Source organism: Lissotriton vulgaris, chromosome 7 (assembly GCF_964263255.1).
Source record: "Lissotriton vulgaris chromosome 7, aLisVul1.2, whole genome shotgun sequence".
Classification (NCBI taxonomy): Eukaryota; Metazoa; Chordata; class Amphibia; order Caudata; family Salamandridae; genus Lissotriton; species Lissotriton vulgaris.
In genome coordinates, this window is record NC_141695.1 from 1046370529 (window position 1) to 1046442617 (window position 72089).

General features: G+C 47.3%; 1 protein-coding gene across 1 annotated transcript; it reads right to left on the bottom strand.

Moving 5' to 3' along the window:
• Nucleotides 1–14951: 14951 nt before the first annotated feature.
• Nucleotides 14952–55546, bottom strand: XTBD1 (XRN2 binding domain containing 1). Its single transcript, XM_086931488.1, has 3 exons — nucleotides 55166–55546; nucleotides 32809–32908; nucleotides 14952–15350 (listed from the first exon to the last, which is right to left on the bottom strand). The coding sequence occupies exons 1-3, from the start codon at nucleotides 55366–55368 to the stop codon at nucleotides 15342–15344; spliced, it is 312 nt and encodes a 103-aa protein (XP_086787614.1). The 5' UTR covers nucleotides 55369–55546; the 3' UTR covers nucleotides 14952–15341.
• Nucleotides 55547–72089: the final 16543 nt, after the last annotated feature.

The window sequence follows — 72089 nt, forward strand, 5'->3', positions numbered from 1 at the left end:
TTTGATTTTTATTTTGATCCTTGCCCAGCAGGGCTCTGAAACCGGGCACCTTCCGGCCCGGTTTGCCTCCCTGAGGCTGCCAGACAAACCCTCATTTTTCAAATCTTCCACTGTAAATAGATTCCTCAAGGGACGTGTACATATGTTCCCACCTTCTCCTTTCATTAAGCCTTAGCAAAAGGGTCTTCAAGGGGGGCCTCAAGGGAAACCAGGAGGGGGCAACAGGCTTTGGCCAAAGAGGCATTATACTGATAGCAGTGCTTTGTGCTCAGCAGAAAAAATGAGTGACAGTAAGCTGCTCTGTAATGGGTTCTCTCCAACATCTTTTGTCACGTCTATCCTGGCTGGAAGGTGTCAAAAGGGCAGTGACTCCAAATATTCTTTAAAACTCCAACCCCTGATTTCTAATAATCACCCTGTGTACACTTTTACACGTTAGTAAGGCCAGTCTGAGCAGAATAGTATTTTTGGCACACCTATGTTTGATAGCATTTTTACAACAGTAATAGAACTTAACAGCAATGTTTAAATAAGCCTAGACATATTTAAACATTGCTAGTTTAATAGAATATTGGGAAAAAGTTTGGAGGGGGAGGGGCTCAATGATTCTTTTTTCACTGGGGGACACGGCACTGAAAAGTCTGAAGATCACTGCCTTAGTGAGACCTTAATTTGGTTCTCGCCTTTCTTATGTGCGCTCCATTTGAACTTCTGCACTATTGCCGCCTCTGACTGCTTACTATCAAAACAGCCTTTTTAGTGGCAATTACTTCTGCCAAGAGTGTGAGCAAATTGAAGGCTGTCATCCAAGCCTCCAAACCTGACCATCTTCTCTGATAAGCTGGAGCTTGCAGTAGGGCCTCTTTCTTGGTGAAAGTGGTAACACCATTCCATGTCGGGCAATCGTTCCCTTTGCCCACATTCTTCGCTCCTCAGCACCCCTCTAAGGAAGAGGAACGACTACACCGCCTGGACCCAAAAAGAGTGTTGTTGTTCTACCTTGACCGCACTGAAGAGTTGCAGGTGGAAAACAAACTCTTCGTGGAGTACATTGGAATGAAGAAATGTTGTGCGGTGTAGAAGAGAACTATCTTGTGATGGGCCATCCTCTTCATCAAAATTTGCTATTCTCGGGCCAAAAAGCAGCTTCTTGAAAGCTTAACGGCTCATTCCACCATAGCTAAGGTTGTTACCATGGCATTGCAATGTGGAGTTCCAGTCATCGACCTTTGTCAGGCAGCAACATGGGCATCCCTGCACAAGTTTACCAAACACTATTGCCTGGACAGTCAAGTCCGCAGTGACGGCCTCCTTGGCCACTCTGTCGTGCAGGACTTCCTGATCTAAACTGGTCAGCAGTCTCTCTGCCATGGATGGTATTGCTTGGGTATCTAATCAGAGAAGGGAATCTGCGGCTACATGACTTTTTCAGATGGACTAGTTAATTGCCTTCTATAACCCCTTACCTGCTACAGACATGATCTCGCTGCAGATTCCTTAACGACCCACCAACCCCCACTGTAGACAGGTTTTTAGTGGTCAGGGCTGATCCCTCACAATGCCCTAGTTGTAAAAAAACACACCAATGCACTTCATGGCTCCGCGCTTCTGGTGGGGAAAGTCATGAAAAGTAATGCCGAGGTGGTGCCTATATAGGTGATGTGGACGCCACAACGGTGCAGTCAAACAGAGCCGACCGACGCCACATACCGTTGTGCAGAGGTATTGTTTGTAGAAAAATATTTTGGATCCAGTCTTTTGTCTGAAAAATTCAAAGGTAAGGAATCTGGGGCTAGATCATGTCTCTTTCAGATAAGGCGTTACAAAAAGGTAAGTAACTTGTCAATTTCTTCCCAACCATCGTTCCGCGCCCCCCCTCCTTCCCATGTTAATAAAATAGAGTGAGTTGACTGACTAACGTGACCGTTCTTCTCGTTAGCAGTTCAAACGATTTTGCACAGCCTCATAAATTGTTAAGCTCAGTCCTTTGTCAGCGTTTGTTGCAGTATCAAACATCGTGTCTGGGCCCCTCGTGCGTTACCCTGTGAGCCAACTGGTGTGTTAAATGCTGTGAAAACCCATGCAGGATGGGGTCCTGCCTGCTTCTGCTATTAGTGTTAAATAAGATACCTGTTCCTGCTCACCAGGAAGTGGGTATGTACCTGTAAACGCTTCTGTGAAAAATGCACACTTAATCTATTCTACCTTGTTCCGGGCACAGCCTGGGTCATAGCACTTTTTTACAGGACTTTCAGCCATGCTGTTATTCAGCATGGCTAAAAGACAATGCCAACAGCTCGCGATCGCCGAGACCAATTGGTTTTGCCAATGCCTGTTTACACACATGTTGTGCATTGTAAAGGTACCCAGGGTTTGTGAATCACCCAAGAGGTAACCAATATAATGATTCAAATGTAGCAACGTTTTTGTTCTTATAAAAATTGGGCATTCTGCAGTGCAGGAAAGCATGTTTTCTAAAAGAAAATTGCACCAACAAATGGTTTGCTGTGCTAAGATCACTCTCCTACTAGCTTTCTGGATCAAGTTGTAAAATGCAAACATATTTAACCAGAGTTATTTCAATTTTCTAAGTGGTAGTACATTTCTTTATCCTATTTTCTAACTACTTACATTCTGTGCTGGAAATAGATGTGAAACATGTAAAGCACAATTATGAACGCAGAAAGCAATACCTTTCTGAACAAGCATTTGAAATGAAATAGGACTCACATTTACGCAAGACCTATTGCATTGGAATTTGAGGCTGCGGGTGAGAAGGCACGAACGGGAGTGGGAGGAACAAGAGGGGGGCCGAGAAGCCACAGACTGCGGGGATGGAGGGGGAGACAGGGAATAAATAGTCTTTGGAGTAAAGGGGCAGTAGCCATGGAAGGATACAAATGACATGCTTGCCATGAGGAGGGACTAACAAGCCTAAATCCAATTGGAATGCAGCATTTAGGACCTAAGTCAATGAAAAAGATTGGCGGAGAGTGGGCTGAGCTTCCACGAAGCTTCCTCACTGTACTGAATACAGCATGCCTCACAAAGCGAGCATTGCATGCGCTGCAATGCTAGGCTCGACTCCAAAATAGGCAAATTCTGAGCTTAGCAGTCATTTGTGTAGGTTTTTTGGGGGCAGGCTTTCAATTTACAAACGTAGTATACTATTACTTCCATCAGACTCTTGTGGTCGCCACAATGGTTAGCCAAAAACACATGCTAACCAGAGTCATCAATTGAGCTGCTGCTTTTAAAGATTTCTCAATGTATAGCAGCCGTATATCAAATCATATAGTAACATCTAATGAATGAAACATGCGTATGAGGAGACCTATGCATAATGAAATTGTGAGTTTAGGAATTGGAATTATTCGCACAACTTGGAATTTTTGTTTTTTTCATATGTAATTGAAACAGCATCTTGCTAAATGTGGTCTTTAAGGCACACATGCTTACATTTGGAAGCCAAAGACTGAGAGAAATCCAATTGATAAAAACAAATATTCTACCGTTCCATATTCCAGCATTATTTCCCAGTAAACACCTCATGAGTAAAATCCCCAAAACACAATAAAACATCAAGATTTTGCCTCTCAAATAATTCATGCTGTCAATGTGGCCATTAGTTCGGCCAAGAGCGTCAGCAAATTGCAGGCACGCCCTCCTTACACCACCTTCTATCCAGACAAGCTGGTACTCCGGGCACATGCCTCCTTCCTTCCAAAGATTGACATTCCTTTCCATGTAGGCCAAAACGTCACCCTGCCTACCTTTTTTGCTCTGCTTCTCCCTTCCAAGGAGGAAAGACTCCACGGTCTGGACCCAAAAGGAGCGATGATCTTCTATCTTGATCCCACAAGAGAGCTAGGTGGACAATCGACTCTTCGTAGGTTATGCGGGGGTCCAGAAGGGGACGGTTGTGCAGATACTGACCATCTCAAGATGGATAGTACTCTGCATAGAGATCTGCTATAGCGTTGGCCGATAAGCAATCCCTGAGAGCATGCATGCTCATTCTACCAGAGTTAAGGCTGCGACCACTGCTTTAGCCTGTGGAATCCCTGTCCTGGACTTCTGTCAGACATCAATATAGGCATCTCTGCACACGTTTACCAAGCACTATGACTGGACAGTCAGGTCTGTTGTAACGGACATTTTGCATGTTTGGTCCTGCAAGACTTTCTGATTTAAATCAGATTTCAAGACACACCTCCGAGGAGTCATTGCTTGGGGGCATCTATACTAAGGTAAGTACTCTGCAGCTAGAAGTCTCGATCAGATGAACAAGTAACTTATCTTCGGTAACGCCTGATCTGGTAGAAAGGTTATCTAGCAGCAGATCCTTACCAACTCTCCCATCCTACCCAGTCTGAACTGATGACAGTGTAAGGTCACCCTTTTAAGGGTCCAAGAATTTCACAACAGTTGTCAATCTTTTTCAGGTTTCTGCGCTCCTGCTGTAGAAAGTCGTAAAAAGTAACTGACATCAGTATGACAGTGTAGCGCTATATAGGCACAACGCACATAATGCTGCCGACCAGAACAATGCCACCTACCAGCGCACAGGGGTACTGCTTGAAATTTTCCAGATCCAATTGAAGGTCTGGGGATTATTCTATGGTAAGGAATCTGCGGCTAGATCGAGTCTCTACCAGATACAGCTTTACTAAGCGCAAGTAACTTGTTCTTCAGTTCCCATTCGCGTGAGGCATTCTACTTCCTGTTCAATCTGTCTGCTTCTATGTTCTGCTCGGTGGGGAGGTAAAAGGCTATCAGTGTTCTACTCTGGATGGCCCACCTTCAAATGTACTATTCCAGGCAAGACAAGGGGTGTAATTTTGTTCTTAGTTTGTTGAGGTAGAATATTGTGCTTGTGTTGCCCATTTCAATCTGGACTACCTGTCCCCTTGACGTGCCTTTGGAAAACCTTCAGCATCAGGAAAACAGTCTTCAGCTCCAAGATATTTGTGCGTTTTACTGCCTTCTGTGGGGATCACAGGCCTCTAATGTTTAGCTGCCTCATGCGCATCCCCCACCCTGTGTAGGATGCATCCTTTGTGTTTCACCTCTCCATCTTCTGTGCCATTGTAGTCACAACCACTAGATCACCCTACTCCAAGTGGACTGTGACCCTTGCACTTTTAGCGACTCCTGAAGGGGTCTTGTGCAGCCATGTGCATGGTGTAGGGGGAGGGGGGTTGCAGGATCTTATGCCCAATTGTTCTCCCTACAGTTCTCACTGTCAGAGTCAATCACCTCTGGTATAGGCATGGTTGTCTGTAGGGAAAGCCTGTGCTTTTGTTGAGTTCAGTGTTGCTCCCAGGAAAATGTTTGCATCCATGTTGTTGCAGGTTTTACCTGGTTTATAGAGAAACTGAATAGTGTTTTCATGACAGTCTTTATATTCCTTTGACATGGTGCGAAGGATCCTACTTCCAACAGTCAGTAGTCCATGTAGGACTATGCTTGGATGTCCTATCTCCTTGAGTATACTGCAAGGAACTTCTTGAACACCCATGGTGCTCATTTTATCCTGAAGGTGATCACTGTAAATTGGTAATGCTTTAACCATGAACCGCAGAAATTTGCATTTTGTGTTCATTGGGGTGTGTAGGTAGGTCTATTGTTGCCATGTAGTCTCTTTACTGTAGACATGATATTACTTCCTGTGTTACTATTTTTTATTTTTGCGACTTTATTAATTTGTTTAGGGTGTGTAGAGCCACGATCAGCCTGAGGGTGTGGACCTGATTTGGTACCAGGAAATATGTGGACTACACCAGCTGGTGGGCCTTTTTCCTGCTTGTTCCAAGGTGTCACTATTGTATTGTTAGGGGGTATCTGATCAGTTCTATGCAGTATCCATGTTGTATTATGTTTAGGATCCACTTATCGGGGTGATCTTTTGCCATTCTTTGAAGAAATCTCAGATTCTGTATTTTACTGGTGTTGTGCAAAGGCGGGGGGTGGGGGGGGGTGGGGCTAGGCACCTGTTGGGAAGTCAGTCTCCTTCTGATGGAATGCTCTCCCTCTGGTCCTTCCCCGAAAAGACTGGCTATGTGCTAGAGTGCTGCCACTGTAATATTGGCAATTAGGTGGTGGTGGGGGGTGAGGCCAGTCGGAATGTTAGTTGGTTGTGTGATCACCCTTCCGAAGAGATTTTCGCTTGTGAGTGGCATATTCAGTATCACTATCCTGAACCTCCTGTTTGAAACCGGAGATCCTCAGCCAAGCATGCCTTTGCAGTGTTGTGCCTTCGCATGGTTGTCTACTGGCTGTGTTGGCCATATCAAGAGCGGATTTCAGTCAACAGTTTGCTATTCCATTGCTCTCCTGAGCTAAGGGCTTGCCCTTTGCCTGCTATTGCTGTGGCTGGTGCTGCATAAGCTCCTTCAACTCCTTCCACTCCTGGTGTTAAACGGTTGATACGATCATTAGAATCAGCGATGCGCCACTGTGTTGATGCCGATCTTTGCTTTTTGGCACACCATCTCCATCCTCTTCCCATCTGGTGGTGGGGGGGGGGGGGGGTCCTGTGAGGGCTGGGGTGTAGGCTTTCCTGCTTGCTGTTGCAACAGTGATGGAATCTACACTTACTTTCCCCTTGATGTAAGGTGGGTCCTTTGACAAGTCTTTTTGCTTTTTTTCCACTCGTAGTGTGACCGCCTTTGCAAAGGCTGGTTCCTTGAAAGCCTCTCTGCCCTGGTCCAAAACAGTGGGTAACCATTAGGCATTGATTCTTTTCCTGGAGGCAGCAGTGTTTCCAGTAAAACCAGGACTCTGCTTGTTTTTTTTCTCCCAGGTAGACTCCAAATGTGTCAGGTGCCTTCACAACCAGTGTACTGCACATGGCAATGTCATCTGGTGGGGATGCTCTGGAGGGGTTAGGTGTCTACTCCCTTTTCAGTGGAGACGGTCTTTATGTCCTGCCACCCCTCCGCCTCAGGATCTTGAAGGAAACCTTGGTTGCACTACCTTGCTCCTCCACATAGAATTCTTACTTCTCTTCCGGTTCTGGTGTGGAGGTTTTCCAGGCCCACCACTTCGCCCCCTGGTTCCTTTTCTGGCTCTGGTTTTAGAGGATTTGAAAACCCTTGATGAATTTGTAGAAATTATTTTTTCTCTTCATGATGGCCTCAATCTCGGCTTCAAACTGGTCCCGCTTTCTTTCAACTTCTACTGTCAGAGGTTTAGTCTTTAGCGCAGGGGCCTTCTTCCCTCAAGGCTTTTTCCCTCCCGTGCTGCTCTTGATCGCTGTTTTGACATGGAGGATGGTTCCGAGGGCGTCTGCCTTCAATGCCTTCTTGCTTCTACCCGGGGGGCTCCTTTTGCCTCTGCTTTCCACTCAGGCGCCTTTGGTTTCGAGGTTGGGCAGCTTTTCATTTAGACTTTGAGTCTCTATTCGGGACCACTGGCTCAGAGTTATATGTTTTTCCGTCACTGATTTTTTCAGTCTCTCCTTCCCAGCTTTGATGATCTCTTCGAGCCTGGGAGTTTTTCCACTATGCCAGCTCCATGTCTTTGGGGTTCTGTGCTTTATAAGAGAGAGCCAGATCCCCCGGGGATGTTTTTGTCTGACATGGCGTACTGTGCCCACCTCTGGTTGGTGTATTTTTCGGTTGCTCTATTATTTTTTCACAAGCCCATTGATGAAAAACATCCTTTTCTTTGAAAAATCTTCTGCATCTTCGCTCTGTTTCCAGACCAAACAGAGGAAAAGGGAATCTGAAGAGGACAACCAAACAGGCTTCTGCAACAGGTGTCTAACGCTACAAGGAGGAAAACAAGGACACCAAATGGTGGACAACACCACCCCTCAAAAAATAAAAAATTTCAAGCCCCAACCATTAGATGGCAGAATGCACAGCGTGTGAAGAATCCAGAAAAGATTCACACTACGAAACTCAAGGAGTCACAACCCCTTAGTCATCCCAACACACGGAGCCACAGTCCGTTTCTAACCCACAAATCCCTGCGGGACTAAGAGATGCTAAGCAACATGAACTACCTCATGCCCATTTAGATAATAACTCTGACCCAACCACACACCCACATCAAGTCACAGCAGGGCGGAAACACACCATCCCCTGCCTACCACATAGAATAGGCACCCCAGACCTACCCAATAATAATGGAAGGACAGAGCCTCACACTGCACCCAACCCAAAAAACAAAAAAAGTTCACATTCTCACCCAACACCCACCTCACAATGTACCCAACTTATGCACCTGGTGATTCAATAAGCACACACAAAGCTTGTGCAGCAGTTGACCAGGCCCGCATAAGACCAGAGCAACCACTTGTACCAGAAGACCCAAAACTTACACAGAGCAGTCCTCAGCATAAGATCTATGTGATAAGGCAACACCTGAGAATATCTTTAACCTTACTTGCGACCTACATCACAGCCGCAAAACAGTTTGTCAGCTTGAAAGCAAAGTCCACTATCTTCGCGTGGAACTAAAAACCATCTTAACTTAATGCGGGCTAACTAGCCATATGCGATCTTAAAACGTGAACACAGCAGAGGGCTTCGCACCCACGACAGCAACATTCCACAAACCCATGCCATAAAACACAACCATCGCCATCCATACCCCTAGCTAATGATCCCCACTGGCCAAAGATCACTTAGCTAGCTATCCGAGGCGGACAGTGAAGTCATGTTAGCTACAGTCCTACAAAGATGCCTTGCAGACCATTTTTTTGTCGAACTTTCACATACTGATTGTGACAAAGAACAAGTGGAAAGGCTCAAAATGTTAACCTTGAGAACCTAATCTTGATACAGCTCATCTCCGACAATGTGAACAAGCCCTGGAAGTAAGAGAGGACACTGAAGTGTATGTTACACAACTGCAGATCAGTGTCTAAACATGCCACAAATATGACAGAAACTATCTGTTTCATGACATGGACATGATATTTCTAACCAAAACTTGGTTAAATCGGTCATCCGTGCCCTGATGGATATTATAGCGCCTCCTAATTTCCTCACATCTAGACCATCTACAGTGACAGGATTGCAGGCATTCACTGTAACTCCCTGCTCATCAGTCAATGCCTGGAGAAAGAAAAAACCTATTTACCTGTGAATATATGGGGGTTGAAATACACACAGCAGGCCGATCCACAGCGAAACTACATCTCCTTTACCACCGCTCATTCCTCAAAATAATGGAAACAATTATGGGTCACTCCCTACTACACCCGAAACCCATCTTACTTGAAGACTTTAACCTCTGCTGGAACTATAAGAAACAGAGGATTCCATTCTCAAAAAAACGTCTTTATCCATTATAACCTTGTACAAGCATGCACTGGTGCGACACACACCAAAGGTGATACATATGAACTTGAATCAAAGAGAGGAGGTGCCATTAGCATCAACTACATTATACCAACTGACTGGCCATACCATCACCAAATCATATTCCACATCACCAAATACAAATAGAAAGGCCATGAGATCAAACCCAAACATTGGATAAAACACTAGAAGCATCAACAGGTATGACATGTCCTCCCTATGCCAGAGGAACCTTACACAATTAGGTGAACTAAAGAGCATTATAGAACTTACTGAGCACCACAACCAAAACAAATGTCAGATATGAATGAGGTGGTAGCCTTACTCAGTCTCAAGACACAAAAACAAATTATCCCACGCAACGAACACGAAGAAAGGAGGCTCATACTCACAAAAAGACCATTTGGAATGCCAAAGCATCTTTCTTCAGACCTCAACTAGATAGAGCCAAAGATCGGTAGGGTAATCTATTCATGATCACTGTGGCAGCCTCAGTCTGTTTGACAATTTTGAACACTGCCCCAAAAAAACGTTGTCTTCTTCCAGGAGAAAATATCGAACTGAAAAAGTAGTTGCTTCTGAAACGAATACATGACCAGACCATCAACTCACTACACGTTCTGATGGAAACCATAATCTAGGACGAAACCCAAACCTACATCCAGTCCATGGAGACCAAAATAAACCCACAAGGAGCAAGTTCAAAACTTTCAATGGGGAGGAGATTAGCAAAATGATATCTATGAAACCAACGTTGCATTTCAATGATCTAATACCCTTAACAATTCTCAAGGACATCAATCAACTGATCTTGCTTATCTGGAAGAAAACAAACTCATTGTTAACCCAAGGAACCATCCCAGACTGAAGATTTGGCAGGGCTAGAAAAATCCACTTGACCGCTCGCATTTGCGAGCTAAATTTAATGAGGGCGAGCTGTTTTTAGGTCCTACTCGCCCTTTCTGGTGAGTAAGAAGACAAACTAACTTTTCTCCTCTGTCTTTGAAAACAGAGCAAATGTGACAAGATACCAGGATTTAAAGGCATTTTTATTGCTCACAAAGTGAATGAGCAGTAGGATGCCTTTAAATATAGTTATCTTTCACATTTGCTCCGCTTTCAGAGACTGAGGTCAAGTAGGTTGCAGTTAGGTCGAGGAGATTTTTCAAGGTACTAGACCTGCAGGACTTGTACCATTTGGGGGATTTTTTGAGCCCTGTTGGGCCAGTGACACCTCTCCTGGAAAAATCAATAAGACAGATCTAAATAATTTCCACCCGTTGTTGAGCATCCCTCTCTTCTTGAAACTGTAGGAAAAAATGCACACACAACCAACTATGACAACACGTTGAATAGTTCAACCTACTGGACAGGTCCCAATCTGGTTTTGGACCAGGACACAAGACCAAATCGGACATCCCACACATCATGAATGATGCTCTTAATATACTATACAAGAACTCCTCCTGCCTACTCATTCTACTCAACCAGTCTTCAGCGGTAAACACTGTGAATCCAGACTGTCTTTTTAGAGTTACTTGAACGCAAAATGAGGATTTCTGGAAACATACTCGAATAGTTCCAATCTTTGACGAGACTGCAAACAATTACTCAAACTAGGAGGATCACTATCTAAAGTGTACTAAGCCAGTAGAAAAATCCCTTAAGGATCCACCATCTTTTCAACCTATATACGAAGACACTGACGAAGATCCACAAATAATCAAACCTGCCATCCCATATGTATGCAGATGACACTTAGCTGTACTTGAAACTTTCCTCAACGGAACAGATCGCCCACCTAAATGACACTAATGAAAATTTAAAGCTAGCTGTCGCTAAACCACCTCAATTTCCCAATTCATCTTTCCCGTCAGATACAATAAACAACCAGAGACCATCAAATGCAACCTGTCAACATAGAATCAATAACATCCCATGCCATGATTTAACCCTGGATAAACAAAATCACTCATCAGGTCATCCACACACATGCTTTTCTCCAACTGAACATAGGATTGTGAAACCCTCCATTCCACCACCAGATTTCATGATTGCACTCCAATCCCTAGTCATATCCAGACTTGAATGTTAGAATGTGAACTTTACGTTTACCAAAATCAAGCACGGCTGAACTCAAGGTGATCCTGAAAGCAGAGGCTAGACTAATACCAGGGCCAAGATTGTTTTGACCACAACACACATTCTCCAAAAGGCGATCACCTGGCTCCCAGTCAAAGCTGGGATCCAGATGACGATAGCCTGCATGACGCACAAATCCCAGCACTATGACACATTGAGGTACGTCACAAATTACTCAAGGTCTCAGGGGTTGCAGCACCCTATGAACTGCCAACTCCCTCTTAGTGCAAACTCCCCGAGAATATAGAATACTCTCCCTTTGCAGATTCAGTTTAACCAATCGACAATCATTTTCAAGGAAGAGGTTAATAGGATTTTACTAAGCAGATTCTACACATAATGTTCTGATGCAGCACAACCCTTACACCAAAGACTTTCTCTTGCCTAGATGCAGATATATCTTAAAGCACACTGGCATGTCGTCAGAAGGACGATCTGTACTACAAACATTTTACTCTTGGTTTTTTGATTTAGGTTTATGGGATACAAAACATATACTAACAAGAGTCGTGGGTTACTCTGTAAAATGTTCCGATATCCTTGGGTCGAGTTTGCATTTTACACAACTCTTTAAAAACAAAGACAACAAATTAAGAATAACTAGCAAGTTCTTTTGTGTGGCACCTTATAAGATAATGGGTATTAGGCATGTTATGTGGTGGTTACACGGCCCAATTTCAGGGTGGTGTCCCCCAGCTCCTTTTTCTGGCCAGTCTCTATATAAGCATTGTTGCTGGTAGTTGCTGAAGTCTTTGAAGTGTTGTCGTCGCTAGGTTTTTTGCGCCCGAAGGTACTGATTCTTTCTGCAGCTAACTGGGGAGTTGTTGATCACTGTGGTATGTCCCAGGGGCAAATAGGACTTCCAAGTGAGTTGAGCTTAATAGCGATATACCACAACCTATATATGACAAAGGTGTCCCAGGTATTAACCCCTTGCGTTTCAACATCTGTGAGGTGGAGAAGGGCATCATGGGTTTAACCAGCAGAAAAGCACCGGGGTCCGATGGTGTGCCCCCGGACCTTTTAAAATCAAGGACATCACTTTGTGCCCCCGTTCTCTCTGTGACCATGGATGCCCAAAGTCCTGGGGGTTGTCCACAATAGTACCCGTTTTTAAAAAAGGGGATCGTAACAGCACATCCTGCTACAGGCCAATATCCTTAATTGATTCGGTTGTAAAAGTAGTAGGCGGTGTAATCCTGAATAGGCTAACAACTTGGGCTGACGAAAAGAACATAATTTCTCCAATTCAATATGGTTTTAGACCAGGCCACTCTACCATCTCCCAGTGTCTCAACCTACACATGGTGTTAGGAAAATACACGATGGCACGTCAGGGCACAGTCCATATGGCTTATATGGACCTTTCTTCAGCCTTCGACTGTGTCAATAGGGGGAAATTGTGGGAGGCTAAGAGAAATATGGGGGTGGAGCAGACCCTGGTCAATTTCCTGGCAGATCTACACCAGGACACCCGAGCTAACGTGCGATACACCCAGGACCTGAAGGTGACCAGAGCATTCGGAGTACACCGGGGTGTAAGACAGGGTTGCATCCTGGCCCAGTTTCTTTTTAATCTATACATCAATAACTTGGAAAATACCCTCTTAAAAACATCTGCTGATTATCCCTTTGTTGGACGTAAAGGGTTACCTGTGTTACTTTATGTGGACGACGCCGTTTTATTGGCAAGGACCGCAAAAGGGCTCCAATTGCTGCTTAACACCTTTTTTATATTTATGAAATCCCGGGATCTCTCCATTAATAACTCAAAATCCTTCGTTATGAATGTAGGTACAGCACATAAGAAGGAGTTTTCATTTCATGTAAACGGGGAGAAGATCTCCACGACTAAAACCTTCTCATACCTGGGGGTCCTGTTTGATAACCAACTGAAATGGGGCCCGCTGTACAGAAGAAAAAAGGGGAGATAACACAGGCAAATGCAGCAATTTTTAATTTTGCAAGGAAAATGGGGCAACGGCCAATTGCCGCTTTGTTAAAAGTATATCAGGCTAAGAGTGTGGCAATAGGCTGCTACGGAAGCGAGTTATGGGGTACACGAATGTTAAGGACTTGGTGGTAGCAGAAAATAACTTTCTGAAACAGCTTCTGGGGGTTCCAAGAGGAACTGCCAATTTTATAGTGCACAAGGAGTTAGGTTCCCCTTATATAGGTGATACCCTTGCACTTCGGCCTTTAACATTCTCGCTGAAATCTGTCTAAACAAGCACCTCCCATTAAAGCACCAGCTCCTGAGAGAAGCACTGACATGGGATAATATGTTAAAAATCCCGTGGCTAAAATACTTGAAAAAGTGTTTCACTGCATTGGGGCGTCCGGAACTCTTCTCAAATTCCGACTCAATAACTGTAACCGATGTAAAGTTTGTGAAAACTACTTTCTTTCTTTCACAGCTATTCCAGCGGGAGGAGGTGGACTTAAAGAAAGGCAGCAATAGAAACTATACTGTTATACAAACCACACTAAGTATGGAACCATATCTGACTTGGCCAATGTCGAGCTTTGACCGTTTTTTGTTAATCAGGTTTCGGCTGAACCTCTTTCACTTACTGCTAGCTGTTCCAAGAGGCAGCCACCAAGGGCAAGTGTTACCTACCTGCGGCTGCGACTGTGTGTCTCTGCAGGATATGGTGCACTTTTTATTCTTTTGCCCTTTTTATGATATTCCCGGAGGGTTTACCTTAAGCCTCTTCTTAAAAGACTGAATTTTATCCAAATTAAACCTGCACTTTGTCACCTAGAGCTGCTAAATAACGAATGCACTTTATTTGTAATCAGTTTTTTAAAATTAGCCCTAAAATTTAGAATCAGCATTTAGGGATAATGCTTGATATTGTTGTATATATTGTTGTATATATTCATCTACAGACCAATTGTGTTTTATTCCTGTGGACAATGTGTTTTTTTTATCAACTTGTTTTTATAATGTATATTAAATTGTGCTTTTATGGTTGTTTTCTGCAAATAACCGAATAAAGATCAAATTGAATTGAGTTGAGCGGAGTGACTTGGGCAGTGGCTGTAGTTAGATCCTTCTTGCCAAACCCAATGCTCAGATCTCTTACCATGTATAGGTTAGGGTGGTTTAGATGACATATAATGCATTTGTAAAAATGATTGATAGGAAATCTGCCACATTTGTCACAGAGTATCCCATCCACCAAACGACCTTAGTGCCCAACAACTTCAAGACAAATGAAATTATCCCAGTTGATGTCTTTTGTCAATACTTCCCCAGCCTGTGCTCCATAAAACCTTATTCAAACCGGTAAAGTGTATAATCTTTTGAGGGAGAAAGACTGAAACTCACAGCCCAAGTCGGTTAGCTTCCTTGCATAGGCCTTTAAACACAAATAGCCTTAGATAAGGAAAGCCTTTTACAAATCTATTCAAAAAAATAAAATGTATACCAATTCACAGGAAGCACAGTGTTAATCGCATTTCTAAAGCAACGATAAGGAACATAACATGTTACAGAACATAAATGATTTATTGTTTTACAGTTCTTGTGCAGATATTTTAAATTCATATTGTGCATTTAGTTACTCTTCATTCAGGTTGTTCTTGTAAAATATAAAAATTGCATTAAAACCCTGCAAAGAATTATATAAATAGTTCTCAGTCTGTATTACAAACTGTATACTATCGAAACAACAAATTATTTTTCAACATAAAAAAAACTTTCCTGAAGGAGAAACATCAAATTTAAAAATGTATTAAAAAAAATCCATCAACATTGCTATAAAATGTCCATCTGTAATGTCAGCAGTAGAGCCTTGGTCTCACTAAATGAGTAGATTTACAATCCAAAATATTAACTTCTCAGCAAAATTGAAAACGGAGATGTTTCCACCCGAAATCCTAGCTTTGCTGTAAAGAAAGATAAAAAGTGGTTAATTGAGAATAACCAAATTTTTTAAAAACAATTGTGAACATTTCAATACGATTTGTCGTGTTTCTATGCTGAGAAAGTCACCACAATCTAACAATTGCTCTATCTGCAATTCCAATGGCTCCTTATCTCTTTGGAACCAGCTGTATTCTGGAACATTCTGCACCAAGAATTCCTATGAATATAGTCATATTACTTAACTCAGGAAATTAATGCACAGGTGGACTTATGTGCATTCTTTCAATATGTAAAATAGTCCCTCATGCATCCAAATGGAGGATGGAAGCAAATTCACAAATTCAAAAAGCTTTATTCGACAGATTTTCATAAAAGCAACACACAGTACATCACTATACATTACACTATAAATAATACATAGACATCACATAGTTAAAAAAATGTAAATATCTTATATCTGTCGTTTTGAAATACGAATACCTTGCTTATGAATGAGTCTTTTAGCAATGATTTAAAAAAATTACTACATCATTAAAAGAGAATTTCATGTAAAATACAGATAATTACTAGCTAACAGCATGAGGTAGAAAAGTGAGGGTGCGTATAATCCAAGCCCATTTTAAAAATGTTGCAGTTGCTACAGCTATGCAGGGTGAACAGTCAGACTCCAGTATTCTTAGGGCATCTTTATACTTCTGTGTGCCCAAATTTAAACATATGGGTTTAAACCATTTACGACGCGGAGCACAATAAAGAGGGCATTCAAAAAATATATGTTCTATGGTCTCAACCTTATGTTTACAGTTCTGACATTTATCACTTCCTTGTGATGCCCATTTAGAGCTAAAAGCTTTTACTGCGAGTGTACCGATTCTAAATTGGAAATATAATTTACGGCCTTGAAGCCTTTCAATAATATCCCAGTATGCCTCACAGTGGGGACGTGATTTAAAATCAAGGAAGCGGCCAATTAGGTTGGTGCTTATACTACCTATGTGGACTCTCTCACGGACCATTGCCCAATATTTTTCTTTCAAAAGCTTTTTTGATGGGAATGTTATTGTGTCAGAAATTTCCCATAGCTGGATAAGGTCCAGATCTTTTAGAAGTATCCTTAATTCATTAAGCCACTGAATTACATGGAATCTGTCTGCCTTTATTATATCTCTCAAAGCTGTTGCATAGTCAGCCAATTCAGGGGTGGTGCAAATACGCCTCCAATACAATAGTGGCCTCAGTCTCGCTATATCAACCACATTTTGCCTGCTTAGATCAAACAGCGGGACTGTGGGTGTACTTTGCGGAACGCCAACCAACCTTCGTAAGAATTTCCTCTCTGATGTTGCTAATTGGGTTAAGTCAGAAAATCCCCAGAGCTCTGATCTGTACAAAGTGGCACTTACTACTTTTGTTTGGTAGATCGCCAAGACAGGTGTAATGGGCTTAGTAAAGGAAGTTTTATGTTTGGATGCAATGGCTCCCGCAAGTTGATGAAATTTCAGGGTGGCCATGTCTGTGTGGCATTTCCACCCCATATTATTCTGCAATGAGATGCCCAGATAGGTAAAAGCATCCACTTCCTCTAGGGGGATGTTATTAAGGATAATTTTACCTTTAAATTTTTTCCGTGAATTCAAGGACATGAATTTTGTTTTAGAGGTGTTAATCTCAAGTCCGCGTGATTCACAGAATGCCCCAAAGATATCAACAGCCTTCTGCAACCCACTTGGGAGTACGCAAGATTATCAGCGTATCATCCGCATACATAAGTACTGGGACCAGGGTCCCCGCTAAGACAGGTGCATCTGTGGGAGATCTGCTAAGGTAGTCCACTATACCATTAATGTATAGTGAAAATAACGTAGGAGCCAAGACGCATCCCTGCCGAACGCCTCGCTCGACAGGGAATGCTTCAGTGGCCTCACCTTGGCCTCCCCACCGGATTCTTGCGAAATTGTTTTCATGCAACCGGACTACAAGAGTCAGCAGCTCGGGCGGCATTCCTTGATCTGCCAAGACCTTCCACAACATGGGACGGGGGACTAAATCAAAAGCTGATGATTTAAGGTAAAAAAAAAACTGCATGAAGTGTCCCTTTAGATTAAACAACATTCCTCCAATATAATGCAATGAAGTAAAAAACCTGATCTACAGAGCTGGTGCTGGGACGAAAGCCAGCTTGGAATGGGGATAAAACATTGTGTTCCTCTACCCATATTTGTATTTTATTTTGGACTAAACGACCAATAAGTTTTTGGGCTGAGTCTATTAGACTAATTGGTCTATAGATACTTGGCAGGGATTTATCACCCTTTTTATAGACTGGTATAATTTCAGCTCCTTTCCAAGAGGAAAGAATAGGAGCACCCATTGCCACTGCATTAGCTAGTAATAAAAAGTAATGACACCAAGTCAACCCGTCGCTTAAAAAAAACATCGGCAGGGATGCCATCCATGCCCGGGGCTCTACCTTTTGTTACACAATCTAGCGCTGTGCTCACGTCCTTTAGGGTGAAGATCTGGGAATGATAAACAGTGGGTGGTGTCGGCGGAGGTACTCCTTTCATTTCACTACCAGCACATTGAGGTTTAAAGAAGTCCACCCACTCAGTTTTAGCAACATTATTTTGCGGGGGTTCAGCTATTCCTCCCCTATCCCATTTTATAATGTCCCAAAACTTCTTAGAATCGTTTGTATAACTCGCGGCCTGCAAATCCCGCCATCGGTCTTCATCCCATTGTCTTTTCGCTGCGCTTTGTGTACGTCTGTATAGGTCCCTTGCCTCTTTTACTCTTCAGGAATTTTTCAACCTGAGTTCTACATTCAGGTTCCTGCGGGCTAACTTACATGCTTCTTTGTACCAACTGGCCGTATACAACTTGTTCCCTCCCTTAACCATTTTTACGGTTTTACTGAAGAGGGCTTTTAATCTGGAAAAAAGCTTTGAATGTGTCTCTAACATAATTTTGAGGAAGTCCCGGCTACGGATTTGTGGTGTCAAAAGGGCTAGCTCACTCACCACCTCAGATTTAAGTGCCTCTAGTTTTGTGGTATTCTCAATAAATTTAACCCATTTAATGTGACGCATGTTATTTGTGGGGACTAGTTCTAGTGTCTCCATCCCCCCTTGGGGTATCCTCTCTAATCCTCTCATGAGTTTGGAATGTATCACAAAGGGGATTATGGTCACTTTCCGGCCTAGGTTTAACGACCATATCTACCAAATAGTGCCAGGCTCGCATGTCCACTAACAGATAGTCTATTTGACTGCTATGCCTTCCATTATTGAAGGTGGTTGCTCTTTGACGGTCAGAAGGTGTTCTTCCATTAGCTGCTCTAAGCCCTCTACCTAGACACATACCCTTTAATTGTATTGCTGCAGCTGTCCATTTCTTGACATTGGGACCTTCCAGTTGGGGAATTCCCCATCTGCTTTCCTCATCTGCAGTAAGGATCTAATCTTCATAACCAAGTGGTTCGAATGTTGTGTTGAAGTCACCACCCGTTATGGATGTTAGTTGTTCCGGTAGGGCTTCGAGCTAGGAATCGAAAAGGTTTATTACTTCAGATTTTTGACCTCCTATTTGCCCCCGGCATAAACATTTGAGAGTGCCACCCTAAAGCCATTTGGCCAATTCAAAATAAGTGTCATGAAGTCATGCAATAAGACTGGTAATTGATGTACTTTACACCTCATGTTCTGGCGCACCCAAATAATAAGTCCACCTATAGGCCTGCCTTTAGGTTTTTTTAATGCGGGAGCATAAAAATTGAGAACCCCCAGACAAAAGACAGGAGTGATTAACCATGTTTCCTGAAAAAGGATAATATGGTCATCTAATATCATGATCCCGCAGTCGGTTCTACTTCGTTGCCCGAGTTGTCACATAGCCCTTCCCATGGTCTCTTGGCTGCCCATTAGTGCCATTACCAATATAGACAGTGGTGAGGTGAAGGGTGAGCCTGTTGATGTTAAATGTATGTTGTTGAATGCCAGATCCCTAGTCAAACATAGTATTGAACTTGCGGACCTGATACATGAAATGGGTGTCAAGATAGCATTCATCACTGAATCATGGACGGATGCAGCCTCGGGCCCTGACATTGTTAAAGCCACTCCACCCAATTATGGCTCATTGTCCAGAACAGACCGGGAAAGAGAGGCAGTGGCCTGGCGACCATCTACCATGATTCTGTAAAAGGTAATTTTCAGCCAGTAACTGTTGATTCCGGCGAAGCACTTGTTTTTAAATTCACCCTGTCCCATCATCAATCCCTCAGAGGCTGTTTACTTACAGACCCCCTGGGACTAAAGCCCCATTCATAGCGGCACTTGGAAGTCTTTTAGAGGAAGCAGCCTGTGCTAAGACTTTTACAGTTTTAGGGGATTTTAATTTCCACCTTGACTGCAGCTCAGACCCAGACACTCTGGAGCTTATGGAGTTAATGGATGGGGTGGATCTGAAGCAAATGGTGGCTGGGCCTACCCATAGGGCTGGACACACCTTGGATGGAGTTTTTTCTAACCATCCCAATATAGGTGTTATGGCTACGCGTCCTGTCCCTTGGTCTGACCATGCCGCTATTTGTTTTAACATTGCTATGGCTCTACCCCCGAGATCAAGACAGGCCAAGAAGCCAGCCAGGACCATCAGGAAATGGAAAAACATAGAAGGCAAGTCTCTAGATGAGCTATTGACATCCACGATGGCACCCCTTTCAGTGGATGCAGAGGAGGCGGCCACCATATATACCAACTGGGTGGATAATGGCTGTAGGCAGCTAGCACCACCCAAACTTTGTCGTTCCACTCGCACGTCACCATCGGCTCCTTGGTTCTCAGAGGAGATCAGGGAGCATAAAATTATCTGTAAGAAACTAGAACGGATATGGAGGAAAAACTATTGTGAGGCCGACAAAAAGAGATATAAATTGGAACTAGCTCTATATAAAGATCTGATAGGGAAAGAAAAGAGTACCTTCTTCTCCAATCGCATTAGGGAGGCAAGAAACTCCCCAAAGGAACTCTACCAAACTGTTCTTACCCTGGCAGCCCCAAAACCAGCGGCTGTGCCCCCTAGTCAGGAACTATGTGAAGATCTGGCGAAATTTTTCCCAAATAAAGTGGAGACCATTTTCAATTCTCTGGATGGTCAAACTAAGAGTAACCCCTTGGAGGATAATCCTGAACTGGTAGAGACCAATTCCCAGGAAAACAGGCTCCTGCGCTTATCCCCGGTAAATGAGGAGGAGGTAAGGAAGCGGCTGCTGAGGCTAAAATAAGGTTACCCTCATGATCCCTGTCCTTCTACCATAGCAAAGCTAGCTGTAACAGCGATAGCCTCTGTGCTCAGATCATTATTTAATAATATGCTGGAAAGCGGGGAATTCCCATCCTGCTGGAAACAGGCATCAATCCTCCCTCTTTTAAAAAAACCAAATCTGGATATTGACGATTTGAACAGCTATTGACCCATTGCCAGACTGCCGTTACCGGCCAAGATTATAGAGGGAATAATGAATTCTCAGTTAAGCTTGTTTCTTGGCGCTGTGTAAGCTCTGGACCCATCTCAACATGGGTTCAGGGCAGGACACAGCACGGAAGCTCTAATTAAATCTGCGGACGACATTAGGAAAATGATGGACGCTGGAGGAAAAGCTGCACTGATCCTTTTGGACCGGTCTACTGCCTTTGATACGGTCCACCACATGATACTGGTGGGCCAGTTGAGGGCCGCGGGATTCAGGGCAAAGCACTTAAGATCTTGAAAGCCTTCCTCTCCAACAGGAGTCAGGTGGTGACCTTAGATGATCAAGAAACCAGTCCGTTCATACTCCCTTGCGGGGTGCCCCATGGCTCATCACCGAGTCCAAAGCTTTTTAATGTTTATGTTTCTACCCTAGCACCTGTGATCAGAGCCTTTGGTTTTAACTTAACATCATATGCAGACGACACACAGATTGTGGTGTCGCTACTACCGTGAGGAGAGGAAGGCACGGCCAGCAGGTTTAAAGACTGCATGCTTGCAGTCAGTGATTGGATGGCAGGGAATTGCCTAAAACTGAACTCGGCCAAGACCGAGGTTCTCCTCTTTGGGGCTAGAGAGAATTTCTGGTCCCCAAGATGGTGGCCGGAAGAATCGGGCATCCCTCCCTCACCTGTTGCCAAGGTCAAGAACCTTGGGGTTCTGATGACCGATAAATTGTCCTTTAGGCCTCAAGTAAATGCGCTGTCCTCAGCGACCTTCTTTGTTCTTAAAACTCTACGCAAGAGCCTGCCCTTTCTTCCAGAAGAGCATAGAAAAACAGTAGTATCTGGATTGATCCTGTCTCGGCTGGATTATTGTAACGGCCTACTGCTCAATGCTCAACAGGGGCTTCTAAATAAATTACAAATTCTGCAAAACGCAGCAGCTCGCCTGATCACGGGCATTCCCAAATTTGCCTTGGTCGCCCAAGAGCTGGTGAAATTAAACTGGCTGCCTGTGCGCCAGCGGATTGCATTCAAAGCATTATGCTTAGTCTTTAAGGCACTTAAAGGGCTGGGTCCGCAGTGTATGACCCAGTACTTTCAGTGGTACAAACCTGCAAGATCTCTGAGATCAACCGACCAGGGGCGGATAGTGATCCCAAGAATTAAGAAAGCCCGATGGGGAGGCAGAAGCTTCTCCTTGGGAGCAGCAAAGGCTTGGAACGCCTTGCCAGCGGATCTCAGACAGATACCAGACTTGATGTCCTTTCGGAAGGTCTTGAAAACATGGTTATTTAGGCAATAAGCTTTGTGGCTAGTCTTTGGAGTGGTCAACCAGCGCCAGGACACCGTCTGGTAACAGTGCGCTTTATAAATGTCGAAAATAAATTAATCTATTAACTTGCCCCATTCGGGAGAGACTATCTTGTTTCCAATTCCCGCTAAGTTCCATGAAAGCAGGGACAATCTTTCCTTGTTTTGGAGCATGGTGATAGAAGTTAAACATCACTTCTCTTCTGACTCTCCACCCACTATCTCGATTACTTTCTAGAGGTCTAGGGCAGGGAGACACAGCTGTATCCCTAGCCGTAATGCAAGAAACACTCTCCCTAGTTGAATACAATTTTTTAACAGATTGACAAATACTAGCGTGGGGAGACCCTCCGGTCACTTCCAGCAATACTGGCCAGTTTATCAATGATTGCTGTTCTTTACTAATAATTACCCTGCCCTGATCCTGCCCTGTGGATCGTACAATCTACTATGAAGGGTTGTTCCTCCCAGGCAATAGGTATAATCCCCACACAGTCAATCGCATTTCTCCATGTCAGTCAAAGCCTCATAGCGATTTACCATATGGATACCACCCATCCTTGGTTGATTGACTCTCTCAAACCTCCTTATTGGGTGGCGATTGCTCGGCCCAGATCTTATTAATGTTTAACTCACCAACTGCTGTCATAGAAGAACTCTAATGTAATGGGATGACTTGTGAGTTCCTTAGTTTGGGGAGGGGGGGGGGGGGGGTAGGTTAGCCAATACTTCTTTCAGAGCCTGGGGACTCCAAAAGTTCACTGCTATGCAGTCACCCTTATATTTTTTCCGGTGATCCCCTAGCCATGATACCCTTTTGGCCATTATGATTTCCCCTGCCAGTTGCTGTTTACCCCTGGGGGATATCCTCATGTTATTAGTCAACCAATATAGGGCCTTATCAATTAAGGAGGCTGTAGTTTCTACCTGATCACTTCCTAGGAGGGGGCATTAGCTAAAACAAGTACTAAGGGTAATGCTTCATGGATAAATTGAAATTACTCTCACATAGGGGGGAGTAACATGCAAATCGGTGGTGGCACCTTCATTATTGATTACTACTATAGTATCTGAGGGCACTTTAGCCCGGGTTGCAGTTCCACTTATGTTATTTCCAGCATCTATACTTACAGGATTTAGGTTACTTAATACTGTTCCTTCCACTATTGTGTTGTCTCTCAATGAAAGGAGGAAGGAAGCATCAAATAGCATGAGGTGAGCAAGTGGTCTTCCAGGGTGGAGTCAAAAGCCACTATGTATGTTTAAATACTGCTTACCATTGGTCAGGAAAAAACTACCTAGAGCTGTTTGCAGCCTGACCTAAGAATCAGTATGCAAACAAAGACGATCAAAACACCAAAATGATATTGATCTTGATACAATATAAATTCTAAAAATATAATTGCACCAGTTTATCCTCTAAAAAATATAAGCAAATGAATATATTTCAAGTAAACATGTGAAGGAAGGGGTAATTGTGTAAGGCTTTTTCCATGGGGGTCTGTAGTACAAGACCAAAACAAAACTGATGTGGCATCCTGCTGTAAAAGTAAATAGATATAACACACCACCCGTTATAATCATACAAGTGCATCTTAACTAGCCATCTTATAGGATGATTTTGTAATAAACTCTCTCAATACTTTGAGTACAAACAAGTTGTAGTTCAACTGGACACAATGGTCCATTTTAAATGTCAAAGAGTATACAAGAGGGAAAGCTTCCTAAGTAAAAAGTAACAGATTATGCATTTAGGATATATTCATTTTTTAAGTGGATCAGCCAAGGTTCACTGTAGTTAGTTCCAGCAAACCTATGATGCCTGCCATACTTCAAAAAGCAAAACATTAGTTACCAAAAAGTCATTGAGTCATATGTTGGTGAATTATTATTCCAAAAGTACAATGAATGCTCATAGAATGAGGGGTTGGAATCACATTCTCTTATGTAGTGGTATGTACACGTCCGTAACCAGGAATATACTCTAGCCCTTACTGAGACCAGTGAAGCATGTCAAGTCAAAATTGTTGCTATACAAACAAAAACTCCTTGGCCTCCAGAGGGGTCAAAATAATTAAACAATTATAAAAAAAATACTCAAAATACAATAAATCACAGTTAAAGTTTAAAAAAAAAACGAATTTAACAAAACAGAAGAACCAGCACAAGCACACAAATGGAGCACTGGGGTCTGGATCCTTTTGATTCTACACCAGTCTAATAAATGTATGGCAGTGGTAACTTGCATACTTATTTAAGGGCTCCTAGGGCTATGCAATGCAGCGCATACCCCTTGTTGCACGTACATAAGTATGTAAGGACACTGAGGGGTATACATACCCCTAAGTACCCTTACATATTTAAGTAAGGGCAATGAAGGGTATGCGCTGCACTGCAGTGCACATTCCTTGGTGCCCTTATATATGTTTGTTAGGGCACCGAGGGGTACCCACTCCAGGCCAGCGCCTATCTCTCGTTGCCCTTCCATACTTATGGAAAGGCAACAAAGGGTATGCGCTGCACTGTATTGCAGTGCATACCAGTTGGTGACCTTACACAAGTATGTAGGAGCACTGAGGGGTATCCACTCCTGCGCAGTACATATCAATGCCCTTACATTCTTCTGTAAAGGCAACAAGGGGTATTGCAGGAGTTTAAACAGGGCTGGAAGAGGGAGCAGTCCCTCTGTGTTTAAATCAATGCAGATAAAATACCAATTACAGTACTGATTAATTCCAACAACTGAATTTATTAGTAATTGTATTTATCTGAAAGAAACCGTTATAGATTCCTTACATTAGAATTACCCCCCAGACGTCAGACTGGATCCGGAAAAAAATGTCAGTAGTACCCCTGCGTGTCAAAAGGTGGCGTTGCCAGACTCCGCATTAGTTGTCGGCATGACGTTGCGGTAGCTGCAAAGATGCCGCCCTCGCACGCTGACGTCAGTTCTTTCTATATCCGCGCCGGCAAGTGCAGATCCGGAGAGAGCTGTACCCCCAGTCATTTCTTGACTGTGCTTTTTTTCTTGACTTTTGTCGACTTCGGTGCACACGGGGTACCCGGCTTGAAGGCTTGCGGTTCCTGTAACTGAGCGGTCCCGAAAGCTACTCGAGGCCGGGCAGTCGGCTCTGTGCTGTTAAGAGATCCCAGTCGTGGAGGTCAAGGGACAGGCTGCGAAACCAACACCATTCTTCCACCAAGTCTTCGCACTCATGGTCAGGTAAGTCGAAGCACAAAAGGAAGTCGAAGAAGCATAGTCGCTCTTCAACTTCTCCCCGTCCGTCGGCTGACGCGACGAGGGGTGCAGATGGTGCCCCTCCCGCGGCTCCGCATGCAGAGCCTGTACAGTCCGCTTCATGCTTCCCTCCTTTCCGGGACCGACCCCTGCCCAGCTCCGTCAGTTCTACGAAGCGATTAATGCCATCTTTGGGCAGGCCGACTCCGCTGGCGCATCTTCGGGCCCTGTGCACTCCGCTGGGGGCACTGGGACGTCAGCAGCTTCGGCCTCGGTGCCGCAGGGTCCCCTCGGATCCACATCTGGGTCGGTGCCGGTAGACCTAGTTACACCTCCCTCGGCACAGATTCCACCAGCGCAACGTTCGCTACCGGCGACGGCTGTGTCCCCACCTCGAAGTAGACATGGAGCCGGACCGCCAGCGGGTACTTTTGTGCCCTTGTTCTACCCTGGCTCTTTGAGACCAGATTGGCAGCCAGAGGAGGGGGGGGGGGGTAGAGGAGGACTGGGAGGGGTCTGGGGACCCTTTAACCAACCAGTTAGTGTACTAACAGGACTGACGTGAGGAACTGGGGGAAGCCAGTGGTCTGGATACCTCACCAGACCGAGGCAAGTTGTCTCCTCCTACTGTGGCTACGAAGGAGGGAGCGTCATACGCAGTGGTTGCGCAGGGTGGCTGAGGCTCTTCACCTCGAGCTACTTACGGTGACAGTCAGGACTTACCTCCTGTCAGAGGTCCTTCGGAGCTCCTGCTACCGTTTAATGAAGCCCTCACGGACATCCTTTTGGGCAAGTGGTCCAGGCCCAACACAAGGGCTCCTGTGGACAGGGCGATTGTCGGAGGCCACTGCCCGGCTCACCCCACTTTCCTCTCCCAACACCCCACCCCTGAGAGCTTGGTGGTTCAAGACTCCACTTCTAAAGGGCCTACCCTACCGCACCACCGGATAGGGAGTCCAAAAGGTTGGACAACCTAAGGAAGAAAATGTTTTCTTCCGCCAGCTTGCAACTGCAGTCGGTAAACACTGCATATCTGTTGGGCCATTACACCCACTCTGTGTGGGATACGGTGGCGGAAGTGCTGCCTCAGTGCCCGGAGGAGGCCTGGGCCACACTCTCCTGTGCAGTTGCCAAGGGGGGAGATGCAGCAAAGTTTACCATCTGCTGTGGGCTGGATACCACTGACGCACTTGGCAGGACGGTTCTGACATCAGTAGCCCTTCGACGCTACGCCTGGTTGAGTTCAACTGGTTTTTCCGGCGATGTCCAATCCACCCTTAAGGACATGCCCTTTGATGGCCGGCGCCTTTTCGGTGAGAAGACAGACAACGCGCTGGAGCGATTGAAGGACTCTCAGGCTACGGGCAGATCCTTGGGCCCCTCCACCACCTGCCCTGCGCAGTCGGCCTTTCGCCTCTTTCGGGCTATAGAAGGGGTGCCCGCAAGGTTCCGCCCAGAAACACAGGCAGGCGCAAGCTGTTCAGCCTCAGTGCAGCTGCGGAAGTGGGAACCACCGCCGTGGTTCTGGGCCAGCAGGTAGGTCAGTCCACCACAGCCCCCTCTGCAGCAGCCTCCAAACCCTCTTCGTCTGACCTTTCAGGGCCACCGAACGCCAGTGGGCAGCAGGATCCACCACCACCTCACCCACTGGCGCACCATCATGTCGGACAGGTGGGTTTTGCAAATAGTCTGAAGGGGCTACTCCCTCCCCTTCAAGACTACCCCTCCCTCCATGCCACCTCAGTACCATCGCATGTCGCAGGATCACCTGGCCCTTCTCAAACAGGAAGTTTCTGCACTCTTGGCCAAGGGTGCTATTGAGCGCATTCCTGCCCCAGAAGTCGGTTGTGGTTGCTATTCCCACTACTTTCTGGTACCCAAGAAGGACAAAGGCATGCATCCTATCTTGGATCTCAGGAACGTCAACTGCTTCCTCTGGAAGAAAAAAGTTCAAAATGTTGAAGCTCACTCAGACCTGGTCTGCCCTCAACCCTAGAGACTGGATGGTAGCATTGAACTTGCAGGACCCTTACTTTCACATCCCCGGCCTGCTGGTACACCGGCGTTACCTACTGTTCACGGTAGGCCACAAGCACTTTCAGTTTACTGTGTACGCCTTTGGCCTTACCAGCGCCCCTCGGGTGTTCACGAAAGTGATGGCAGTGGTCGCAGCTCATCTGCGCATATGAGGGGTTCGTCTTCCCCTATGTCGATGACTGGCTGTTGAAGGCGGGCTCATCCCAGGCCGTCGTGTCCCACCTCCAGCATTCGCTACGGTTCTCCATCAACGTGCTGAACACACCTGACCCCCTCTCAGAAGCTCCTCTTCATCGGAGCAGATCGGGCTACGATTCCGATCTTTCAGCCTCTAACCCGGGTTTCCGTCAGGATGACCCTGAGGCTGCTGGGCCTCATGCATTCTGCTGGTCGATGATGCCAGGTGGCATATGCGGGTTCTGCAGTGGGACCTGAAGTTCCAGTGGGCGCAGCATCAGGGGTAACGGTCCTATTGTGTCTGCACGACAAATTCAGTGGTGGCTAACAAACCAGGATTGGGTCAACGGCAGATCCCTCTCCCTTCCCAACCAGAACACACAGTAGTGTCAGACTCATCCCTTCTGGGATGAGGCGGTCACATGTGAGAGGCGGAGATCAGAGGCCTCTGGTCTCCGGCGGAGTCTGGGCTCCACATCAACCTTCTGGAGCTTCAGGCGATTTGTCTTGCACTCGAGGCATTCCCTCCCTTTGTCCGGGAAAGAGTAGTGCAGGTGTTCACGGACAACACCACTGCCATGTGGTACTGCCACAAACAGGGTGGGGTGGGGTTGTGAACCCTATGTCAAGAGGCCCTCCGCCTCTGGACATAGCTGGAACATCAGGGATAATTCCTGGTGTTTAACACCTGGCAGGTTCACTGAACACCAGGGTGGATGAACTCAGGTGCATAATGGATCACAAATGGCGTCTTCATTCGGAGGTGGTGCAAGGTCTCTTTCAACAGTGAGGCGAGCCTTGTTTGGATCTATTCGCCACCAAAGAGAACGCGCAATGTCAGCAATTTTGTGCATTGGAATTTCCAAAGCTGCACTCGCGAGGCGACACTTTTCGTCACAGGTGAAGTTGCGGTCTTCTATATGCCTTTCCCATTTCTGGCCAGGGTGTTGAAGAAGATCAAGCGCGACCGGGCCCAAGGCATTCTTGTGACTCCGGATTGGGCACGAAGAGTCTAGTATCCAGAGCTGCTCAACATGGCCATCGATCAGACTGCCTCTTCGGGAGGATCTTCTGTCGCAGCAGCAGTGGACGGTCCTCCACCCGAATCGGTCTATGCTCCGCCTCCTTGCGTGGAGATTGAGCGGCGGTAGTTAGCGTCGTTTGACATGTGCCCCAAAGTCTGTGATGTAATCTTAGCAGCCAGACGTCCCTCTAGTAAGACGGCATACGCCTGCAGATGAAGAGATTTGTGGCATGGTACACAGCAAAGGCTGTGGATCCCCTTTCTAAAATTCTCTTGTCCCTCTCTTCTTTGGCCCAGCAAGGCTCTGTTCTGGGAACTCTTAGGAGCTACCTCTCGGCCATTTCAGTCTTCCTTAGGGTCCCTGATCAGCCATCTCTTTTCAAGTCCCCGGTTATAAATTGATTTCTTAAGGGCAGAACTCTTTTTTTCCTCCCGTTCCCTTCGTAATGCCCCAGTGTGACTTGAATTTGGTTCGGACATATCTTATGTGCGCGTCCTTTGAGCCGCTGCATAACTGTCCTCTCAGACTTCTCACTTTAAAAACTGCCTTTCTGGTGACCATCACCTCTGCACGCAGGGTGACTGAGCTACAGGCTATGGCTTCCAAGCCTCCCTTTCTGGATGTCCATCCGGACAAGGTTGTCCTTAGAACTAGACTTCCTTTCTACCCAAAGTGGTTACGTCTTTCCACATTGGCCAAACCATCATTTTGCCCACCTTCTTTCCGCCTCTGCATCCTTCGAAAGAGGAAGAGGCCCAACCATCTGGATCAAAAACGTGTCCTTTCCTTCCACTTGGATCGCACCAAACAGTTCTGGGTGGACGCTCTTTGTTGATTACGTGGGCACTAAGAAAGGTTGGGCCATGCACAAATGGACCATCTCCAGGTAGGTTGTTCAGTGCATCAAAGCCTGATATTCTTTGGCTAAGAAGGAGCCTCCAGTGGTGCTGCACGCCCATTCCACCAGCGCGACGGCAGCTACTACTGCTTTGGGAAAAGCAGTCCCACTAATTGACATTTGTCAGGCAGCTATGTGTGCATCGCTGCACACTTTCACCAAACACTACTGCCTGGACAGCCAAGCCTGGAGAGACAGCTTCTTTGGCTGATCTGTTCTCCAGGACTTTCTGGTGTGAACTTAGTTCGCAGACCCACCGCCAGGGTTGGTATTGTTGGGTATCTATTCTAAGGTAAGGAATCTATAACTAACTGTTTCTTTCAGATGAACAAGTTATTTACCTTCAGTAACCATTAATCTGTAAGAAACATAGGTTAGTTATAGATTGCTTACCGCCCCACTCATCCTCCCTGTTCAGTGAACTGATTTCTAGGGTAAGGGCATCCTTTCAGGGCCCGAGTTTTGTGCACCAGCGGTCAGTGTCTTGCATTGCTCTGCGCTTCTTGCGTGGAACTGATGTCCGCAAGCGGGCAGTGTCTATGTAGCTACGGGGATGCCATCCCGGCGACCACGACGTCGAACGCAGAGTTGATTGACGCCACCTTCAGACACTCAAGGGTACTGCGGACGAAAAAAATTCCAGATCCAGTCTGACACCTGGTGGTAATTCTACGGTAAGGAATCTATAACTAACACACGCACACAAAGCACTCCACAACATGGGCCCCGAATACCTAAACAACCGCCTCTCGTTCCACAGTCCCACCGGACAGCTCCTCTCCACCAGCCTCGCCCTCGCCACCGTCCCACAGATTCGCAGAGCCACCACCGGAGGGAGTTCGTTCTCCTACCTGGCAGCCAAGACATGGAATCCCTCCCCGCACACGTACGACTGACCCAGGATCATCTCACCTTCAGGAGACACCTCAAGACCTGGCTATTCGAGAAGTAGCGGCACCCCCCTCCCTTCAGCGCCTTGATACCCTCATGGGTGAGTAGCGCGCTCTACAAATGTTTTGATTGATTGACCTATGTTTCTTACAGATATATCGTTACCGAAGGTAAGTAACTTGTTCATATAGTGCTTCTACCCCTGATGAGGCGTTGAAGCTCCAGAACCCACAAAGGAGTGACATTTCAACTACTATTGTATTGCATTTATATAGCGCTTACTACCCCTGACAAAGCGCTTTATCGGCGAGTAGCACGCTACTCCAGAACCCATAAAGGATTAGTGTTGAATTAGTGTATTGAAATATGAAGGTAATTTGAGTGGCGGATAGGTTAGTCCATTATTTGGAATTAGAAGCATAGCGGAGAGATAGAAGAGGGAAAAAGGTTTGGATTTAATAAAGCGCTTGTTACCACTGATGGGGCGTTGAAGCGCTTTTTTTGGCGAGTAGCATGCTACTCCGGAACCCTTAAAGGATTAGTGGTGAATTAGTATAGTGAAATATGAAAGTAATTTGAGTGGTTGATATTAGTAGTAATTCTGTTGTTCACGAGTAATGTGGAATTACTAAATTACTCCAATTCCGCGAGGAGGAATTTAACATTACACTCACTCATAGTCTTTATTTTTTATGTCCGTCAAATCGGAGGTCATTATATTTTTTCTTTTTCTCAATGAGCTATGTCTGCACTATAACTCTGCCTGAGCGTAACAACGTTGAGGTCTTCCTTATTTAGGTAGAATTTATGAGAAACTAATTTTGCCAGAATTCCAACATAATACACCCATCCATCATCTTTCTACAATTCCTGAAGCTTCAATGCATAGAACGTCACAGCTGCCACGATCAGTTAGTAATAAGATCTCAAAGTTGGAACATATGGTAAATACGTAATATTTATCGGCCTCAATTCTAGTGTTTTGCATCAAACTTTGCACTTCTAACTGTTCGTAGAGACTTCTATGCCATAACCCCTATTGTTCTCAAATGGGTATGGTACACCAACATTTAATGCTGTATAATAGTAAGTGAGGTATTTGTCTATAATACATACCTAATGAAGTATGGAGTCTGAATAGACCCCTACAAATTGCATATGCAGAGGCCTTTGGTTTTGTTGTATGAAAAAGCCCAAGACAAAATTTGCAAAAATGGTAAACATTGCAAATAATTGCGCTTAACAACTTTCAAAGAACCATTTAGCCACTATTTCATGTGTAAATTTCAAGCCCGTGCACTGTCAAATAAAGGGAACAGTCTGGCAACGATCCAAGTAGATAGCAAAGGTAAACAAAGATCAGCTCTACAGATGGACATATGTTTGAAGAGCACCAGGCAGCTTTGAGGCAGAGATAAGGGAATCAAATCACATGCAAAAGTAGGTACAACATGCATCTCTGACTAACGGTGCTGTAGTTTTCCAGAATAGGTACACACTACAAGGCATCAATTCTGTATGTATAATTAGACTGGACAACATTTGGTATATTGAAGGCAACATACTTTTTGAGAACAAGAGTTTCAGGTTGAAATGCAAGGTGGTAATAACTTACGCTATTAGCTTGGTTCTCCAAGAGAAAAGATGCGTTTGCAAAGATTTTTTTTTCTGAGATTATTTATTTTACTGGACAACTAAGTAGTAAAGCACTTTCATACATGCAATAAAGGAGTTTAGAAAGCTTATTGAACAGTATCTTTTCGTACTGCTAAAACAGCACTAACATACCCTATTATCCAGGCTATATTTATTATTTTTGAGGCAAGAGAAAAGAAAGTAAAGTGGTTATTGACACAAAGTTAAAATGTACCCAGAATTCTCAAAGTCAAGACGTGTACTTGCCAAGATTTTCTGGGATTATTTCTTTTACTGGACAACTAAGAGGCAAATTGTGTTCCTGTCTTTACAATAGAGGAGTTAAGAAAGCAAGCTGTATATTTGTGTCTGCTACAACAGTATTAACATGCCTTGTAATCCAGGAGATCTTTCTTATATTCTAGGCAACAAAAAATAAAGTTACTAGGTTAGCGACATCTAGCCAACGATTTCCACAGAATTAGAAAGAATGGAGTGTGCTTCAAGTACACACCGTGAACTTCATTACTGAACCTTAAATTAAATAAAGAAACAAGAAACTCAAACAGAAAGATTCTGCAATTTGCTTAGCGTTTCCATGCCAGCCACCTTCTAGGGACATGGTTCGTACTCCAATGGACATGAGTAGTACACATTTATATTCATTTAGGTTACTAATATGAAAGTTGCAAATTCATGGCAGTTTTCTAATGTAATGTCAATACCAACTGCAATTGAGAGCGCTGGTGCTCATAAGTATTCGATTACCAGTAAAGTTTTTGCTATGCTTACCTGTTTCATTACTGAATCTCTAGTAGTGAAGTGTGGAGCATCTTCTACATGAATTCCTTCAGCCATGTGATTCACTCGATCTAAAAGCTCATCACTGTAACTATTCAAAGAAAATAAAGCAGGTTATAAAGTTTAAACTTAAGTCAGCTAGTAGTGCTAAAAGGCTAATGTATGTAAAGTTCATACTTTAAAATTAAACTTCATAGCTGTGCTTTCATTGAATGAAGGAGAGAAAGCATTTTGGTGCACGTCCTACCTAAGAGTAATTCAAGTAAGATGAATACTTACTGGTCAAAACCCATTATACACACCTCAGGAAGAATGTATAATGGAGGATTTTGGGATAACAGGTCTACTGAAATGGTATGCGAACGTACAGAAAAAGTTACAAAAAAAGAAGATGTGTCTTTCCGATGAGAATGCATACATGATTATAGAAATCAAATGTTGCAGTGATTTGCCAACTAAATGAAAGTATATATAAAGTACAGCAATACGAATACAAAGTGGTAAATTGTGACAGTGAAGAGGTGTCACAAAGCCCAGTTAAAAATAGAAAATTCCCTTTTGTGTGGTTATATATTTCCAATATTAAGAGCACTATCCGTTTGCACTGAACCAAAAGAATACACTTAATTTTAAACAATGTAGCCCAACGCAAACGAACCTTATGTTGTCATTTTATTATTTGCATCCATAAGCATAAAATAATATTTACCATATAAAAACATTACACCTCCTTGTACATATTGATTTTCGAAACAATTAGACTTTTAGCCACTTATATAGTGTTTTCATATTCTGATACTCCTTTCAGCAATTATTGACACAATCCATACAATTAATATACAATTCTAAATGTAATATTCTACTACAATCTTTAAAATACATCTGGATATGTTAAAAAAAAATACAAATTCCTTATGTCCTTTTGTTGACGCGTTTCCGTGAATCTTGTGGTTTGTAAAGACCTTCTTCAGGACTCACATTATAAAAACAAGATATTTTTCTTTCAGCCAGACAAATTTATCCTTAGTTGGATTCACTATGAAGTTTGAATTAGTACAGTGGGTTTTTATTTACTGATCCCTCAGGGAACCTCTGTCAAGACGGAAATCCGGAGAAATTTCACAAAGACAGCACGTATGACTTTTCTTGTGCCTCTAGTGAAGTAATAATGGGTACGTTCTGCCTTAACCCCTTTTTCATAAGGGGATCATTGTCCTTTTCTTTTGAAGCCCAAGTGTGTATATAACCGAAGGCTTTCTAATTGGGAGCCATCTCAGTATCCCTTCTTTTTTTTAAAAACTTTATTTTGGTTTTTAATTGCAACAGCAAAACAATCCCCCCGTAATTGGCTTCAATAATAAAATACATGTATACTGTTCGTTCACCTCATTATGGCACACTTGGGTACAGACATCACAGTTTGTGCTGCGTCTTTCAATAGAAAAGCAATTCTTAATAACATCCGCTCAGTATCCCTTCTTGGGTGTACAGCCGCCTTTTGTCAATTTGGTCAGGTGTACATTCCTTATGTTTAAATCAGCATCTCTGCTATCGGGGCTTCCGTTCACTTTCAGGAAGCCCTCCACCATACCATGGGATTAAATGCCCACTACGGGGGTCTGGCGTCTGAACACACCAATTCTTAGAATAGTGAGTCTGGCATTTCCCTCCCGGCGGAGCTATACTGCACAAACGTTTGTGTCCTAAATCGTGGTGCAATGGTGTAATCTGGACACCAGTGGGTAGTTTAAGGTCACACCTTCTCAATTAGAGAGATTCTTGCCAATAACATACATTACTCAGCAGCCACATCAATTAATCTGATTTTTTCCCAGTCAGTCTATCACACTGCCAGTATGGTGTTCTAGCCGGACTCTTAATACACAGTCATACTATATGTTTTAAGATATAAGCGAATGGTCTCCATTTTTTTGATCAGATTGCATAAATGAAAAAAAACAGACAGATTCCAGTCTGGTTCAGGACTGTAATGTCATTCTTTCTGGAATATTGTATGAATTTAAATTAACAAATACATTTGAAACCAATCCCTGAATTTTAATGAAACATTTGATAGCATTATGAAACATTAAGTCTAACAACCTTTAAAACTATTACTACAGCCCTTACACATCTTTGTGGTAGAAACGTTTTTTCTTTTAGCCATTTTAAAAGTAAACACTTTTTTTTTTTAAATCTTCACAATTCTTAGAAAAATGGCCCAATGATATTTGATCAACGTTTTTCGAAAGGTTTAGTCCAAGTTATTATGCTGCGTTCCTATTTGTGCTTCTTAATTTATGAACCTCAGAACTTGATCATTTTACTGAAGGATATATTTGCTTGTGATGATGAGCATCTCCTTTTGGCTACAGTCAGTCAGGAAATCGTTGCCTGCAAGCTATGTCTTAATTGTTTGCTTATATAAATATAAACGTTTGGTCCAGCTTAATCAATCTGGGATGTTAAGTCACAGACTTCTGAACAAATACTTTCCTGTTTTTAGGGATAACTCTGGAGCACACCTATCTGCAAGACCTGCTGTTACCAATCTAAAATATTTTTTTTTTTTTTTTTTTTTTAAAACACACTCACCGGCTCATGGCTCAGTTGAGAGCAGTATTCCTCTCCTACCTAATGCTGTTGACAGTTTGGTGTATTACTGCAACTCTTATGGAGTACTTTGCATTACAAAGCATGAGGGACTATTATTTACATCTCAAAATTATACATCAACATCATTTCCTTTGGCTACAACACCCAGCTCGTCCTCTCTATCTCAGCCGATCCCAACTCAACAAAGACCAACTTCCACAACTGCATGAAGAACACCTCCGCCCAGAAGGACAACTGCCTGAAACTGAACACGGACAAGACTGACTATTTTTTGTTGTCTTACTATTAGAGTAATATGTAATATCTTGAATGTCATTTTTCTTGTTAGACGGAACGGGAGGGTCGGCCGAGGACAAGGGGAGAGGTCTCCGGGGAGAGCCGTCTCCAGCGATCTTACAGACAAGTAACTTCCCCCCCACAGATGTACACCACACAAGGATAAGATTCAACGTTACTTTATAAGCAATTCTTTAAGTACGGTGAAATGGTACAAGGAGGTCTGGACTCAGGGGTCCCCTCTATTCTAGTCTCTTGGTTGGGAAAGGGGTAGCGGGACAGTCTCGTTACCAATCTGGTAGATGAAATAGCTCACAATCCTCGAGCTCGGCGTTCTAGATGATCGGGCCGCGGCGGAGCCAGCAGGTCCCGGGATGGTTGAAGGTAGCGACGGTCCGCGGCGGAGCCAGCAGGTCCCGATGAAGGTGGTGGTTACAAACGGTCCGCGGCCACGCCAGCAGGTCCCGACGACTATGAAGGTTTCAGAAGGTTGCGGCAGCGCCAGCAGGCAGGTCGATAGTTCGCAAGGCAGGGCTACGGCAGCGCCAGTAGTCCGTCAAGGATGAGTTCTTCACTGCGTCTCTCGACTCCAGGATACAACTGCCTTCCTGCTCTGGAACTGCCCCAGTTATAGGTCTGGCGCCCTTTGATGTCCGGACCCTCGCACTTGGAGGTCGGGAGGTCCGGGATGAGGGAGTCCAGACACCCAGCAGGGGGGTGGAGCCAGCGCCTGGGGGAGCTGGGGGCGATCGGCACCTGGCGGGGGAGAGCCATCGACACCTCTTTCTCCCATTGACCTGCCAAGTAGTCTGCTCACCTCCTGGGTGGATGGTGGTGCCGGGATGTCGGGGCCTGGCCAGGCCCAGGGTTAGGGTCGATCGGAGGCCACGCGGCCTCGTGGTGCTGTGTCCAAGATGGCGCCCATGCCGGGCGAGAGGGCCGGTAGGGAATCGGGCCCATGATGGGGAGATGTCCAGGGGCAGGGGTCCCATATGAGACGGGAAACGGGTGGTTGTTGCGTGTAACACCTGAAGAGCCAGGCTCGGGCCTGGTCGTGCGGGGAGGGAGCAAGCCCTTCATGTGGCCTGTCCAACATGCGTCCCCCCCAGCTGAAGGCGGGGAGAGTCACCCATCCTCTTGGGGACTCTCTTCGTCGAGGCGGAAAAAGCGTGACAGGCCATCTGCGTTGGCGTGGTCTTGCCCAGGCCGATGTTCCACAGTGAAGTCCATCCCCTGCAGGGAGATGGACCAACGCAAGAGTTTCGGGTTTTCCCCCCGCATCTGCATTAGCCACTGCAGGGGCCGATGATCGGTCTGTACCCGGAAGTGGGTGCCGAAGAGATAAGGCCGGAGCTTTTTGAGGGCCCACACCACGGCGAAGGCCTCCCTCTCGATGGTGCTCCAGCGTTGTTCTCGGACCAGGAGCCGTCTGCTGATGAAAGCCACTGGCTGGTCAAGTCCTTCGGGGTTCAGCTGGGAAAGGACTGCCCCAATGCCATGGTCGGAGGCGTCCGCCTGGACGATAAATTCCCGACTGTAGTCGGGGGCCTGGAGTACAGGGGCGGAGCACATGGCGGCCTTCAGCTTCTCGAAGGCCGCTTGACAGTCTGGGGTCCAGTTGACCGTCTTTGGTTGGTTTTTGGATGTGAGTTCCGTGAGGGGCCCCACAATGCCGCCATAGTCCCTTACGAACCGCCTGTAGTAGCCTGTGAGTCCCAAGAAGGCGCGGACCTCGGTCTGGGTGATGGGGGGCTGCCAAGACTGGATGGCAGCGATCTTGAGTTGCAGAGGGGCCACCAGACCGCTTCCCACCTGGTGCCCGAGATAGGTCACGGACCCCTGGCCAATTTGGCATTTGCTGGCCTTGATCGTGAGGCCAGCTCGTTGGAGGGCCTGTAGCACCTCTCGGAGGTGGTGGAGGTGGTCGGAACAGTGGTGGCTGTACACAGCGATATCGTCCAGGTAGGCGGCGCTGAATTCTTCGAGTCCCGCCAGGACCTGGTTTACTAGCCGCTGAAATGTTGCTGGGGCATTCTTCATGCCGAATGGCATGACCTTGAAGTGGTAGTGGCCATCAGGGGTGGAGAAGGCAGATCGTTCTTGGGCCCGGGGTGTGAGACCGATCTGCCAGTAGCCCGCTGTCAGGTCGAAGATGCTGAGGTAGCGGGCAGCTCCCATGCGGTCGATCAGTTCATCTGCTCGGGGAATGGGGTGTGCGTCTGTTCTAGTGACCGCATTCAAGCCCCGGTAGTCGACGCAGAACCGGAGCTCAGGCGTGGTGCCGGGGGCGGCCGCTTTGGGGACCAGTACCACTGGGCTGGCCCAGGGGCTGTCTGAGGGCTCGATGACCCCGAGCGTGAGCATCTTGGCCACCTCCTCTTGGATGCAGGCCCGTACCCGATCTGGTACGCGGTAGGCCCGATGGCGGATAGGGGGACTCTCTCCAGTGTCCACGTCGTGTAAGCACCAGGGGGTGACCCCTGGGGTGAGGGAGAACAGGGTGGCGAACTGCAGCAGGAGGTCTCGGCAGCCTTGGCGCTGTTCCGGGGTGAGGGCCTCCGAGAGTCGGACCCCGTCCACGGAGCCGTCCTTCTCCCGAGTCCGTAGGAGGTCAGGGAGTGGTTCGGAGTCCTCCTCGGCTCCGTTGTCTGTTGCCATCAGGAGGCTAAGCTCTGAGCGCACAAAGTGGGGTTTCAGTCTATTGGCGTGGAGGACCCGGAGAGGGTTCCGTGAAGATTCCATATCGATGAGATAGGTGACAGGGCTCTTGCGTTCGACTACTTTGAAGGGCCCCGTCCATTTGTCTTGCAGGGCGCATGGTTCGGTGGGAGACATTACCCACACTTGTTGGCCGGGTTTAAATTCGATGGAGGAGGCATTTTGATCGTACCACCTTTTCATGTCTTCCTGACTGGCCTCCAAGTTTGCTTTTGCCATCTCTCTGAACCGTCTGGTCTGGTTGCGGAGGGTTAGGAGGTACTTGAAAACATCTGGAGGGTTCTTTAGAGGGGGCATTTCCCAGCCTTCTTTGACTAGGCTGAGCGGCCCTCGCACAGGGTGTCCATACAATAGTTCGAACGGGCTGAAGCCGAGGGACTTCTGGGGGACTTCTCGGTAGGCAAAGAGGAGGCACGGCAGTAGCACATCCCACTGGCGACGGAGGGGCTCTTCCAACCCCCCAATCATCCCTTTGAGCGTGCGGTTGAACCGCTCAACTAGTCAGTTTCCTTGAGGGTGATAGGGGGTCGTGAATCGGTAGGTACCCCACACTGTTGCCAGAGGGACTTCATGTATTTTAAAATAAAGTTTGTGCCCCGGTCGCTGACGACTTCTCGGGGGAAGCCCACCCGGGAGAAGATCCCCATCAAGGCCCGGCCGACTACCGGGGCTGTCACAGTTCGCAGGGGAACAGCCTCGGGGTAGCGAGTGGCGTGGTCCACCAGTACCAGGATGAACCGATGTCCTTGTGCTGTACGGGGGTCCAGGGGCCCCACAATGTCTATCCCCACCCTCTCGAACGGGGTGGTGACCACCGGGAAAGGTTGCAGAGGTGCTTTAAGCTTGCGGCCGCTCTTCCCGCTGGCCTGGCACGTGGGGCAAGACCGGCAGTGCTGGAGTACGTCGTTCCTCATCTTGGGCCAGAAAAAGTGGGTCACCAGGCGACTGTAGGTTTTGTCCTGACCCAGGTGGCCAGCCAGGGGGACATCGTGGGCCAGGTTTAGCAAGAAGTCTCTAAAGCGGAGGGGCACCACCAGCACCCGGCTGGCACCTAACTCTGCGATTCTCTGTTCGCTGTACAACAGGTCATTGTCCCAATAGACCCAATGGGTTCCGGAGGTATCCCCTGCACTCTGGGCGAGGGCTTGTAGGCGAAGTCCCTCGAGGGAGGGAAAGGTCTTCTGCTCGTGGCGAAACTGTTCCTGGGTGGGCCCCCCCTCCTGACGCCACTGAGCCAGGCCGGGAAGGTCCTGAGGCTGAACGAGCCCCTCGGGAGTTTGCTCTGGGGGGACGGCACGGTCGGTGTCTTCTACTGGAGCGACCGGGGGAGGCGGTGCCGGCCATTCATGCTCTTCGGGTCGGGGGATGGCACGAGCAGCCATGGACCGGGTGGTTACGCACGCCCAGTCCGGGATGCCCAACATCCCCAGGTGCTCTCTTCTCTCTACGGCGGCCCACGGGGAACTCTCAAGGTCATTTCCCAGGAGACAGTCTACAGGGGCATCATCTCGGACCGTCACTTTCAACATGCCGGAGACTCCTCCCCACTCGAAGGGGACGCAGGCCATCCGACATAGACTCTCCGAATTGTCGGCTGAACGGACAGGGCAGAGAACGTTCGGCAGGATCTGTTCTGGGGTCACCAGGTGACAGCAGACGGCCGTTACACTGGCCCCGGTGTCACGTAGGGCTTCGGCCCGGCGTCCATTAATGTTCACCCACTGACTGTACTTCCGGGTGTTGGCGGGTAGGGGGACCCGCGGGACCATGTCTTTTCCCCCTAGGCACGCTAGAACCATGGCGGCGGGTTCCCATTCTTGGTGTTCTTGCTCACATTCCTCGTGTTCTTCGGAGATTTGTTCTTCCCCCAGGGCAGCGGCAGCCATCTGGCGGGGTCTCAGAGTCTGGCTCTGTGGACAATTCGGGTCGTTTGCGTAGTGGCCGACTCGCTGGCATCGGTGACACGTGACATTGGCTCTGTATCCCGGCCGCGCCGGGGTGTTGCCCCGGTTGGCCGGGGGTGGGGTGCTGGTAGCGGGAGCGGCCGGGGCGTTGTCTCTTCCTCGTCCCTGGCCCCCACCTCCTCCTCCTCGGGGACGGTGCTGACCGTGGTTGGTCCGGTTCTGTTCATGTGACCCATTTCGGCCCACTCGGGTAATTTCCCACCGGTCAGCCTCGGCGGCGAGCTGTCGTGGATCAGTCAGTTTACTGTCGAGGAGGTGCTGCCTGAGCTCGACGAAGCAGTTGTTTGATAGATGCTCCCATACCATGAGATTGAAGAGTTGCTCGTAGGTCGTTACGTTGCTTCCCTTGATCCAACCCTCGAAGGCTCGGCTGAAATAGTTCACGTATTCCACCCAAGTTGTACCCGGGATCCGTGTGCAGTCTCGGAACCTCTGGCGGTACATTTCGGGTGTGAGCCCATAGCGGGTGAGGAGGGTAGCTTTCATGTGGTCATAGGAGGTCATCAGATGGTCTGGAAGCTGTAGCAGGGCATCGCGGCCCTCATTGACGAACCTCCCCCATAGACCGGCTCCCCAGTCGCTTCGATCGATCCGGTGGGAGGTCATTGCGATCTCGTAGGCCTTGAACCATTGCTGTATGTCGTCATCTCGGAAATATTCTCGAACGACATCCTTGGGGATGTGTACCTTCTTTTCTGTTGCCCCCGGGGTGCGCGGTTGCTCGGGCACCCCTAATTCTTTGTTCTGCTTGCGTAAGTCTATCTCAGCTAGTTTGCGCTCGTGTTCATACGCCAGTCTCTTCTCTTCGAGCTCTCTCTGTCTCGGTTTCTCTTCCCGTTCTTCTCGGAGCCGCAGGTGTTCCAGGTTCAGTTTTTGTTCGGCTAATTTGAGTTCGCCATCCATTTTGAGCCGGGCCATTTCTAGCTCATGTAGTCGGTTTCTTTCTCGTTCTTGGATCTCATCTTGCGAGAGACCCGTTCTTTGCTCCTCGGGAGCCGTGGTGTTTTTCTCTGCTGCTGCGACATTTTGGTCCGGGGGTCTGACGGCCCCGGTTTCTGCCCATGACTCAATGGCGTGCTTGAAATCGTCTTTAGTACTCAGACCGGTGGTAGCGATACCTAGTTCCATGCAGAATTGTTTCAACTCACGATGACTGTATTCTTCTAATTTCTCCATCTGGAATTTCTCGGTGGATCCGCTTTCTTTGGTTGACATTGTGGTTTTGTCGTGGGGTGAGCTACTCTCTGTACGATTACGCGTTGATTCGGATCGCGCCGCTGGCCACCAATGTTAGACGGACCGGGAGGGTCGGCCGAGGACAAGGGGAGAGGTCTCCGGGGAGAGCCGTCTCCAGCGATCGTACAGACAAGTAACTTCCCCCCCACAGATGTACACCACACAAGGATAAGATTCAACGTTACTTTATAAGCAATTCTTTAAGTACGGTGAAATGGTACAAGGAGGTCTGGACTCAGGGGTCCCCTCTATTCTAGTCTCTTGGTTGGGAAAGGGGTAGCGGGACAGTCTCGTTACCAATCTGGTAGATGAAATAGCTCACAATCCTCGAGCTCGGCGTTCTAGATCGGGCCGCGGCGGAGCCAGCAGGTCCCGGGATGGTTGAAGGTAGCGACGGTCCGCGGCGGAGCCAGCAGGTCCCGATGAAGGTGGTGGTTACAAACGGTCCGCGGCGGAGCCAGCAGGTCCCGACGACGATGAAGGTTTCAGAAGGTTGCGGCAGCGCCAGCAGGCAGGTCGATAGTTCGCAAGGCAGGGCTACGGCAGCGCCAGTAGTCCGTCAAGGATGAGTTCTTCACTGCGTCTCTCGACTCCAGGATACAACTGCCTTCCTGCTCTGGAACTGCCCCAGTTATAGGTCTGGCGCACTTTGATGTCTGGACCCTCGCACTTGGAGGTCGGGAGGTCCGGGATGAGGGAGTCCAGACACCCAGCAGGGGGGTGGAGCCAGCGCCTGGGGGAGCTGGGGGCGATCGGCACCTGGCGGGGGAGAGCCATCGACACCTCTTTCTCCCATTGACCTGCCAAGTAGTCCGCTCACCTCCTGGGTGGATGGTGGTGCCGGGATGTCGGGGCCTGGCCAGGCCCAGGGTTAGGGTCGATCGGAGGCCACGCGGCCTCGTGGTGCTGTGTCCAAGATGGCGCCCAGGCCGGGCGAGAGGGCCGGTAGGGAATCGGGCCCATGATGGGGAGATGTCCAGGGGCAGGGGTCCCATATGAGACGGGAAACGGGTGGTTGTTGCGTGTAACACCTGAAGAGCCAGGCTCGGGCCTGGTCGTGCGGGGAGGGAGCAAGCCCTTCATGTGGCCTGTCCAACATTTCTGTTGTAATGTTTATAGAAAAAATACAGGGGAATATGTTGTTGGGGCACGTACTTATGGTTCCAAATAAGAATATTGGGGTTGGAATGTGGTTACGGGGTGATTGGGAGGAAGTTTGAGTCCGGGGACGAAGCGCAAGGAGGATCGGTTTGCGCTCTTCTCCTGTGTGCTATTTATCTGCATTCAAATAAACATCTTTAACTCTCCAAAGTGTTTGAACCCGTTTATACCATCAGTACACTATTGCTTTTATGCGAGATAACTACTTGAAGCCAATCAATAATAAAACTCCCATGCGGAGGCCTAGGGGATTGGGTCCCCCCTCCACTCCATTAGGATCCAACAGATATCTCGGTTTCTTTTTTTAATTCTTATCTTTTGCCCAGCAAATAAACACCACTGTCTTGTGCTGTTCCTTCTACTTGCTTATGTTGTATGAATTCCTTTGTTTAGCAGCCGACTGCAAGTTTGATTATTCAATCTTCTATTACAGGACCGGAGGCTTCGGATTACTGCTTCTCTTTCTTTACTGTCAAAATCACAGCAGCCAATGAAAAAGTTTTACACAGAAAATAAACTACATTTACAATGATGCTCTTGCAACCAATAATGTCACATCAGACCCTATAAGAGTCACCATTTCCTTCTTATGAGCCTCTTTCTTTGCTGCTTACGCAGAGATAAGTGCTCACTTTCCATATTCTTAATTTATGACATTTCATATTTAATTGTAGACAGCTGGGGTTCCTTAGGCGCACGCGCTTGTTGGAACGTGATGCAGATGTCGAATTAAGCATGCAACTGTGCTGCGGTCTTCTGTAGTGTGTTTTATGCTGCTTTGTTCATTGTGCTTACTAGCTCAAGTGTATGCCGCCCAGATCGGGCATACTTGCAGGTGTAGTTTCAGTTTCAGGAATGCATGGTTTCTCCACCGGGGTAAGAGGTGGTAATTAGTCATTGCAGGCTGCGTGTGTCCCGCGCCGATGGTCGGAGCCCCCCCTCATCAGGTCCGATGTTACTTGTGAAACCCATTACCAGGCAGCTGGAAAGCTTCGCTAAGTGCCACGGTTTTGAAAACCCGCAAGACCCCAAAAATGAAATGAAATGAAATTTGATTTGTAAAGCGCATGGCTGCCCTGGGGCGTCCCAGCGCTAAAAATGATGCCCATGCAGGCAAGAACAAGTTGAAATAGGGCACGTGGTCCCATGCAGGCGCGTTAGCTGGCTTGCCACAGGCGAATACAGAAGAACATGGCTACTTTACGCCATCTACGACTGAAGGGGGCAAGGCCAAATGCAATCAAAAAGTATATGTAGACACAGACAGCACCGACACGGATATCACGGACGATAAAGCCCCCCCCCATAACAGAGGTCTAGGAAGGCGGTCATCATAATGCCCGATATGACGACTCAGAATTAAAATACCCAACATTCAACCCGACAGACATTGTCCATCCCCGGTAATCAGATCGGGCTCCTGCCCCTGAGGTGGAGTAATATCTCCAAGCCAATCTTAGGAAAGGTTTTGATAAAGCAGTGAGAAACAGGTTGCGCTCAGAGTGTCCTCCGCCGGATAACCCTGACAAGGTGGCAGAGCCAGCTGAAATCGATGCCAGCCTTTTAACTGTTCTCAAGAAATTCACAAAGGACCCCAGAAAGGGTATTGATCCTGCCTGGCGGGGTTGCCAGGACAAACTCCTGGATGTAACAGGACCATTGTTCAAAATTCTGGAAATGGCCCTGGTAGCAAAGGAATCAGTGGACCCAAAGATTTTGGCGGGCTGGACACAGAGGGAGATAGGCCTCCTAGGGACCGCAAATTGCGCCATCTCTACGGAGAGACACAAGTCGCTGCTAATGCGGATGGATTCAAACCTAACAGAGTTCGCCTCAGCAAAACCTGGTCCCCTTGCGGAGGGCAATCTCTTTGGTGAGAGATTCGTTAAAGATGTCTCGAAGTACGTGGGTACTTTTAAGTCTCTGGACAAAGCCCAATCAGGGGTAAAGAGAGTGTTTTTGGCTGGCCTTTTGGACAGGGCAGGGCGAGGCAGGGTACGCTCGTCAGGCCGTCAGTGCTACCAAGGTCCTCCCAGAGGCGATTACAGAGGTGACCAAGACTCCACCAGAGGTGGCACCTTCTACCTGACGAGGCAGAGATTCAACAAGTGCCGATCTAACAGTGGCGGATATAGGGCGGAATTCCAGGCCCAAAATTCTACAGGTAAGAGTTACCGAGAAATCTCAGTCACCTTTATTGGGGGGGTGGGGGGCGCAATTTTTCTTACACAATTGGAGAGTGCTGTCACAAGAAGCATGGATTATTCAGACCATTCAGGGGTTTCACCTAGAATTCTAAAAACCTCCACACCAAGACTCGCATCCAAGACAACTCTTTTTCCCAACCCGAATGTGCTTTTATAGATGCAGAGATAGAGGAATTGCGAGCCCCTATTGCGACAACGGGGCTCGCAGTTTTTGTAGTAACGTCTTCTTGGTGCAGAAGAAAGGTGGTAGTCCCAGGTTAGTGTTGAATCTGAGGGAAATCAACTAGTTCCTGGTTACAAGCATTTCAAGATGGAGGGTATCCATACTCAAAAAGGGAGAATGGATGGTCTGGCTGGACCTCAAAGACGCTTACTTGACGAAGCCTATATATCCTTCCCATCGATGTTTCCTACAGTTTCAATGGAGGAGACGGTGGTTGGAATACTTGGCCCTTCCTTTCGGGCTCTCCTCAGCTCCATGGTGTTTCACCAAGGTCATAAAGCTGGTGATAGCTCACCTGCGAGAACAGGGCGTATGAATGATAGTGTATCTAGACGATATACTTATCATGGCTAAAACTCAATCCCTAGCCAACCAGCATTTACAAATGACGGTGTCCCTGCTGAAGAACTTGGGGTTTGTAATCAACGAACCCAAGCCAGTCTTATGTCCATCGCAGTCGATAGACTTACTGAACTTGTCAGAGACTCACAGACTGCTCAGCTGAGTCTACTCCGCTCGAAATTACGGGACTCCAAAAAGGAACTGACATCCGAGCAGACTAAACAGTCGGTCTCCCTTCGGACAGTTGCTAGAATAGTAGGGTTACTGGCGTTCTCAATACAGGCCATCTTCCCGGGGCCTCCACATTATCGAGCCATTCAGAGACTTAAAATCTAACACCTTCGGAAGGGTCTGTTGTATACGGATCTAGTACCTCTTACAAAGGAAGTAAGGGAAGAGATGCAGTGATGGTTGGGACACGTAGAGGCATGGAATAGCAGGGCCATCTTCTGATCCCAACCGGAAATTATTATAGAATCAGACGCCAGCCGTTGGGGCTGCGGTGCGAGATGTGGATATATCTCCACAGGAGCTGGATGGTCCCTTCAGGAACTCTCTCTCTCTCCATATCAACTGTCTGGGGTTGCTGGCAAGGTCATTTGCGAAACGGACGCACTCCCCCAAACAGATCTCTTGGTGCATCCTTCTCAGGATGGACAATGTCTCAGGGGTGAGATATATCAACAAGTTGGGAGGTACAAGGTCATCCCTGCTAGTGGAGATGGCGAAGGATTTTTGGCACTATTGTCGGAGTCATCAGATATCGGTGATAGCAGAATACATTCCAGATCAGTTGAACACTGTTGTGGACTGGAATTCCAAGTATCTGAAGGACTACAGCGATTGGCAACTCCAACCTCACCTGTTCCATTGGTTGCAAGCAGTATGGGGTCCTTGCAAGATAGACCTTTTTGCATCCAGACTGAATCGACAACTGCTGAGGTTATTCACCTGGAGGCCGGGCCCATTAGCAAAAGCGACTGATGCTTTCTCCCAGGATTGGTCAGTGGGCCTGATTTAAGCCTTCCTTCCTTTCATTCCGATTCCCAGGGCGACAACCCAGATAGCCCGACAACAGGGAGAAGTGATTTTGGGGACCCCCTGTGGAAGTCGCAGCCCTGGTTCCTGATACTATTGGAGATGAGCTCCGACTTTTCCAGGATACTCCCTTGGTCTCAGACAATGCTCCAGGGCCCTCACGGAGAACTGCATCCAATGGTGACATTGTGGCAGTTATCCCTGATGGCATGGAGGCTTTCCGGTAACAATGGGAAATGCCAGGCTTTCGGACAAAGCTTCTGCATTCATTAAGCAGGCTTGGGCCCCTTCCATATAGAAAACATTCTGCTCAGCTTGGAAAGGCTGGGCATGTTGGTGCTTGGAACGGCATGTGGATCCAGTGGGACGGAAAACCAGTGGGTATGCACCCTGTAGTATGTAAGTTACTTAAAGGAATCGGAGTGGCTAATCCTCCTAAACCAAAGAATTCCTCTTTGTGAGATGTATCCCTAGTCCTATCCCTTTTTGACAAATGGCCGAGTAATGATTTGTTATCCATGAAGCACTAATCAGGTAAACTGGCTATGCTTTTGTGCTTATCTGCCTGCATATGCTCCTCAGATGTGAGAGCATTGGACCCGACAGGTAGAGTAATTACTCCGAAACTGTTGATTTCATTGCAAAATAACGTTTAAGCCAGTGTCAGCTGCTACGATAGATGGTTGAGGTCAGCCATGAAAGAAGCTGGTATTGATACCCAGGTATTTGGGGCACATTCTGTACGTGGTGCCATGGCATCCAAAACATTTATGTTGGGTTCAACTATTCAAGACATCAAGAAGTCTGCTGATTGTCATCAGAGTCAACGTTTAATCAATTTTATTATAAACCGGTGGGTGATATTACTACAGTGGTATTTGATAAGCGTTAAACGAGCAATAATCCGAAGCCTCAGATCCTGTAAGACAATACAAAAATTGCTAGCATTCGCTCCAAGAATTTTCAATTCTATTAAGGACAAGGATTATCCCACCTGGTTGTATTTCAACAATACTTGCAATAAAGTACCCAACCGTATGTAATATGTATTCTGTTAAACAGAGATTATGGGTTATTTCTGTTTGATTAATTACAGGATCGGAAAAAAAAGCTAAATATTCGTTCTTCTCGTTGAAAAAGTTGGACTTCGTCCTAGTTCTTGGCTATGGCTCTTCCACGTCAGAGGATAATGCTTTGGATTTCCAGTTAATATTCACACTTGGACTAAAAGACTCGAGCAAAGAAAGAGGTTAATGTGAAGGAAATGGTGACTCTTATAGGGTCTGATTGGACATGATTGGTTGGAAGAGCATCATGGGAAATATATTTTATATAAAACGTTTTCATAGGCTGCTGTGATTTTGACAGTAAAGAAAGAGAAGCAATAATCCTCGCCTCCGTGTCCTTAATAGAATTAAAAATTCTTGGCACGAAAGCTAACAAATTTTTTATTCTGGCTCACTTGAACTATGGAATCTGCTTTTACTTTGACTCCCTGCCCACTGTAGTCGCAAATTATAGACAAAGCTCTTTGTGGCATTCGGGCGTAAGTATCATAACGCTCACTAAATTGCCTCCAAGGCGGATGAAAATTAAGGGACATATAGAAGCATCAAAGTTTCAACATTTGACATCAGTCAATCCCAACCTAAATGTGTTAGACAAGAGGGGAAAGCTGTGATCTAATGGCTAGAGCAATCGACCTCGAAGCTGGGGAACCGGATTTGAGGCTCGGCGCATCAACTTGCAATTCTGGGCAAATCACTTAATCCCCCCCCCCGTGCCGAACATAATAAATGTATCATTCTGTAATGCAAGGTGCCCACATAAAGCACTCAGATACCTTTGGATCCGCTTTCATAGCACCATGAGCCACCTTGGAGTGGTAGATGCCAGAAACTAAACATGCACAGACAAAGCCAATAATTTCGACTTTTGTACACTGCAAGCAAATAATAACCCCCCACATGCTGCAACTGGTCATACTGCTCACACGCACGCAGAAATGAAGACCAATACGGATGGACGCCAGTCAGCAACACGTACTATGTTGGCCACACTTCGAAACGAGTCTCAAAATTCCGGGCAATAACAAACCCCATAGAAATGGCTGCTCTTAGCGGTGCGTGCCGCTTCTCCACTTTTAAGTAGCGGGACCTGGACCCGAAGTTATAGCCCCGGTTACTTACCGGTAATCTTCATTACTCCGAGTCCTTGTCTTCCTCGCCACAGTATTCACATATGAGCCTCCGGCTCCACACAGAACTCCAAGTTTAAAAAACAGCGCTCTGGTCTCCCCTCTCTCCTCCAAGATGGCCCCCAGTGGCTCCAGCCAATCCCATAAAGGGATACATAGACATCAACTCGACCTGAAAAACCAAGCCGTAGACATGAAGCCACCACCAGGGCCGGTAGGGAAGGGAAACTATAGTGTGGCGAGGAAGACAAGGACTTGGAGTAATGAAGATTACCGGTAAGTAACCGGGGCATTACCTCCTCGTTCGTCTTCCTCGCCACAGTATTCACATATGAGCCGATACCAAAGCAATCAGCTTCATGTAAGGAAAATAGACCACATCAGTGCAGCGAAAAACATTTTTTAATATACAGAGGCATAGCAACCAAAAGGACAACCTCTCTAGGTACCCCCGCAGATAAAACAGAAGAGGCAAGCGAAACAGAACCCCAACCCCAATCTGGAGGCGGTAATGGGACATGAAGGTATGTGGGGAAGACCACATAGCAGCCCTGCAAACATCCTCCATGGACACCCCTTTGAAGGAAGCCCATGACACAGCAACAGATTGGGTGAACGACCCTGAACAGGAATGGAGGGGACCTCAGAAACCGAAGCATTTGCCAACATAAAGGCCTCCTTAATCCAACGACCGATTGTGGAGAGGGAGGGTTTCAGGCCCTGACGCGACAAACCAAAATTGACAAACAAGTTGTCCACCTTACAAAAGGAAGACGTGCGTGACAAATAAATCAATAAGGCACGACGAACATCCAAGAGGTGCAAAAGGAATTCCTCATCCGAGGAAGGATCAGGACAAAGAACCGGAAGAACCACCTCAGCAGACCGGTGGAAATAAGAATCCACCTTAGGAACAAATTTAGGATAAGGGCGCAAGACCACACGGTCTGACAAAACCAACAAAAATGGGGCAGAACGAAGGAAAGCACCCATACGCCTGGCAGAAGCAATCGCCACAAAAAAACACCATCTTGAGTGTCAAAAACTTCAAGTCCACCGACTCCAACGGCTCGAAAGGAGCCAACTGCAAGGAACGCAAAACCAAAGGAAAGTCCCAAGGAGGAGGACACAAGAGATTTAAAAAGTCTAGCAACCAATGGAGAAATCGAAACCAAAGGGAGGACATGAAACGCCCGAATGGCGGCCCATTGAGCCCGAAGAGTCGAAATGGCCGAGCCCAACACAAATCCATCATTCAGAAAATCCAGATGCGAGCCGGATCCAAAGAATCCAAAGACAGCCCACGACCAACACACCAAGAAGCAAAATTATCCCAATGCTTGGCGTAGGATTTAAGGGTAGATGGCCTCCGGGCCTGTTGAATGACCCCAGCCACAGTCACAGAACAACCCTCACGTATCAGAGAATCCCTCTCAAGAGCCAGGCCCGCAGACCCAGGGAACAGAACACAGGCAGAGGAAGAAGAGGACCCAACAGAGGATATGGCACGAACGGCAAGGCCCACCCCGGAGACACAGCCAATTCAAACAGTAGGGGATACCAAGGGCGACGCTTCCAAAAAGGAGCAACCAGAAGCACAAAGGACCCCTCCTTCTTGATCTTGTGCAATACAGCTGGAATCAGGGGAACAGGGGGAAACGCATACAAGAGACCCCTCGGCCAAAGGAACGAAAGTGCGTCCACTCTCCAGGCATCCTGGCAACGCATAATCGTACAAAAGCATCAGATCTGGGCATTGTCCTGGGAGGCAAACAGGTCCACAATCGGACAGCCAAACATCACCTGCAACCTCCTGAACATCCACCGCGTGAGGGACAAGGACCCCATAGAAGGAAACACCACAATCCGCCACAGTGTCCTCCGCGCCCGGCAGGTAAATGACAGATAGGGACTCCAGATGCACCTCCGCCCAACAACAAATCTGACGGCTGAGGCAACTGAGGGAGCGAACCTTGCACCCCCCTTGATGGTTCACATAAGACATTGCAACCTGATTGTCCGTTCGGATCTGCACATGGTGACCCCGAACAAGATCCGAGAAATCCAACAGACCCTGAAGGATGGCCTTCAGCTCCTTGTAGTTGGAGGAACATGACAACACCGACTGAGGCCAAACCCCCTGAGTCGTCGAATCCCCCAGAGTAGCACCCCACCCCAGCAGGCTGGCATCGGTAGTGACCACGCGGGTGGGAACAATCAGAAGGGGCGGCCCCTGGACAGATGACCCTCGTCCAACCACCAACTCAGGACCACCCGAACATCCTCTGACATAGGAACCAAAACACCCATATCGAGGGAACAGGGGTCCCAATGCGACAAAATGTGGGACACTACTGGGTACATGTGGAGGCGAGCCCACGGCATCCTCAACAACGACGCCGACATCAGACCCTGAACCCTCAACCATAGGCTCACTGGATGAGAATGCCCCAACAACAGGGCACGAACTGCAGACATCAGGGACAGAATCCGGGGAGGGGGCAGGAACACCATCCTAATTGTGTCCTGAACAGAGCCCCAATGAAAGTCAATTCCTGCGCAGGAACCAGGGAGGACTTCGGCACATTCTCGAGGAACCCATGATGCTCCAGGACAAAGCACACTCTCTGGACATGCAACTCCGCCTTAGGAAGAGAAGAAGCAGAAATTAAAATGTCGTCAAGATACGGAAAAACACTAATGCCCTCTCCATGCAAATGTCCAATAAGAGGAGCCAGAATCTTAGTAAAGATCCTGGGAGCAGAGCAGAGCCCAAAAGGTAATACCTGGAACTGGTAATGATGACCCTGTACGCAAAACCGGAGAAACTTCTGATAGTCCGGATGAATAGGAACATGCAGGTAAGCATCCCTCAAGTCTATTGATGCAAGGAAATAGCCCTGAGACACCAGAGGAAGGATCAACTGAAGCGAAACCATTTTGAACCGTTGGTGAGGGATGAAAGTATTGACCCACTTTATGTCCATCACAGGCCGAAGATCCCCGGTGCGCTTGGACACCAGGAAAAGGATGGAATACACCCCCTTCCCCAACTGATCGCTGGGCACAGGAATCACTGCCTTCTTGACCACCAGGGAATCTATGCCTTCCAAAAGCGTCAACTTTCTCAGAGGATCTCTGGGACAAGGAGTGGCTCTGAAACAGTCTGGGGGAGTCTGGGCAAATCAAAAGGCGCAAACCTTCCGAAATCATCCGAAGCACCCATTGGTCTTACACAGTCTCTCGCCAAGAGTCCATGAAGCAAGTGAGGCGACCCCCAACCGGACCTACAACAGGAGCGAACCAGTCAGGATTTTGAAGCAGGAGCGGAGGAGGTAGACGCACCGGAGAACCAGGACTTATCAAAGGAAGGAGCATGCCGGCCACGCCCCCTCCACGAAAGGGCAGACCCGCCCGACCCCTTTTAGAAGGACCAAAAGACCTCTGTGAACCAAAGGCACGGAATCGGCCAGTCCGTTCAGGAGCAAGCAGATTACGGTCCTCCGCCGTCTTCTTCACCATCTCGTCCAGAGGTGAACCAAAAAGCTTAACCCCAGAAAAGGGGATCTTCATAAGTAGGCACTTCTGCGCAACATCAGCCTTCCATGAACAGAGCCATAACTGTCGCCTCGCAGCCACAGAAGACCCGGCCGCTGAAGCTGCCGCCCCCAATGAATCAAGAGACATCCGAAAGCAGACGAACCTGCTGCTCCATCATCGCCAGGGTAGAAGAAACATCCTCCCCCTGGTCCAACAATTCCGACAGAGACTGAAAATCCTTAAGCAAGGACTGTATAGTGTAAGACGAATAGGCCGCAGCCCTGATAGAAAAATTTGCAGCCGCAAAAGTGAGTTTCACCGCACCATCCACTTTACGGTCAACCGGGTCAGCAGGAGAAGAATCCTCCGAAACAACAGTCCCATGCGAAGACATGCTGACCAACAAGGAGTCAACCTTCACAGAGGGAGGGTATTTCACAGCAAAATCCTGCAGTGGGTATCTTTTACTCAAAAAACGCGGAAAGGAACCTTTGTCCACATCCTTCCATTCATTCTCCAAGACCTGTAAAACAGAAGAATGGAGAGGCAAAGAATCAGGCTCAGGACGTTGATATTGTGAAAACAGATCGTCCTCCAGAAGCACAACAGAAGCAGGAAATACCAAGTTTTCGCGAATGTGACCCAGCACCTCCTTCAGGTCGGTACCTTGCACAAAGCGACCCCTGACATCAACCTCCTCTTCATTCTCAGATTCAGCAGCAGCAGCGCCATCAACATTCACCCTTTTAGCAGGAGGGACAGGTACCTGACCCTGCAATGCAGCAGCCACAGCAGAATTGATCATCTGCTGTAAGAAGTCCATAGACGGTATCTTTACACCAGAACCAGAAACCTCATCCAAGGGACCAGGAGCAGGAGCATCCAAAGAACCACGCTCCATGTCAGCCAGACACGATTTAACAATCGGAAAAAAAACACAGGCAATGTACAGGACAGCAAGCCCGGCAAAAAAAGGCCCCGAGGTTGCTAGGCAACCATAAACCAACCTCCAAACAACATAAATGTAATACGATGAGCCGCGCGCATGCGCAAAGAAAACCACAGACACTCGCCGGTGCCAGGATCAATGGATACCCGAAGGTGCTCCAGCCGCAGCCAGCGAATCCAGACTTGGCAGCAGGTAAGAAGCGCCCAGGAGCCACCAGCCCCCATAAGAAGTGCAACCGCGGCAACATGAAACAAATGTGACATTCTGCGCATGCTACGTAAGATCTTCCGGTGGATCCCCACCGAGACCAGGAAGACGGTCACCCATGCCCTCGTCACCAGCCGTCTGGACTACGGCAACTCCCTTTACGCCGGAACCACCGCCAAACTCCAGAAGAGACTCCAGCGGATCCAGAACGCTTCAGCACGACTCATCCTGGACATCCCCCGTCGCAGCCACATCTCCGGACACCTGAGAGACCTGCACTGGCTCCCGGTCAACAAGAGAATCACCTTCCGACTCCTCACCCACGCACACAAAGCCCTACACAACCAAGGCCCAGGATACCTCAACAGCCGCCTCAACTTCTACGCTCCCAAACGCCAGCTTCGATCGACCGGCCACGCCCTCGCCGCCGACCACCGCATCCGAAGAGCCACCACAGGGGGACGGTCCTTCTCCTACCTCGCAGCCAAGACATGGAACTCCCTCCCGACCCACCTCCGCCTGACCCAGGACCACCTCGCCTTCAGGAAGCAACTCAAGACCTTGCTGTTCGCGCAGTAGCGGACCCCCCTCCCCTAGCGCCTTGAGACCCTCTGGGTGAGTAGTGCGCTATATAAATGCTTTGATTGATTGATTGATTGACCGGGAACCTCCGGCCCCCAGAGAAAGTGTACCCGGCCGCGTAATGTACGCTCAGCAGGACGCGCGGCCGGAAAGGAGATTCAAACAATCGGCAGAGCAGGACACCAATAGACACTCGCGGGTGCGTCCCGAACGACACGAGCCAAAAAGGGAAAAACGCCCGAAAGTCTGCTAAAGCAGGACGAGAGGCTCGAAGGCAGAAGAATGGGGGGGGGGAGGGGGGGGACTAAAAACGACAACCACACAGCGCAAAACAATAAAATTGCAGCAGTCCAGAATAAACGACTTCCTCCAAACTTGATACCAAGGACATAAGGGGACTGCTCAAGCAGGACCCCAGCCCCACTCATCTGACCAGCAGGGAACACAGCACTCGGAGAAGTGCAGAAAAAAAAAGAACCTGTCGAGTTGATGTCTATGTATCACTTTATGAGATTGGCTGGAGCCACTGGGGGGCCATCTTGGAGGAGAGAGGGGAGACTAGAGCGCTGTTTTTTAAATTTGGAGTTCTGTGTGGAGCCAGAGGCTCATATGTGAATACTGTGGCGAGGAGGTAATGGAGCGCTTTACATAGGCACCAGTTCATTACGAACACATCCATTTTTGGTAGGCGCAGGAAGATTAAAACATTTGGCCAGAATCATAAGCTGTTGAAGACTCGAACCTGGAACTCCAGGCCCAAAATCAACAGCTCTCAAATTAAAAACAATTCTGGATCAGGCCTGCCTGTTTCTGTGAGGGACTGCACAGAAAGACAGTCCTGGGATTTGTGTTCAACCACGTGCGCGTTTTGAGAGCAGTGACCCAATGTAACTACAATTGGTCAAAACTGAACTAAGACAACTTAGATAATGTTGAGGACGCCAGCAGAATTACATTTCTTATTTCTCGTGATTTGTTTATTACGCCCGGGATCAGAGACCCTCAGCGGTAGAGAGACATCGTTACATGATTACCAGAGGTTTCGACAGAAGTCATCGCAGGAGGAAGGGTAGCAGAGCGGGTCATACGTACCGGCAGCCCATGAAGACGTGATTGGCCCAGACCATAGAGAGCGCCAGCAGATGATCAATCTGATCAGGGTCCGGGTACGCCTCCATGTTGCGGAGTAGGAACTCCATGCGCGCCTTCCACTGCTTGTCACTCTCAGAATAGGACTGAAAGGTCTGCACATACTCGGCCATCTTCCGATTCCCCTGCACGAACTCCTCGACCATCCTGAAACCGAGATTAAGCAGTACAAAAGTATAACCCAAACCCTTCCAATCCCGATTGCCGAACAGGATCGCGGTGAAGTCGTCACGATCCCACAACGCACTGCGGGTAGACGTCAAACACGTACCACCAACGAGAGGCGACGTAAGGCGCAAGAAATCCCACAATGCTTTGTACTTCCGACCCGAAAAAAAGTATATACAATGCGCCTGTTATAGCGGAGTTTGTATTGGGCGAGGAATAACCGGTAGTTATAACTACGTTAGTGCGGGAGAAGTGTGAATGAGTTTATTGAGCCCCGGTACGAGTGATGTATGGTCTGAATGGCATGGACTATGACTTTAGTTAGGTGATACGGTGAGGATTAACGAGGGTTACTTACGAGCAAAATCAAGCAAAGAAGACCAGTGAAACAAAAATATCAGAAATTACAATCATTTGAGCAACGAGAAACTCTAAGAAGATCTATTAACTGCTACAAAGCACCAGAAATGGAAGGGCACTTGCATAGCTGCCAATGTTTCAGTGTTTCAGATTGCTGTGTGTGACATTTTCATAATTTCAGTGTAAGTGACATTTCAACAACTCTGAGTGACACTTTCTTGCAAGCAAAATCAAACAATGAAGACGAGGGAAACATATAAATAACAGAAATTACACCTATTTGAGCAACAGGAAACTCTAAGATTTTAAAATGTCTACAAAGCACCAGAAATGGAGGGGCACAATACTAGTGTCCTTGTAATGGGTCGGGGTAACGTTGTTTCTACTTATTCACTGTCTAGCCTTGGTCTGTATTTTTCCCTTTTTTTGTATTTTGGTACGATTAATGACAGCAAACCTCAAAATGCAAAGAAAATTCCAAGCCTGGGTAAAACACTCATACCTCACAACATATAGAAGCGGTCTCTCGTGCACCGTTTCTCCCACTAAAGACATCTGATGAATTAAGTATATTTTATTGGAGAACTGTACATCATTTGTGGATACCACTATTACCTTTATAAACTGAGCTGTTAATTTAAACAGGCATGTCAAACGTCCATTGCAAACGAAAAAGACCACCGGGTCTGCAAATGTCACGTGTCCCTACTTATGTAGCACAAACAGACCCTCATTGGTCGCCTTCTTTACCCACACTACCCCATCTCATATTGTTTTTTTAAGAGTTTCATGCTTTACGAAATTCCGTTTTTTTTTACCCATCACTTTTTACGCTTGTGCATTTCGAAACTCATTGCTGGCAGGGTCTGGCGCCGTCTCTATGCACTGACCCTGCCTGCACTCACGTCAGCATGGATTGTCCTCCCTCCTGCACGCATGGCCTTGACCTCGCCTGTCCCGCTTCACCATCCCCGGACTGCATGTCCGTCCTCCTATACTATCCCAGTATATGTGCCCTCCCCGTATGGATTTCTGGGATACCACCTCCTCTTGGGCAATGCCCGGTCTGCCTCTCCTCCGGCGCCACTATCCTCCCTGTCTGTGTATTTGCCAGCAAGGGAGGTAAACCCCACAACCTGCTGATCGGCTAATTATAGCTGCCATTCCTCCCTTGGTTCACCCCCTCTCACTCTCTATTCGCCCCTCTCTGGCACCTCGAGAACCCATCCTTGATATGGCCCTCCTCCTCCTTCAATGTGGAAAGCTTTTCCGGGTCAGGGAAGAGCTGTCTACAGTGCCCTCTATCTTTCGAGAGCTTTCTCAGAGCAGGTTCTGTTCAGTTGAAAGCTGCTGTGTACACAGGACGGACCTTCTGTAGTAGAGGTGCTTTGCACACAGTGCCCTGCCTGTAGAGAGGAGCGGTGCACAGATGGTGCACCACCTAATGATAACTCTAATGGTCACGTAACAGACAGTGACGTAACCTTAACAGCAGACATCGCTGAGGGCAAAACCCTGATGCAGCAGTCGTATACCACTTGTTTTACCAAAGACAAAACGCCTACTACTGGTGAAGGCGACCCTTCTGCAACTGTAAAATGCAGCCCTGTCCCGTTACATGAGGACTTACTTACTGTCTCTCCTCCTAGAATCCCTTGAAAGACAACTCCTGGAAGCCTGCCACAAACCACTGGGGTTGTTCTGATCCTCTTGCCCCCAGGCTGACTGAGGCATTTATTCGATTACTTAAAATCATAAAAGCGTCAGGACAATACATATTTAAAAAATTTGACATGTCACATAGTTCATATAGTTAAAATCATTAATAAGTCAAACCCGGTAGCAGTATCTAGTGCATTCAAGTAGTTAAAAAGTTGGTACAAAAACAATTTAATCACAGTGTAATGTAAAAGAAAATAATTAACTTAAAAACATTAACAGAATCTGCAGTATAGTGAGGTCACCCTTCCAAGTACCTCGGGGATAGCTTCCTGGCCTTCGTACGCATGGCAGCGACCAGAAAGCTAGCAACCCCGAAGACTATCCTAGTGCTACCTAGTAGCTGTAAGTAAAGTAGGGCTGGGCGTACTTGTACAAAACCTGCTTCCCTTAAGATAGGGGCCAAAAACCGCTTTCTGCTCTTCTTGAAGTGATCACAAAACATTACAAAATGCATGAGGGACTGCTCTGAAAAGTTATCGCAGCTGCATGGGATTGACTCGTCTGTGACCCCCCATACGGGGAAGTCACCTAAGGAGTACTGTATAATGTTGAACCTATATCTAATAAGCAAGTGTCGATGGTATGGGCGGCTTACAATTTTTAGATAAGGTTCAATTGAGGGCGTAGTGAGGAGGAGGAAGTTGGCTCTGGCTCTAGGTTTAGTCAGTTCCTCACTCTCACGCGTTTGAGTTGCCCTCCTCAAAAAGTTATCCTTAATCCATTTCACGTCCCCCCTACAAATTGTGTTTGGGTGGCTGAAAAGGTTGGGCCTGCCAAGACTTCCCAGCGCGCCTTTTACATAAGCCAGCCACGGAATCTTTGAAGCGTTATCCAGAGCCATGCAGTCCCTAAGAATGGTGTGGTTAAGTGTAATGTTATTGTTCAGCCAGGTTTTGGCCCAACATACCAATGGTGCCAGAAGAAGCAGGTCAGTGATGTAGCCTAAACCTAACTCAGAGTGTAGTGACAAAACTGGTGTGGATTGTGGAACACCTAGTAGAGATCTAAGAAACTGGTTTTCCACGATCTGCAAATCGCCAGTTGAGGAGTAGCCCCACAGCGGTGCACCGTAAGTGGCTATGGATAGGCATTTAGTTTTGTAGACTTTCAGTAATGCCTCCATTGGTCGTGAGCCAAGTCGCTTTGCGAAACTCAACAAAGCTGAGGTTGATCTAGATACAGCTAGTGATTTCGCAGACACCTGTGGTTTCCACGAACCCTTCTCCTCAAAAATCACACCCAGGTAGGTAAAGACTTGCACCCTTGAAACCCCCTCTCCACAGCAGGTAAAGGATTTTAGCTTTTTCGGCCTTTGCCGCCTCCCAGCCACCATAACATGCGATTTTTCGTTGTTGATCAAAAGGTCTAGCTTTGCTATAAAATCACCAAATGCGTCCAGAAGCCTTTGTAGCCCCACGCCTGTGCGGGCTAGGAGGACCGCGTCGTCCGCATATAGCAGAACAGGCACTGCGGAACTCCCCACATACGGGATATCAGGTGTGGACCCCTCCAGGGCTTTGTCCAGGGAGTTGATGTAAAGAGTGAACAAGAGAGGGGCTAAAATACAGCCCTGCCTCACACCTCTTCTGGAGCTAAAAGGTCTGGTGGTGTTGCCTTCTCGGGTGATTCTAATGGAGGCTGATAGGTCTTCGTGGAGTGCGGCCAAGAAGTCTACGAGAGGAGGATCGAACCCAATGCCAGCCAATATAGCCCATAACTTGGCCCTATTGACCAATTCAAAGGCCGAAGAGAGGTCCATAAAGGCCAGGTATAGGTGGCCCTCCTTCGCCATGGTGTACTTACTGACCAGCATATGGAGATTCAAACACTGGTCAATTGTACCTCGTTTCTCACGGAAGCCATACTGGAGATCAGAGAGGACCCCCTTCTCTTTAGTAATGTTGCCCAATCTACGTAGAATGACTCTGCCAAGAATCTTAACGGCAGAGTCAATTAGCGAAATCGGCCTATAACAGGCCGGATCGCTTCTTGAGCCCTTCTTATATATTGGAACAATGGTTGAGGTGGACCAGGATTTAGGGAACCCCGCTGTGACCGTTGCATTAAAACATTGGTGAGTATTTTAGCCCACAGGGGTGATCTTGAGCTGTATAAGTCTGCCGGGATGCCGTCGGGACCCCGGACCTTAAGTTTGGTCATCTCGTCAATAGCCCTGCTAACCTCTAATTCAGTAAAGACAAGGGGGGGTGCTTCTGCCAGAGGCTGTTGGGATCTGCCAGGTGCTGGAATCATATCACTGTTATAAATTTTACTAAAGTGATCAACCCAAAGGTCTTCGGGAATCACACAGTCCATAACAGTGTTAGTTGATGCAGCGAAATAAGAATGGTTTATAACCATCCAGAATTTGGAGCTGTCCTTCAGAACATTGGCCGTTGTTAAGCTGTCCCAAGCCTCACTTTTTATTGACTTTTTACGAGTCTCAATGGCCTGTCTGTATTCCTTCCTAAGCCCTGCCACCAAAGTCCTGTTTCTTGGCTGCTGTTTCAGGGCATGAAGTAAGTCATTATGTGTCTTTGAGCACTCCCTGTCAAACCATCTTGGGGTGGAGGAGCCTACTTGCTTCTTTGTGCTTGTTAAATCCCTATTGATTTTAGAACATATGGTGGTAAAAGAGCTGATAATGGCAATACCTTCGGATGTGCTATCCATGCAGATTGTCATATCAGCTTGTGAGTTCAGTACGAGGTTATCCATGAAGGTATCCGGCACAACCTTTACCCAGTTCAGTCTACGACCCTGCTCCTTAGAAACAAGGGTATCACCACGGCCCCTCAGACGCTCAACCTGGGTGACGATGTTGCAACCCATGTTCAGGAACAAGATCACTGGGTTATGATCGCTAAATGGGGAGGAACTTACTTCATAGGATACCACTGTGTCGATTATCCCCGGTGAAACAAAGATATAATCGATAACAGTGCTAGCATCCCTACCAACAAAGGTCGGCGTTCTCACATCCCCCCATGACCCTTGTGCCTCGTACAGATTTTGGTTGGCTAGTAGGTTTTCCAATTCCGCCCCCTGTGAGGTATGCTCAAAGTGAGTGCTGACAGCTCCCGGAGGTCCCAATTGCTCTTTATCCTGGCATCCCCAGCTACATGGGTGAACGTTAAAATCTCCCAATAACAGGGTTTCGAATAAAGCAGGTTGCTGTGACTTATATGTTGTTAAAAAGGAAGATAGGGAACTCAAGTGTGAACAATTTCTATCCCTATCGGGTGCATTATAAAAATTAATTATCAGAATTAGCGGGGAATTTGGCCTAGCCCACTCAATACCTAGGATGTTTTCCGATGTGTGAACAATTTTCCGTGTGGTACCCACCAATTTTATAGAAAAGAGTATGTGCAGACCACCCTTGTGCCTGCCACCCTCCCCAGGAGTAGCTTTGACTGAAAAGCTGCGGTACCCGTCTAGTAAGAAGTTATCACTGGTATCCCATCTTTCCTGGAAACCCAGGATATTGTGTTGTGTTACAAGATTTCACCATCTAGCATCAGTGACTTTCTTCCTTAGCCCAGCGATGTTCCAACTCACTGCTGTAACATAGCGATAGCTAGCTACGGTAGTGACATCCCGACTCGGTGAAACAGTGGGTAGTTGTCAAACGTTAGTATCTAAAGGAGAGGTATTCAAGAGAGGAAGGAACCTGTTGCTAAGTGCAATCCCTTGCCCCTGACTGACAGTGTGCTGTTCTTGGAGGACTGGTGCTGCTGCGGTATTTGGTCTTGCCCGCAATAAAGCCTGCTGAGTTTGATAGGATACATGGGGCTTCGCCCTTATGCCCTCTGCTCTTCCTGGGGGAAGTGGGATATGCGGGTAATGTGTTTTGGGCTGAGGATAGGTGGGGGGAGGATAGAAATACCCTAGTGGGAGTGGTCTAATACCTACACCACCTAGATCAGATCCATCCCAGAGTAGAGTGTCTGCTATATTAGGTGTATTAAAATTAACAATCACACAATCTCCAGTGATGCATTTAGACCTCCTCCCCACCCAGTCTACCCTTCGTGCAGCTATGATGTGTTTACCCACGTCCAGGCTTCCACTACTGAACTGTGTGCACCAACTCCTAGTTCTGTTTAGTAGATCTAACTCTGATTCCCTCTGGTGTGGTTTAAGACACAGAATCCCAGTTAAAATAACAACTAGACGTGCTGCGTCCGGAGGGAGATCCACCGGTCGGCTCAGTCTTTTTCTGGGTTTGCTAGGGTGATGCTCCTGGGGTCTAGGGGTGGGTAACACGTTAGGGGGCCCTATCCCCTCAACACCTGCCTTTTGTGTCCCCCGTAAAGAAGCAATCTTATCATCGAGTGTTGTAAGCACGGGTAACTAATTAGTGCTAAGCACTTGCATTGGTGAACTAGGTGGTGCATCAGTTGGTGTGTTAACCCTCCCCTGTTGCTCAGATACTATTTTACTCCTGATTTGGGTCTGGCAATGTGGGTTAAACTCCTTAAGGTATTTGTCAATTCTTTCGCATTTTTTCATAATATTGTCTACACATAGTTTAAGAGTGTCCACAATGTCTTTAGCTATGTTGGCCAATAATGGTTCCAGCCGCGATTCGAAAAGTCCCTCCACCACGTCGGCCAAGTTGGCGTGAAGGCCCTCAAGTGTCAGTTTATCCGCTCTACCAGTGTGATCCTTGCGGGGTTTCTTGTCTCGTTTTTTTTTGCCTTGGGTGGCATGTTCAAAGTGGAATCGAAGTGTGCTGTATCGCTACCCAGGTCGTGTGGTGGAGTGATGGTCCTAGGCACGGAGGAGGCGGTAGGAGTCATAACAAGTATTTTGGGTTCCAGTGGGATATGTGAGGCGGACTCGGGAACTGCTACGTCTATTAAGTCCCTTGGCTCTGGGGCCGGCTGATCGAGACCCAGTTCTTTTTCCGCATTAGCAATTTCATCATTTAGTGCCCCTACTGCCGATGTCAGATATGAGATGATGGTCTCTGATTTTCTAGGGACTTTGGCCTTCTTACCTTCTCCACCGTTCACAGTCAGCTTGCGTTTCCCCATTGCGTGGAGCAGAGTCTCTGGCCCTGCCCTGCCTCCTCCTGCCAAAGACTGTCCCGCCCTTGTCCCGGGCTTCTCCCGGGCGCTCCCGCGCGCGACTCGCGGGGCGAGAGGGCGTAGGGTGATTTGTAGCACCTCCAGGCGCTCTCGTGACGCGTGTGGTCAGCGCCGCCCCCAGTCTGCTGGGGATTGTAGGCGGAGGGAGTCTCCCGGTGCTCCCTGTCTACCAAGAAACTGCCGTTTCCCTCACGGCATGCGGCAGCGCCAGGAGCCGATGCCCCCGCGCTGTATTAAGGCTTTGCTGGTGGTTCCCCCGGGCTCACGGGCGCAGGGTGATTTGTAGCGCCTCCAGGCGCTCTCGTGACGCGTGTGGTCAGCGCCGCCCCCGGGTCTGCTGGGGATTGTAGGCAAAGGGAGTCTCCCGGTGCTCCCAGTCTACCAAGAAACTGCTGTTTCCCTCACGGCGTGCGGCAGCGCCAGGAGCCGATGCCCCTGCGCTGTATTAAGGCTTTGCTGGTGGTTTCAAATGGGACACTTCTTGTTAAAAACACGTTTGCAGTAACAGATTAGGGTTGGCAAATATGTTGCGCTTTGAAATCACATGAAAATAGCACTGTAAAATGCAGGCGTATTTGCACTTGCTTACTTCGATGTTGGCCCCTGGCATCTCTACGTAATTTGTTCTCCCCTGTCCTGGCTGATGGATGCACTGTGAAGGACCTTGGTTTTTAGGTCTCGACCTGCCAATGCGCTTGCGCATTGCAGCTGTCGAGACATTTAGAGGTGCACTAGGAAAGCTTACCAAGAGGGCTTTGGCAGGCAGATTACGCACAGTGCATGTGCTCCGTGCGCGCGCTGCCATTTGCTCCCCAAACCTCGGCATCAGACTTCAAAGGAATCCCTTCCGCTCCCCCGCCACACCAGCCACGTCACAAACCAGTCTGTGCCTCGCATCATCGCATCAGACCCGCCACAGCAATGCCGAGAGCTTTAGACTTCAAAGGAATGCTCTCCCCTGCCCCCCTCTGCAGCAATGCCAGAGCTTGTTAACGCTGCGCCGACTCACGTAAAAAACATAAAAAAATCAGGTCACACCCCACAGAATGACAGTGATTTTCTGCCAGTATTTCTATAAAATGCGCAGCTCTGAACATGTTTAACAATTCACACTTTTCATTTAAATTCAGTAGTCAGTCTCTCTAAACGTGTAAAAGTACACACGGTGTGAGTGACTTTGAGGATTCTTCGGATCTTCCCACCCCTCACTCTGACACCCACACGGGGCATGAATGACATAAACACTGCTGCTGATGGCCCATCACAGGACAGCTAACTGACTCTCTGTTTTCTTTTATTTAAAAAAATGCAGGACTCTTTTCAGCTTGTTTTCAGTGGTGCCAGGGGAGGAGTAAATAAATGCTCCTCATAGCCAGAGCCTGGCGCACCATCTGAGATCAATTCCGGCACCCCAAGATTGGTCTGCCCCCCCCCCCCCCCCCACCTCCCCCCATTTTCATGACCTGTGGATTATAGGTGTACTCTTTACCTGTAGCAAGTGTTTATTTTCTCAGCCGCCAGAGACTTTCACTGCCTGGCGGAGTCATGTGTGAGGGAACATTTATTTTCACGCACTGACATTACACACGCACGCGCGCACACATTAGTCCTGTCCTGGCAAAAGTAATACAACACAGTCCATAGTGGGCTTCCTGCCAAAATGCTGTATAAAAATGTTGCTACCCGCCTCATTTTGGACAGTGAGATCTTAGCCCCTTCTCCCGGGCATTGAGAACTCTCAACAGGCTGCTAACAAAGACTATTTTACAATCGACTACAAATGTTAAGCTATGCTTTTTCACAACCCTTCATCGTATGCCTGGTGAAAAGGTTATCTGCTATGCAATATTATTGTATGGCACATACAATGCACAACCAACAATTACTTCTGTTATCACCGCGTTCGCCCTCTGGAAGTTAAATAGACAGCAACATATTCCAATAAGTCAGTGGCTTTCTACCCACTGGTTTTGTAGAAAAATAGCTGTAATTGGAGTGCTGTGCTCCTACCTCCCCAGGGCCCTGGTTCAACTGCTGATCACGTTTATCACGCCGGCGCCGGCCCCCAACCCAGTATAAAGACAGAGTGTCAAATGGTTTATTATCATTATTTCTGTGCGTTTTTAGCTATTTCATTAGCCTTTTCTTATTAAGATATAGGCTCCTCACGTCACCCGACTGCGGTAAGGTTCAACATAACGACTGGTGTTAGTGTTATTAGCACACCCCATACAGTATGTCTCACCGCCGTGAGCCCAGCATTTCACCACGATGCATGCTCAGACTTAAGCATGCCAGCTACTTACAGAACGTAGTCTTTCCCCGTTCTGTTACTCACCTCTTTTCTCTCACAGAACCTCCAAACACTGACATGGTGCGTGCAGTTTTTATCCTCCGGGCACACATCACTGTCACTTTTCCTGTTGGCACCATATGATGTACTCGGGCCACAAATACAATAATGTTAGTAACTTCTTGTTTATTTCCTCCCTAGTTCCCAGGAGGTCCATCAAAGGATACATTTACTGTGCGACACTGTACAGGTCGTATACCGGAGTCCTCTCACTTAAGAGGATTCCAAGCAATCATATGAGCACTGAAGGTCCTGACGAATTGCCCTTATGGCAAGAAACATGTCGACCGAATTCACATTAAGGGTTGAATAAGGATTGGTCACATTGCCCATCACTCCTTAATACCCCTTTACTTTCTTTTAATAAAGCAGTGAGCCTGACTATTAAAATAATTCTTAATGGACTCTACTGACTTTTTTTAATACACACACACTCATGCTCACTATTGCACTTTTTTAGGCCCCTCACACGCACACACCCGTTGGCTCGGAATAAAAGAACTCCGCCAAAGTGCAGCCCCCCATGCTGCCCGACGGGCATTGCACCGCCAGCCTGCCGTAGGAGCAGGATACCAATGATGACGCTGGACGGCCATCGGATGGGATGACAGTAGTCGTCCTACCGGTAACCTGTGTGAGGTATCCTTAAATTCCGAAAAGGGTTTACACCATGCACTTACCTTTTCATAATTAGTGAGAGAAAAGCTAGCTTGAGCTAATCCATTGGCTCCCACTGGGGAACTCTGTACAATCTCTTTGTTCACTACTTCTCAGGACGAGTACATTGGACCCCACTAAAAATTGTCCACTTTTATTCCCCTTGTTTGATACCAATCTCTGCGTGCATTTTGCACGGGAATCCTCTTTCTAAGGTTACCAGTGGCGAAGAACTTTCACCATTTTGGACCAAACCGCAGCAGTATTCACTGTGATAGAACTACTCCTTTTTGACACTCTGTTCTGGCTTGCATAGTCCTTGGCACCCTATCCACACCGGTACTTCAACATGGAGGATGTCCCGGGTCTTAGCTTTAATGAAGACACTATAGCTGAAGCGCTAAGAAACACGCCATCACTACTCGGTAATCCCCCTGCCGCTACATCTGGTGCATCTTCTGATGAATGGTCCATACTGAGTGAAATGAAGAAAGAACTAATTAGAATAACGATCCATGGGATTATGATGACAGAGTACCTGAGGAGCAACATAGCACCACAGGGCTTAATTGTAAACATCATTCCAAGATTGTTTTTGGATGATAAACGCTTCAAAGTAGACTGGTGCCAGGTCTCCTGGAAATGCACCAAGGACCTGCTATTTTTGATTAGCCAAACTGCGAAACGTTTGTCTGAAGCGTTACAGGAGAAAATTTCTGCCCTGGAAGCGACCATGAAGAACGCTACTTCAAAAAACAATAAAACAGCATTCACAACAAAACTTTCCGAGATTAACCAAGAAATGGCTGACCATCACGAATTCTTACTCAAACAAAAAACTACTAAATTGGAAAAGGATATTGCTAAATTCGCTAAGGAGAAGGTATATCCCTACCTTAAAGATGATTTTAAAGGGAAGAAGAGTAATTATTCGTCGGACGACAATTCTAGCGCGGACACCAGACGTGGTTCCACAAGTAGTGACTCCAGTGGTGGCTACCCGGCGAGGAATGCACGACCAACGCGTTCCTGGCAACAGGGGTACCATCAAGGACCAGTGTTCCATGGCCCACCCCATTTGACACCACCGTGGCAATACCCTTTCTATCCACAAGGCCCCCCGCAATTCTACCCCCTTAATCCGCCTCCTTTTCAAGGCAGAGGTTGGGGCAGAGGAAGAGGGCGAAAGCGAGGCGGGCGCAAGGGAGTACAGTGGCAGGACCAGACGTCAGAACCGACTGTAATGGAGACCAGGAGCTCAACATCCAGAGGGAGACGAGTCTGATCGTCAATCTATCAAAAAGAACCCTCTCCCCAACAGAGAAGAGCGTTCTGGAAAAAGGCCTTGGATTTGTCCCCACTCCGATCCCTGACTCCTTCAAGGAAATGATTGAGCTCAAGCAGTTCTTCAGGAAGATACGCCTCCGAGCTTTTTTTGATAACCGTCCTGAAGTCCCCAGCGAAGACACAGGTTTGAGGAAACCTTCCACCTTCACCCCCTCTGACGGGATGGTACCACCTGAAGTCTTGACTTTTGAAAGAGCAGTCCTTAGAACCATGCAGAACAAACCATCCATCAAACCCTTTAACAACCTATCCAATGCAGAGAGACAGGCAGCTACCTCCCTTGGTAAGGACGTCTCAATTGTCATCAAGCAAGCTGACAAAGGGGGAGCAACGGTCATACAAAACTATGACGATTACGACCGTGGATGTAGACGCCAATTAGCCAATACAACACACTACAGACCTCTGACGGAGGACCCCACCAAACGACTGACCACCACCGTGATGGCTCTTGTCATTGAGGCAGAGACAAATGAGTGGATCAGCAAAAAAGAGGCAGAATTCCTGGTGACAACGGACCCTGTCATACCGTATTTTTACACCCTCCCCAAAATACACAAGGGCACCACCCCAGTTCCGGGGAGACCGATTGTGTCCGGTATTGGTTCGGTTTTGGAGCCCCTGTCCCAATTTTGCGACGCATTCTTTCAACCACTGGTGAAACTCATCCCGTCTTATTTACAAGACACCAGAGATGTGCTACATCTCATTGGCGATATGGATGGAAGAGAAGACATCGATCTTCTCCTGACCCTTGACGTGGAAGCGTTGTACACAAACATTCCTCAACAAGCAACGCTAGAAGCGGTAGACTCACTTCTACGACAAGAGGATTGGGTGTCCCCCACCCCGATATCCTTCATAATGGAGCTGGCACACATTGCACTCACTGAGAACTTTTTCAGATATGAGTCCAATCTATATCATCAAGTCCGTGGAACCTCGATGGGCTCGACCTTTGCGCCGAGCCTAGCGTGTATCTATATGGCATCATTTGAGAAGAACTGCATCTACCCCCCTGAACACAATCCATTTCGTGACAATCTCACATGTTGGCGTCGATACATCGATGACATTTTGGTGTTCTGGAAGGGTGACCGATCCACCTGCGAGGCTTTCTGTGTCTGGATCAATCAACAAGACCCATTTTTAAAGTTCACAGGCACAATTTCCGAAAAATCCATACCTTTTTTGGACCTTACCATCTCCCTGGAGCCGACCACGATCAGTACCACTCTATTTAAAAAGGATACCGACAGAAACAGTCTACTTCCTTACACCAGCCACCACACGAGGGCCCTGAGGGATAATTTACCCTTCGGGCAATTTCTCCGCCTACGGAGAAATTGCAGTTCGATCAATGATTTCAAACAGGAAGCACATACCTTACAAAACAAGCTTCGGGACAGGGGCTACCCCACACGACTTCTGAAAACCTCTACCAAAAGAGCCTTAAACAACAATAGAGAATCCCTACTCGAGGTGTATCCCAAAGAGCAAGACGACACGATTACCTGCGTGACCTCGTTCACCAAACATTCATCATTCATAAAAAAGACTGTCAATTCACATTGGGGCATTCTCAATTCTGCAGGGATGGAGCTAGCGCGCCCACGCTTTGCATTTAAGAGGACAGCGAACTTAAAGGACACCCTGATTCACACCCGTCCGAAGAAAACTAGTACCCAGTCTGTCAATACTCTCTGGGACCTCCCACCAGTCACCGGGCACTATCGCTGTGGTTCCTGCGTCGTGTGCCCTCAGACCATCCAGGGTAAAACCATTGAACTCCAAAGAGATTTTACATGGACAATTAACAAACACACCAATTGCAATAGCTCAGGTGCATCTATGTCCTGATTTGTCCATGTGAGATGCTGTACATTAGGATGACCATGTGCCCTGTCAAACATCGGATTATGGAGCACAACAGTAATATCCGGTGTCATAAGACACACACTAAACTCTATGAACACTGCAAAGAAAACAATCATTCCACAGAAAACATTCGGTGGACTGTCCTCAGATGTTTACCAACCATCAATCAACAAGCCCTCTTCAGACTCGAACAAAGATGGGTACATCGTCTACACAGCGATGAACTGGGGCTCAATGATGGGGTGCCCTGGACAACTTTAGCCAGATAGTCTTTAATCAGGACTGTATTATCCAACCCCAAGCGACTACCAATACGCTTTATAAGACCTAACTCCCGTTCCAAGATGGCCCCCTCATTGTACCTTCCTTGCCTCACTGTTTGAGCAATTCCTTCTTTGCTCTCTACCCCCGCGTGACGCTGCCTAGCAACCGTAGGGACACACCCCCTTGGTGCGCACACAACTCGCCCTTAACTGCACCGGCCATTGCTCCACAACTTTACTGGCTGTCCTGCTTTCGGCGTTTACGTGGGAGGGGTAGGTGCCTAGATGCCTGCCACCAGCGACTCTTGAGGTAAGGTGCGGAGACAATCCCTGACCCCCGCTGACTTTCGCGTGCGCTCTGTTAGGCACGCTGCGGCTGATCACTCAGCCGTACTTTAGTCCGCGGTAAGCCGAGCCGCTTGACTAACTTTTCGGTCTCGCGGGGCGCCTTACTCTCTTTGTAGGAACTCCTCACTCGTTGCTGGCCTCACCTGGACAGCTCGTGAGACCTACAAAAGGGATTAACGGGTAAGTCCATCCTTGATCTTTTTTACTCTAACACGGCGAGCATGGCATTCTTTTTGTGATCTCCCTGCTGATCACGTTTATCACGCCGGCGCCGGCCCCCAACCCAGTATAAAGACAGAGTGTCAAATGGTTTATTATCATTATTTCTGTGCGGTTTTAGCTATTTCATTAGCCTTTTCTTATTAAGATATCGGCTCCTCACGTCAATCGACTGCTGTAAGGTTCAACATAACGACTGGTGTTAGTGTTATTAGCACACCCCATACAGTATGTCTCACCGCCGTGAGCCCAGCATTTCACCACGATGCATGCTCCGACTTAAGCATGCCAGCTACTTACAGAACGTAGTCTTTCCCCGTTCTGTTACTCACCTCTTTTCTCTCACAGAACCTCCAAACACTGACATGGTTCGTGCAGTTTTTATCCTCCGGGCACACATCACTGTCACTTTTCCTGTTGGCACCATATGATGTACTCGGACCACAAATACAATATTGTTAGTAACTTCTTGTTTATTTCCTCCCTAGTTCCCAGGAGGTCCATCAAAGGATACATTTACTGTGCGACACTGTACAGGTCGTATACCGGAGTCCTCTCACTTAAGAGGATTCCAAGCAATCATATGAGCACTGAAGGTCCTGACGAATTGCCCTTATGGCAAGAAACATGTCGACCGAATTCACATTAAGGGTTGAATAAGGATTGGTCACATTGCCCATCACTCCTTAATACCCCTTTACTTTCTTTTAATAAAGCAGTGAGCCTGACTATTAAAATAATTCTTAATGGACTCTACTGACTTTTTTTAATACACACACACTCACGCTCACTATTGCACTTTTTTAGGCCCCTCACACGCACACACCCGTTGGCTCGGAATAAAAGAACTCCGCCAAAGTGCAGCCCCCCATGCTGCCCGACGGGCATTGCACCGCCAGCCTGCCGTAGGAGCAGGATACCAATGATGACGCTGGACGGCCATCGGATGGGATGACAGTAGTCGTCCTACCGGTAACCTGTGTGAGGTATCCTTAAATTCCGAAAAGGGTTTACACCATGCACTTACCTTTTCATAATTAGTGAGAGAAAAGCTAGCTTGAGCTAATCCATTGGCTCCCACTGGGGAACTCTGTACAATCTCTTTGTTCACCCCTGGTTCAACTGTACCTGCTGCACCAATGATAGCTAAGCACATGACAGCATTTTCAGCTTTATTAAGCAATGATCCCATGCAGTTCATGTGAGAAAAGCGCGTACACAGGAATCTGCTCCCCCTCCCACCAAGCAAGACAAGCCAAGAACATCAAAGCGACCGGCCGCTTAGCTTCCATTTGCCACCAGCCACTTCACGGCTCCGCAGGTCATAAACAGGACCATCTGCTCGGGAATCGGAATGCTGGCATGCTTGCCCAGACCTCCTCCCAGCGCTCTTGGCACATGCATTCTTTTGTCGTCTCTTTTGCTGCTCAGCTTCAACTAGTGCTCGACATCGCACCCCAGTTCTACGCTCCTCACATGTATCGCCCTGCCCCACCGGAGCTCTCTTTACCACCTCTTTACCACCACTGCATGGCCCCAGCCCCTCTGAAACTCTTTAATCCCATTTCCACCTTCTCACAACCCCTTGGAGCACTGTTATCTTAACATTTGTGTTTCTCTCTCTTCTGATGTCTGCCCTGCCACCATTTACTTCGTCTCCTCACCCCCACACACCCTCACCCTCACACCTCCTCACCCGCACACCCTCTCACCCTCGCACACCCTCACTCACCCTCCCCCTCGCTCCCTCACCCTGCCTCACTCACCCTCACCCTCACACACCATCACTCACCATCACACCCTCACCCTCACACACCCTCACCCTCACACACCCTCTCACCCTCACACACCCTCACCCTCACACACCCTCTCATCCCCTCACTCACCCTCACACCACCTCACCATCACACACCCTCTCACCCTCACTCACCATCAAGCCCTCATCCTCACACACCCTCACTTACCCTCACACACCCTCACCAGCATAGCATAACACAACATAGCATAGGATAACAAAACACAGCATAGCATAGCATAACAAAAAAAGTATAGGATAGCAAAACAGCATAGCATAACAAAACAAAGCATAGGATATCAAAACAAAACCTAGCATAACAAAACAAGACATAGCATAGCAAAACACAAAAAAGCATAGCATAACAAAACAACAAAACATAGCATAACAAAACATAACAAAGCATAGCAAAACAAAACAGCATAGTATAACAAAACACAACAAAACATAGCATAAGATAAAAGATAGCATAACAAAACAAAGCATAGCATAACAAAACATAGCAAAAAGCAACAAAACATAGTGTAACAAAACACAACAAAACAGCATACATAACAAAACATTGCATAGCAAAACATAACATAGCATAACAAAACATAGCATAGCATAACAAAACATAGCATAGCATAACAAAACAAAGCATAGCATAGCATAACAAAAC

Coding starts and splice junctions, on each gene's coding strand:
- XTBD1 (XM_086931488.1), bottom strand. CDS start 55,368: ATGGTCGAGGAGTTCGTGCAGGGGAATCGGAAGATGGCCGAGTATGTG. Junction 32,909..55,165: donor CACGTCTTCATGGGCTGCCG/GTACGTATGACC, acceptor TTCTTTGAATAG/TTACAGTGATGAGCTTTTAG.